This window comes from Lygodium microphyllum, chromosome 8 (assembly GCF_053477565.2).
Source record: "Lygodium microphyllum isolate KBCC chromosome 8, Lygodium_microphyllum_v1.1.10, whole genome shotgun sequence".
Classification (NCBI taxonomy): domain Eukaryota; kingdom Viridiplantae; phylum Streptophyta; class Polypodiopsida; order Schizaeales; family Lygodiaceae; genus Lygodium; species Lygodium microphyllum.
In genome coordinates this window covers 13658322-13730410 of record NC_141142.1, presented here as the reverse complement: position 1 = coordinate 13730410, position 72089 = coordinate 13658322, and the positions used below count along the sequence as shown (strand labels likewise).

At 40.8% G+C, this 72089-nt stretch overlaps 1 protein-coding gene across 1 annotated transcript; it reads right to left on the bottom strand.

Moving 5' to 3' along the window:
* Positions 1-22428: 22428 nt before the first annotated feature.
* LOC148031986 (uncharacterized) lies at positions 22429-68704 on the bottom strand. The gene is made up of 8 exons (XM_087682595.1): positions 68510-68704; positions 68308-68422; positions 24987-25096; positions 23686-23835; positions 23287-23549; positions 23035-23145; positions 22899-22958; positions 22429-22786 (listed from the first exon to the last, which is right to left on the bottom strand). Exons 2-8 carry the CDS (start codon positions 68399-68401, stop codon positions 22630-22632), a joined length of 945 nt encoding a protein of 314 aa, XP_087538721.1. The 5' UTR covers positions 68402-68422; positions 68510-68704; the 3' UTR covers positions 22429-22629.
* Between the last annotated feature and the right edge of the window lie 3385 nt (positions 68705-72089).

Sequence of the window (72089 nt, the reverse complement as noted above, 5' to 3'; positions counted from 1 at the left end):
TACCTTGGGGCTTTGTTAGCCCCCCTAGTGGGCCATCTTCCCACAAGAGGGCTTCTGGAAATTCCTTCCAATTCTTTCTGTAAGAAAAAATGACATCTTGTGAACAGCTGTTGGAAGAAGTATCCCAAGAAAATGAAATGTAACAAATGCAAGAAGACATGGCATATCACTAGTAAATGCCCCAACACTCCTGATGTACACAAAGAATTGGTGGCCAACTATGCCTCCAATCCATCTGAAGATCGATTGTTTTGACTCTTTAAATCATCTACCTAAAACAATCTTGTAAGCCTGATTTATAAAGGCATCCCAAGAAAGGGGGAGGGACATCTTACATGCCTTGTAATCCAATGCCACCCTGGCATTGAGGGGGGGGGGGGTGTTAGAAGATAGGCATAGGAACCCACTATAAGCAAGGGAGTATGAGGGCAGATGGGTGTGAATATCCCTAGGGGCAGGGGAAACCCTAACCCTAGCTTGGCAGAGACTATATAAACAGCCTATGGATCACTATCAAGGGTGAGAGAGTGTACCCAATTTGTACTCTAAGAAACTTAGTAAGCAAGATTTTGTTATTGTACTTTGAGCTCTCTTCTCCCTCTTGTGCACACATTCCATTGCTACAAACTCTGATTTTCCACAGTCCGGAGGAACATACTCCTGAAAGTGCTCAAATGTAGACCATAACAAATCCATCCTAGACTGCAATCTTTCCACTTTATCTTGAAACAATGGACACAATGTGGCCTGTCTCTGGAGAACTACCAAGTCTTGCTTAGAGATAGAAGGAGTAATAGGAACATTGGGGCTTGGAGGAACGGACCGTGACTGTGCCAGTTGGTCTTACAACTACTTAATTTGGGAAGCTTGTGCTTCCACTGTGTTATGAGCAGTCTGTAAGGCTAACAGTTTTGCATCTAAAAGAGTCTTGAGCTTCTTTGGACATCCTCTTGTTCTCCTCTGAGACTTTAGTGACCTCTCTAACTGAGCTTCTATTAACTAAATCTTCAAAGAATATATTTCTTCTCTCTAGGTCTCAATCATTTGGATCTGCTGCTCCATCTGCTTAAACTAATCTGCAAGTGTATCTTTAGCAGAGGCTAACTTTGGGGTTGCCTTATGCAACTAGTCTTTGGACTGCATCAGTTCTTTATAGAAAGAAGCATATAGTTGTTGAACACACGCTGTCACTGAAAGTTCAATTGAACTCTGGATGTCACTACAAAGGAATGGAATAGCATCTCCTGACACTAAACTGTTCAATGAAGGGACTGATATTTTCAAAGAATCCTCTCTATGTGCCCTGAACAAATTGTTACATGCGAGGTAGGCAGGGAGGTCACTGCCAGAAGTAGCAGGAATTGTGATTGAAGAAATGACTGAGGAAGTTTTATCTGCCACACACTTCAAGCGCTTCCGTTGAATGACCAATGGAGGAGGGGAATCAAGATCCTCTGTGTCAATAGGTTCTGACTCTTCTGAAGGTGGAGGGAGAGGTATTGGATCAGATGGAGGAGGTGGTAGCACACCCTTCTTAAGGCCTGAGTATGTCAAGAAAGCATATAAGTAGGAACCATAAGTGACATTTGTAATATTTTCTCTGGTCACTTTAACAAAATGTTGGTCCATCTTTGTAAGCAAGTAAGTACTCCAATCAATGGCCACCCCTTTAAATACCATCCTGGAAGCTGTGAAGAGTTCCTTGGACAAATAATGGGATGGTATTTTGGCAGGCATAAACCTCTCTTGGAGGAATTGGCAAACTAACTTCTAAAGAGGATCAGTGATCATGAAAAATGATACTCCTGAAGTGTTTATCACTTTCTTAACATCCAGAATCTCCTTGGTCTGCTTCTGTAATAACAGCTTGAAAATCTCATCATTGGAGAATAATTATCTAGCTGTAACAAAGGGCTCTCCTTTGTAGGCAAGAGACAAAGCCTTCCCTAACCCTCGAGGTGTCAATACCATGGAAGCACCATGAACCAAGCCTGACTTCTTACTGTATGATGCAAGAAATTCATCACACAGGGATGGATCATCTGAAATCAATGGGAATGAAGCAGCTACGAAAGTCTGAAGTCCTACTTTTGCTATAGGCTCAAAAGCTAGTAGGGAAGCCTACTGATCAGCGGGACATACTGGATAGGAGGAGGAGTGTGAGGCGCCATTCAGATGGAGAACACACACACCACAACACAGACAATAAAAAAGAATGCTTGTAAAACAACCAAAGAGCTATCAAAAAGAAATCCATCAAAAGAAGGACACACACAGACGTAACTAACCAATTTACCACCCCAAACAACCCACATTCTAGAAAAAATTCGGCATGACCTCCACATATATGCGACCAAAAACTTCATACGATGCATTTATGGAAACAATATTTTGGCCATTTATGAAAATATTTTCAATTGAGAAATTAGTGGCAAAAGGGGCAAGGAGGTTTGTGGAGTTTTCTAAAATTTTTATGGGAATATTTCTGAATTGTTACCGATTTTTAATGAATTTTACTCATTTTGCATGTATTTTTGAATGAATTTTCAAATCTTGAATTTTTTGTTTTTTTTTTTGAAATTTTGCTTTAAAAAATATTCCAAATAATTTCAATAATATTGAATATTCTTAAAGAATTTTTCTATAATTCTTTTGAATTTTAATGATTTTTTAAAAAAATTTGGTGTTTTATATTTATTTTTATGTGTTTTTATGTATTTTGCGGGTTTGAAAATAAAAGGCGGTACCCTCACTACGTGTGAACAATGGAGGATGACTGCGTGTGAACGGCTGACTACAACACTCCACCGCACGGACGAATCGAAAGTGCGTCCTCACGCATGAACGCTTGCTAGCACACCTGTACACCGAGAGCGGCCACACGACGTGGGAACAACAGAGGGAGAAGGGGTAGAAATGGGGGCTATAAGGGACTAACCTAGGTGAATTAGGTGAACTGAGTATAGTAAGTTAAGTAGGTTAGCTTAGTCGGTTAAGTCAATTAAGTTAGTTTAGTTTGTTAAATCATTTAGGTGAGGTTAGTCTATTAAATGGAATAGGTTAGGTTAGTTTGTTAAGTTATGTTAGTTAGGCTAGTTTGTGTAAGTAAATTAAGGGATGTTAGTACTAACCAAGAAGGGAGAACGGCCAACGACGGCGAGGGGGGAGGAGGAGGAGAAGGAGGAGATGCATGCGAGGCGGGCGGCGGGGAAGAGAAAGGAGGGGAGGACACTAGCGGCAACGCTGAAGGAGGAGGGGAAGAGGAGGTGTAGGTGGTGGGCACGGTGGAGGAGAGAGGAGGAGAGGATGTGGGCGAGGCGGATGGCGGGGGAGGAGGAGGGGAGGGTGAAGTAGGAGCTGGCACCTAGCAAGGAGGGAGGGAGGGCGGACTAGAGGCGATGTCGGGGCGGACTGGAGGCACGACGGCCTGGAGACACTGTCGGCTAGAGGCGCGGGCTAAGCCAAGAGGGAGGAGGAGGAGGAGAGCCGACGGCCGCAAACAGGGGTGGCACGGGCGACGAGGAAGAGGAGAAAGGACTAGAGGAGGGCAGGAGGCGACGAGGATGAGGAGGGTGTGGAGGAGGGACGACGCTGACGACGACGACGAGAAGCAGGGGAGCGTGTGGAGGAGGGACGACGAGGGAGAGAAGGAGCATGTGGAGGAGGGACGATGCTGACGACGATGACGAGGAGCAAGGGAGCGTCGCGTAAGAAGACAGGTAACCGGTTTTTTTCTTTTATTTATTTATTTTTTTGGAAAAGTTTCTGTTTTTTTTCTTTTAATTTAATTTGTTTAATTTCAAAAAGATGGTGTGTTTTACAATTAGGTGTGTTTTGTTTGTTTTTTTTTGTTTTATTATTAGTTTTATTTTTTAAAGTTATTGGATTATTAATGGGGTATTTGTTTGTTTTTGTTTTTTTTTCTTGGCCCTTTTTTTTCTCTGTGTGTATGTGTGTTTATTTTTTGTTTGTATTTATTATTATTATTATTATTATTATTAAATTTATAAATGTGAATTATTTGGTTGTTATATGTGTTTGATTTTTGGTTTTTTATTTTATTTTATTTTTAATTTTTTTAAATAAAAATAAATTGGGTATGGGTGTGCAAAAGGAACGCACCCCCGTCCCGTGTGTATGCGCGGGGCAGGAGTAAAAAAATTTGCAATGATGGGAGCAAACGGGGCAGGGACGGCGATGCGCGAACCACAGACGCCACGGGGGCGTCCCGAGGCACGTAAAACCAAAAACAGGCGCGTTCATGCGCGACACGAGAAATACGGTCACACTGCAAAATGAAGAAAAATTAATAAAACACAAATTGTACATCGGATCAAAAATTCGTAAAAAGGAAAAATGTGCAGGGAGATGAGGGGAAAATAATGGAAAAATACAACACTGGGTCCGGGCAAAATCATGGTGTTCACATGAAAAAAACGCAAAAACAAGCCCAAAAACACTTACGCGTATTAATATCGAAAAACAACCTATCATGGCAAAACACAATTCTAATCGAGATAGGATGCGTTCACATGGAAAAAACCCAAAAAACGGACCCGAAAATGGACTCAGAAATGAATATGGACTGATCCAGGCACCGGAATAGAGGATAGTAAAAAAGAAAAATGTCTAGAAAAAGGAAATTCACAAGGCTGTCACGTCAAAACTCACTGCAAGCGGAGAGAGGAGGGCTTCATATGCAAAAAACACAAAAAAGACACTCGAAAACACATGGAAAATTTAATAACTAAAAATCCAGCAATCAGAAGAGGAGGGAGGAAAAATGAAAAAGTGGGGAAAAGGCTAGCAGGACACGGCTGTCAAATTAAATTGGAATGCCGATGCAAATAGGGCATGTTCACATGGAAAAATGTGAAAAATAAGCACGAAAAGGATCCAAAAACCCCCAAAAATTAATAACGGACCAACCGTGCATCGAAATGACATGGAGTAAAAAGGAAAAATATCAGGGGGAATGAGTAGAATAGGGCTGGCACATCATATCAGGGTTCTGAAGCAAGGAAGACACGTTCACATGGAAAATCGTCCAATTTACGAGAATTGCTTCAAAAATTAATAACTTTAGAACCGTCTGCCAGAACAGAAGTTGGTAGAAAGGAAAAATGGGCAGTTCAAAGGGACAAAGAGGGCTATAAGTTTGGATGTGATTCTCAGTGAATGTAGGGTGCATTCACATGGAAAAATCACAAAACAAAGGATAAAGAAAAACGGTCAAAGAATAGCTCCGAGGACAGAGTGAATTAGAACGAAAGAGTGGGAAAGGGACCCCATCAGGGTAAAATGAAGTCATGGCGTAGATACATGATCATAGCAGGGTATATGCATGGGGGTATGCAACATAGATGCATAGGGACGCGACCCCGCACTTAAAACCTTAGGAAGAAGGCTAAACCGAATATCAAGGACCTAAGATCACACATCAGACCAACCACGAATGTCCCCACACTTAAGACATAACCGTCACTGAAAAACAGAAGGTATAGGGTTAGAAAAACTTGGCCCATATTTCCGAGGAGGAATGTCAATGATCGAGATTGCATCTTGTATTGTTGTCGGCTGTAGGAGATACCAAGGTGTCGTCACAACACATGTCCTTCGTCCTTTATGGCAGGGACCACGCGGCAGCACCCAGAGAGATAGCTGGTTGAGAGAATCGTAGGAAATTCATCGATGACGAGGGATATTGCACTCAACTCACGATCACGCAAATGGAATGAAAGAACAGTCACTCGCCCCATTACTAACATCACTCGAGGAAATAATGATGGGACCCAAATCTCACACCCGATTTAGGAATCAACAAGGGGATGGTGCGGAGAGAGTATGCCAGCGTGCACAATTAATGGTGCATTAGTGTGTCCTGCCCGTATGGCATAGGTGCAAGCAGGAAGGCCAGGGAGCCTTGTAGTACAGTGTACAGAACAGAGTGACGTGTCCTGTGCTGATGGCAGAAACCCATCCCGTGGGTGCATAGGGAACAGAAACGTACTTGACTCCAATGGCCGCAACGTCCCTCAATCCTCACCTCTCAATAATTGATTGAAGAAACACTAGTCACACTCAACCCACCCTCTGTCTCATACTCTGTTGAAAGATACAGAGGGCAGCCCATTTCTGAAACCCATTGATATAATTCTCACCTCACTTGTGTAGAGGGCGTATGCCTTATGCACATTTAATGGTGCAACTGTACATCCCGCCCTGTGACGGTATACATTCCAAGAAGGAAGGCCATGGAGCCTTATGGTGCAGTGCACAGGAACAAATCGTGCATTGTGCATTGAGAGGCCCATCCCGTGCGTGTAACACTCCGTTCACACATCTCATCTCTCATTTGATTTGAAGGGAAAGACTGGTCACTCACCCCACCCTCTGTCTCACTCTCTAATAGATACAAAGGGCAGCCCATACGCACATCCCCATCTTGTTAGGATGAAAGCTCGCATCACTCAAGGGGTTGGTGATGAAAATCCTATCGGCTGTTGTTGTCATCAGGATCTTGAAGACGAAGCGTACCCAGAGAGGCAGCCAACAAGTCTAGTACTTCAATTATTTGTAAGAAAAGTCGTCTGTTAAGAAGGGCAGATGGACTAATATTGCAGAGACAGTGCACCAGGGGAGGTGACATCAAATTACTTTGCTGGAAAGGTTCTGTTGATGAATCAGCTATCCGGAACTGCGGGGTATTACCACCTTTTCCACAGTTAGCTTCCCGTCCAAGGGTGTTTCCACCTTGTCTTGGAACGAGGCCATGTTATGACAGGAAATTTCTTCCTTTTGTCCCATGACAGTTTCGTTTGTTTTGTTTTTTCTTTTTCTTTTTCTTTTTCTTTTCTTTTTTTTTTTTGTTTTCCTTTTTTCGTTTAAGAAAGAAAATGGTAGAAATACCGTGCGTCAGGACCAACCTCGCCACTGTTGTTGGATTAGACGAAAAGAGAACAAGGTCGGTTGAGAGGTATTTGTGAGGGGCTAGCAGAATGAGACCGCGTCATGAGGAGAATCATAAGGACTAACAGAAGCACGATGAGAAGGACAGTGCAACGCCCAAAAGGGAAAGGGTAGGTCGAATGTCATTGTCAAGATCCCCAGGGAGGGAAGTACTTTTTCAGACGATAGCCATTGATCAAGAAAGGATCATCAGAGGCATCAACGGTCTACACCTAAACAGAGCCGTTAGGATTGACAGCAAGTACCTTGTATGCGCCCATCCACCGTTGTTGAAGCTTGCCATGAAACTTGCCAAATCTCGAATCATAGGCTAGGACAAGATCACCTTCTTTGAACTCCTTGTGCTTGATAAAACTGTCATGATAGGCTTTTTGTCGCGCTTGAGTGGTTTCCATGCACTGTAGGGCCATCCACCGTATCTCATCCAAACATTCCAAGTGCAGGAGACGGCGTTACAGTGACTCATCATCTCCCAAGCGTTGTTTGATTGCCACTCGCAAAGAGGGCAATTCCAATTTAATAGGGAAGACGGCTTCTGCACCATAAACTAACTGGAAAGGGGTCTGTCCTATAGCTACCTTATGGGAGGTCCTATATGCCCAGAGGGCTTCTATAAGTCGATTGTCCCAGTCGCGACGATGTGTGGCAATCGTTCTTGTCAGCAAAGGATGAGATTGGTGACTTCAACTTGGTCGTTGGCTCTGGGGTAATAGGGAGTGGACTTATGATGGTGGATCTTATACAACTCTGTCAGCTCCTCCATAATTTTGTTAAGGAAATGAGTACCTCTGGCACTACGAGCTCGAGGGGAATACCAAAATGGGTGATAATATTCTTGTACATGAAGAGAGCTACGTTGTTACCATCGTCCCACTTCAAGCTTTAGCTTCAAACCACTTTGTGACATAATCCATACATACTAAGATGTATCTGTTCTGCATCCGCCTGGTAGGTGGATCAATGGGACCCACAAAATCAATCCCCCACTTCTTGAACGGCTTTAGGAGAAGAATGGGTTGCAATGGCATGGCACTTGTTTTGGTGGGTTTTTCCATTCGCTGACAAGCATCACATCTCTTGCAGTAGTCATATGCATCCTTGTGGAGGGTCGGCCACCAGTATCCTGCTAACAGAGCCTTCCTGGCTGTCGCTTCTCCTAGGAAGTGTCCACCACATGGTTCATCATGGCATGCTTTCAATACTATGCCGATTTCATCCCCTGCAACACATCTTTGGAATACTTCATCTTTGCCTCTTTTGTACAGTGCATCACCTAGCAAAGTGTAGGGGGCTGATTCTAACAGAAGCTTTTTCTTCTCATGGCTTGAGATGCCAGGAGAATACTGTTGAGTTGCTAGGAGGTTGGCTATGTCTGCATACCATGGAGTAACTGTTTCAACTAGAAACAAAGAAGCATTAGGAAGGTCAGGATCATCCTGTTCCTCTTCTACAGTTTGAGGGATCCGTGACAGATGGTCGGCGAGGACATGGGAACGGCTAGGCTTAGTAACTACTTCAAAATAAAACTCTTGGAATAGTAGCAACCATCTCATCAGTCGTCCTTTAACATATGCTTTGTTCATCAAGAAGGACAGGGCTTCATGATCCACATAGAACTTGAAATGCATTGACAATAAATAGTGTCGAAACTTCTCCATTGCAAACACCATTGCCAAGCATTCAAGCTCTATCACTGTGTAGTTCCGTTCCCTATCAATGACCTTTCAGCTTGCATAATATATTCGTTTATCTAATTTAGAGGGGCCCTTTTGACATAGGACATTACCTAGCCCTTCAACGGATGCATCTGTGTGCACATGGAACTCCTTCGTCCAGTCAGGAGGTTGTAAAATAGGTGCTTGGATAAGGCACTGTTTTAGGGTATTAAAGGCTTCTTCACAATCATCAGTCCAAAGGAAATCCGTATCTTTCCTTAGGAGCTTTTGCAGAGGGGCTGCCTTGGTTGCAAAATGTGCAATAAATCTTTTGTAGTAGCCCGCACATGGCCAAGAAATCCTCTCAATTGCTTGAAGTTTGTTGGTGCTGTTAAGGCGGCAATCTTTTCAATCTTCGCCGAGTCTGTTGCAATCCCTTGTGCCAAGACAATATGGCCCAGAAGAACTCCTAATGAGATGCCAAAGACACATTTGTAGGGGTTGAGAGAAATCCCATACTCTCAGTATCTGTCAAAACATTACTCTAGGTGTCCCCAGTGCTCACGGATCAAACTATAGACACAAAAGTCATCAAGATACACCTCAATGAAATCATGCAGATGATTCTGAAAGGCAGCCATCATTACTCGTTGGAAGGTGGAATGAGCATTACAGAGCCCAAATGGTATCACTCTATAGGCATAGGTCCCCCATTCTGTGGTGAAGGTTGTTTTGGATTGGTCCTCTTTTGCAATTTGGACTTGATTATATCCGTTGAATCCATCCAAGAGGGAATACAGCTCATGGCTTGCCACTGTGTCCAACAGTTGTTCTGTAAAAGGGATAGGGAAATGATCCTTCTTCGTCTTTGAATTGAGCTTCCGAAATTCCACACATATTCGAAGTTTCCCGTTCTTCTTAGGTACTACCACAATGGACGAAACCCATTCACTGTTAGCCACGGGATAAATGAACTTTGCTTCAAGAAGTTTCAATAATTCAGCCTTCACCAGTACAGAATAATTAGAATTCATTCGCATTTTTCTTTGCCTTACAGGTTTGGCATCAGGCTCTAGGTCAATGTGATGTTGACATACTGTGGGATCAATCCCCTTTAGGTCTTTATAAGACCAAGCAAACACATCCAAGTTCTCTTTGATAGGTCTCGCAGGACCACTAGTTCTTCTTCTGGAAGATTGAGACCCACTTTCAGGTGACGTTTAGTATCGTCAGTATCCAAGAATGTTACTTGCCTTTCACCTTCTCCTTCACGGATAAATGTCCCACGGATTGCTTCTGGATAGAGGTCTGACTCTTTCAAGAGAGTAGTATCCTCGTCTAATGTTCCACTAGAACCAGGGTGCTCCTTCTTCTGAACAGATGACTCATTTGTCTGTTGAGGTTGCTGGAAGGGTATCAGAGCTTTGTTTGCTTCTATGTGAGTGGTGATTTCTTTTGGACTTAGGAATTCATCTTCAGAGGATGCGTCTAGGAATGTCACATAGCACGGATCTTCTAGGAGCCGTGGCTTTGATAGCTCTAGCTTCTGTTGGCACGGGGCATCATCATTATCTTTTCTCTGGACTGAACGGTCAGGGTGACATGAGCCACTGATGAACTTAATTTTTATGCCTTTAATCCATTGCTTATACAGATTCTGCATACTTTGTAGTCCATTGGTCAACCCAAATGGAACCATGGTCATTCCATCCAGCACCCTGAGATCTTTGACCTCTGAGGTCTCTGTAAGGACATCAACAAGATCATTCTCTATTAGAGGAAATTCTTCATCTGCACTCTCATAACCTGCTTCATTTTCTTCCTCCTCATTCTCATCCTCTTCCTCTGGAGGCTCTGTCTCTGCTTCTGTAGAGGCTCTGTAAGAGAAGAACAGATCTTCTACCTTTGCATCTGCTTTTGCTTCTGTCACAACTTCTGACTTTGCTTTTGCCTCTGTCTCTAGCTCTGTGTTTGTTACTGTCTCTGTATCCGCTCTATCTCTATTCTGTCTCTGCTCTATCTCTGTATCTGTGATTGTCTCTGTATCTGTTACTGCTCTGTATCTATTTTGTCTCTGTTCTATCTCTACGACTATCATGTAACAGGAAGAACAGTACATCCATGCTTCTATTTCACTGTCAGAGGTGATTTCAGAAGTCAATTCAAGTTGAGGCAGGAGGTATTCTCCCATGGACAATGACTTTGCTTCCCTTGGCAGTTGGCTTACAGTGCCCACTGTTAGAGACTGTGCCTCTGTTTTCTTGGGAAAGAACTGTTTAACAGCCTATTCATCTCCTGATGTACCATCTGTTACCTCATTAGAGGAGTCAGTTATGACTTCGATGGATGTGGATCCATTACCTTTTTGCTATCCATACAACTTCAACACCACTTTGTTGGGTCCTCTGCCTAGGGTTAGGGTTCCTTTGAACCAGTCCGTCCTGGCTCTCGCTTCAAAAAGCCAAGGTCTTCCCAACAGCAGAGGGTATGAAGTCCCATAAGAATTTGGTTTGACCACCAAATATGTAGCCAATAGTCTCTTCCTACAAGGGTTGTTTTTACATATGGGAGGATGCCCAACGGTTTAATTCTGCTTTGATCTACCAATCTGATAAGCCACTATGTATGCTGAATTTCTTGCAATCCTAAGTCCATTGTCACATCTGTCATTATATTTACTGATGAGCCTCCATCAATCAATGCATGTGAAATAAAGCATCCTTCTATCCACACACTAATCTCTAGGGTTCCAGGATCTAGGAAGGCGTTAGCCACATCGACTTCCTTTTTACAGGCTCCAGGGCCTTATTGGTCTTGGTCACTGTTGAAGGAGCGATCCTTAGTCCACGTCTTCTTGTCAAGAATACGCTTTTGAATTTCTTTCGGCACCTGGGAGACAACATCAGTAACTGTCGGAATGTTAGGTTTGGTTTAAAAGTATCTAAGTCTTTGACCAAGTCATAATCTTTGATAGGATCCACAGGCTTCTCCAGCCGGCTGGAGAATGGGGCTACACCCATTTTCATCTTTCCTTTTTCTTCTAGTAATTGCAGCATCAGCACTTCCTCTGTTTCTGGAAGTGCGTCTGTATCATCTATCTCTTGGACCTCTGGTCCTATTTCTGAGACTGTCTCTGCAACTCTCTATGGCACTGCAGTGCTCTGTACTACACTGTTCTGTTCTGTATTGCTTTGTCCCTCTGTTGGTAGCTTGAACTTCACAGTCTTGGCATGAGAATGATTTTCATTCTGAACAACTGGTTCCTTCTTCTTGGTGCGCGTGACAGTGGCAACTTCCAACTCTACCAAATTGGAGGCAGGCTCTTGTACCTTCTGTTGGCTATTAGTGCCATTGGCCTTGACAGGGGCTGGACTCGGACAGTCCTTTGCAGTGTGGCCTTTACCTTTGCATCGATTTCATAAGGGCTTGTAATCCACAGATCGTCTAGGGTTTGGACAATTCGGGGAGATATGACCCTTTTCCCCACACCTATAATATTCCACCTCTGATCTCTGACCACCGCCAGACTGTCGTCCTCTGTAACTTTGAGAGGGAAACCTCCTTGGACCAAAATTAGGACCAAATTCCCTAGGCTTTGGTCCAATATCTTGTGTTGTCATTTTGGATTCTAGCAAATTGAATCTTGCATTTTCATCCTTCTGTCTTCATTCGTGCATCTCTTTCAGAGAGCAAATAACCTCTGTATGGTTCTTTCGCAAACAGTAGGAATAGAAGGCTCCAGAAATGGTTGGTTTTCGGGTGCATTCAGTGGCTAAATGTCCCGCTTGATGATACTTTCCGCACCATGTATTAGAGTGCATCACATCTCTTCCAGCTCCCGTAGGAGTGGATATATTGGCGGTATTCACCTTCAACGTCTGTAGCTACTCTGTAATCACATCTAGAAGCTCTTTCTTGATACTTGCAACAACTGAGTTGGATAAGTAGTCCTTCAGATTTTCACCTCCTGAAGTGCTTGTAGTAGGGTTTTGGGAAGCTTCTGTAATTACTACATACATTGGTTGGGCTGATCCAGAGGGTCCTCTATTCTGGTTCTAATTCAGAGCTCCTATTGAGACTTGGGGCTGTTGATTCCAGTTGGTAGGATTCCACTGTTGTTGAGTCGCCATTGGAGAAAATGTTTCAGGCCACTGCTGTTGTGATTGAACCATCATTTGAGGCACTATCGTTTGTGGTGACCACAGTGAATTAGGTGCATTATATTGCGGCATTGTTTGCATCTAGGGATAGGGGTAGGGAACTGTCCGTGGAACTGCATTTGGGGGTTATACCATTCCTGGCATGGGAGGAGGTAAGACTCCTCTTCCTGGAGTCATTGACAACCTTGCTTCAACTTCATCATACAATCTTGCACCTTCCACTACAGCTTGCAGATTGACTGGTCTTCTCAATTTCACGAACTTGCAAACTTCTGGTTGTAAACCTCTGAGAAACACTCCTTTTTGGATACCTTCGTCCAAATGATGGTTAGTCCATCTCTTCAGGATGGATTCCATTCGCGAGACATAAGCTTCTACTCTTTCTCCAGAGGACTGACTTAGGTTCATGAACTCCTCTCGCATCCGCTCTTCAAAACCTTCACGCTTGAATTTAGTGAGAAAGGCCAACTTCAGGTCGTCCCATGTGCCAAAAGTTCCTGCTGCTTGTCTCTCATACCATTGAAACGCCGCGCCCTTGAAAGTGGCGGGGAATATTGCTAACCAATGCTCAGGGGTTCTAGCATTGTTAGCCACACATGCTACCATAAACTCTACTACATGAAGATCAAGGTCTTCATTGTACTCTCCCTTAAAAACTGGCAATGAGACTACATTTGCTGGTCTATCATCAATATTTCCAGGACAAATCTGACTAGGAAGGGGACCTTGAGTCGCCATGGGGACTTCTGTAAAGAGTGCTTTTAAGGCATCAAAGAAAGCTTCTGCTGCGAGCTCATTCTCAGCTTTGATTTTTGCCTTCCCTCTTCTCACGTACCTCTGGACTCGTTCTAACGCTTGCCTCTTGATTGTGTCATTCATCAAGGGGTTGGCTCCAACCAGTTGGTCTGTACTCAATAGGATAGTATCAGAGAGGGCTTCAGTCTCTAGGGGATTCTTTGGCCAACATCTCCTCTACTTCCTTCTTTTCAGCATCTCTGAATTCGGCTTTCAAACCACTACAAAGGGGGAGATATTTCATTCTAAAAGTATCAAAACTCATTCTTCTTAGGATCGTTGTTGTGTCATTATAATAATGCCAGCTTCTGAGGGTTTCAACAATGTATGTTGTAAAAAACACTCTGTCTACCAACTTCCAGTGGGTTGCTAATTGGACAAACAAAAGATTGTTAGTGCACCAAGCATCCCACGTATCTTGATGTTGAGCATCCACGAACAAATTCCAACTCTTTTCCTTCTTGTTTTCGTGAACCTCCACTAACCACGACTGAAGCTTCTTTACAATCTCCCACTTGATGATGTCTGGAAACTTCTCAATGAATGTCAAATCTTCCATGGGTGGTCATTCTCTTTGTGTCTGCTCTTCAATTTGTTCCCAAACAGTTTGCCGCCAAGATGCAAGTTTCTGCTACTTCAACAGAAAGAGGAAACAGTCCATCACATAGAGCATGCATCATGATGGTGATATGTTTCCGCCATTGTGGGATGAACTTCTTGTGAAAAGTGGCTTTGATAATGAGAATCTCCAACTCTTCAGTGGAAGAAGGAACTTTGCAAACATCCATTTAATTCTCATCTTCTTGGCAATGCCATTTCCTTCATTTTTAGTCTCTTCTGATGCTTGTTGATGGCAAGTTTTCCTGGGCTGCGCACCAAAAACATGAAGCCCCGAGAGGAACACCAAGGAAAAGGGGATTCTACTACAAGAAAATCTATCTTGTAACATCAACAAGCTTTTATTTCATTCTTTTGATGACCAAAACAAAGAAAATAGCAATTCTTCACGGAGCATCATAGTAGATATCTCCCACGGATTTAATAGAATCAATCATAATCTTCAACTTCTTTATAGAATCCATCAATATAACAAGGAACATAAAAGAATACACCATTTTTGAATGGAAATCAATCACATAGTGTTCATCTTCAATGTCTTCATAGTTTTCTCTCTCAATCTCTCATATACAGTTACATTGTTTTGATAGAATTGACTATCTTTTACTCTCTCTGTCTCTCTCTCTATCAATAGTACATCATCTCCTTACTACAATACTCTCATGATAACTCTCAATAATCCTTCTTAGGTGGTGGATACACCTCCCAAGAGGTATGTATAATGTGAAGAGGCACCAAAGCCACTACAGTGTCTCATCACAGCTCACTACTGTCACTGTCACTCCAGTCTTCTCTTCAGTCTTCAACAGCTGCTTCTTCCATTTGTTTTAGCTCTTTTGAACTTAGATTCATCCTTTCCAAAAGTTAGGAAACTTTCCCAAAGTCACACATACATTCTATAAAACACTTACAGAAGGTCTACAAAATAGTACAGTACAGTACCAAAGCAGATATAGTTACAGAGCAGAGACAGAGGCTCTACAGAAGGTTTATAGAGGATTATAGAAGGTCATCAAAACCTCATAACTCATACTAAAACCATTTCAAACTATCAAAAACTATTCAATAAACTTTCAAAAGATCTCAATCTTCTTCAATCATCAATCCATGCTTCATACAGAAGAAAATCAGAACAAAACAGAAGCTATACAGAAGGTATACAGAACCAATCAGAACCTCAACAAAACCTATCAGAACATCACAGAGCTTCATATCTCCACTAAGAATTATCATGATCTTTCAAAACATAATCAATATCATCCAAAACACTTTCAAACACTTCCATTAACAACCATACATCCCTCTAAATCCATCAAAAATCAATCATTTAGTCCTAAAAAATAACAAAATTCAGTCAAAATTTTAGTCTTTTTTCACTCTCAACATCCTCTCACACAATCCTCGTCACCGCACCCAAGGGATTGTCTAGTTTAGTCTATCGACTCTCCTCTAGACTTGGGTTCTTTGATGCTCCTTGTATCCCTTGAGGGGAGACATGATGATACCTTGATTTTCTCCTTTTCCATCTACATCTAGTGCATGGCCAATAGTGGATGAGTTCACTTTCCCAAGAGGTATCACCCCTCACTTCATTCATATGTTTTTAACACTATTCAATTTCTCACCTCCCTTCCCACTTGATATCATTAAATTCTAGCAAAATATACTCTAGTGTGTATTTACGTTTCTACTACACATTCCTACTTCTTTTACCTCTTAAATCTTTAGCTTGCCCACCCTTTGGTATTGGGAGTCCTTCATCTAAAACTAAGCACCTAAAGCATCTTCATTGAGGTAGAGGTATGCATATCTTTGGTCTCAAGTGATGCTTATGTGCATTGTTTGTGTTTTAGTTAAAATCTAACAACTACAATGACATACTATCTTTGATTAGCAGAAAATTGAATAGTTCGACCCTCTTATGTAACTACCTCATCATTAATTCTTTTACACTTCATCATTCCATCATTGCCTTGCAACAAATTTTTTTAAAAGGAATGTAAAAATCTTAAATCTTAGAGTTTATTTGTAGCCATAAAGGCAAAGAAAAGAGAAAATGTAAGACCCATTAAATGAGGTTGCTTGAAAGAAGATATCCATCACCTCTATGAACATGGTAGAGGCTTGGGTAGCCCATGAGGCAGCCTTGATCCAAAACCTCAGTTTCTTTGGGATGAGACCTTTAAAGTATAAAAGAGGATGGAGACATGACTTATTCACCATCTTGGACACACACTTTTTGGGCTTAATAGAGGTTGTTGAGCTACTAATATTAGGATTTGCACTACAACTTACTATAACTATAGTGCATGTATCTTGATTAATTCTCCTCAAAATGACCTCAAAAAGAATTTAGAACTAAATGAAAGTCTATATTTTTGAATGATAGGATAGATGCACCAAAATCCTGTATGAATAGAGTATATTGTTTTATGCATCCTTCAACTTGCTTTGTTCCCACTTCTATATTCAACCATTAATATTTTGCCTTCACACTACCCTCCACACCCCATCAAGAGTTATTGCTAGTCCAACTCAATTTGCTACCCATCTAGAGAGCATCACCATCAATGGAGACCCTTTTCCAATTAGCAAATATTGGTGTTTTTTCTTCCATAGATCCTCCCAGCAACAAGCAATTTTGTTTTTATAGCTACTACACTTGGAGACCTTCCTAGTGACTTTTTCAACAAGTAGACATTTGCATTTTGCTGCTATAGGTTCTTCCATCAGTAGACGATTGTGTTTTTGTTGCAACTACCCCTGGAGACCTTCCCATAGATGTTTTCAGCTAGTAGCCATTTACCTTTTTGCTACTACATGTCCTTCCATCAATAAACAATTATGTTTGTTTACTGTCGCTGCCAATAGAGATGCCTATCATCATCCGCAACCACGAAGGATTGTGTTTTGATCCCTTTATTTCTCTTTATCTATATTTTCTTACATTCCCTTTGCCTGAATGACCAGTATTGCTCCCTATGCTACATTCATATCATCATCCAACCTAGTGGACTATTGCTGCATTTCGGGATCCATCACAAGTACCTTATACTTTTGATATCATTCTCAAGTTGAGATATGGAGCTTCAAGGCCTAGTAATTTTCTCATTCGTATTCTCATTCATTAATTCTCATTCAAGCCTCTATGATAAACTAGGCTTGGATAACTTAAAGGAGCACACTGATCATCTCATATTTGCCTTAGTTGAAAGGTTGAATTGTCATGATACAAGAAAAAAACACTCATATACTTTTTAACTAATTTATATAGTCAATTACTTTTTAAATTTTTTTGCAATTAATAGATACATAGAAAAGTGCATTAGAGTTGGGGCCACTTATGAGTGGTCATAGGTTATGGTAGACTCATACTATGGCTTAATGAATTATAGAATACACTTCCACCTATATGACTCAATTGGGTGCTGTGAGACCGAAACTTAGTAGACTTCCACACAAAAATAATTATTATCATGAAATGTGAGGTAGATTTGTCAAAATAGACAACTAAAATTAGTAAGATAGCATGATCATGAAAATTTTGTATAATGTTTATATGTATGCTAAAAGTTTAGATTGTACATATCTTTAAAAAGAGAACTCATATGAGGATTCCAAAAAATTTAACAAAATACTCAAAAGAGACCTTTCACATAATAAATCCTCAAGTGTCCCTAAATTTTAGAGATTTATAATGTATAAGGTCTCTAAATTTTAGGAGCTTTAGACTGGTCTAACTTTTGTTAATCCCAAAAATAAAGATAACCTTCTAATAATAATAAGCTTGCATTTTGACCATTCTTACTAAATTTGATTGTTTTTTTCTTGACAATTCTTAGCCCAAAAAGAGAAGCTATAAAAAAGAGAAATAGCAAAATACTTATCACACAAGTTTCCAAGTGTCCCACCACTTGTCTCACTTCTTAACATGTGATGGATACTTGTCTTGTGCTACTCTACTTTTCCTCTTTGTGCTAAGTCTCACTTTTATCTATAAAAGAAGCACATTTCTCATTCTAGATCAAATTTTCTATTGTAAACTCATGTGCAACAGTTGAAGACAGACCCAAAATTAGTCAAAACTATCCATGCCATCATTCTCATGTTCTTCATCATGAAACCTCTCAATTTTTTCCTCTCGATACTATTTTATAGGACAACTCACTTGTAAATTCATTACACACCATTTTTCAAGTTATTCTTCAAGTTCAAAATAAAAAAGAGAGTAATAACAATGTACTACTAATCAACCATGAAGTAAGTCTAGTTTTCATTCTCCTCCTACTCTGAATTGCAAAGAGATCAATTGTTTTACTTCACAACAGTAAGTATATACATGTGATGCATATGTATATCATTTGCTTAATCTCGCGAGTAAAAATACTTCTTCTCACTCTCAAGTTGATTGTAAATTGACTCATTGGTAGAGATAACATTTTCAACTCTCAATTTCTATTCATTTCTTCTATGTACCCATGCCTATAATTTTCTAAATAATTGTCATATTCAACTTCAAATATTTGTTAATTCCATTTATTAAAATATTAAGTCTAAAAATAAGCAAATATTATCATTATCAAGTATACTACATTGTACGAGCCATTTACATTGAAACTAGAGCTTTGACTTGATTCCCAAGACTTCTAGTACTAAAAATATAAGTTTGGCAATTTTAAATCCTTGAATTGATTTCTTGAGCATAATTTGAGTTTCAAGCCATAATTCAAACCCTTAAAGAGAAAAATTAACAAATTCGTGAGCAACTTCTCAAACTGAGATAAGCCAAGAGAATCCAAGGAAAAAATCCCATTGACTTCTAAGAAACAAAGCCATAGCATCGAAAAAAGCCAATCTAAAAGCCCTACTTCCAAGAGGTGAATTGAAACAACTGAAAGAATCCATTCCACATGAAGGCAAAGAAAGAGATCGTGTTGAAGCCCATCCCCTTCTATAATGTCATCCAGTGTCTTTTCTTAATGAACCCTCATCATAAGGAGTCACATGTTTCTCATGCAAAACCTCATTATCAATAAAGGGGATGCCATGCTCCACCCTTGCATACATCTTCATCCTGATCAACCACTTTATCATCTTCAACCTCAAGATCTAAGCATGGACAAAGGCATAAGAAAAAAAAGATCACCCCCCTATCTCAATGTAAAAATAAGATCGAATTTATTAGAAATGAAGGTTTATGAATATCATCCTTTAATTTCTAAGTTCATTTGTCAAATTATATTGCATGGTCTTAATAAGTATAAAGAAAAAGAAAAGATTAAGATTATATATTTACATAAAATTGACATAGTACATACTTATTGGACATGACTAAAATATATTTATGTTGCCTCGAAGTCGTGGAGATCCTTTCTTTGCATAATACAAGGTCAATTTCTTCATATTCATTTCCAAAGAGATGTAAAGATGAAATGAGATTAGCTCTGACAACTAAAGAATGAGTCATTTTATGACTGCATAAAGACTTTTAAAAACCACTTTAAATTTCACACTCATCTTTTCATACTCAAACTGACTGCCAAACACAAGTAAAAAATCTCTCTTTTTTGAATATGTCAAAAGCTTATATTAGTAAATATAAGTCATAATGAGAAATATATTCAAGTGTAAAAGTTTGCTTACGACAATACAATGCACTCATCCATGGGAAAAGCTCCAAATGAAAACATGATAAAGTGATTCATCCTCGAATCATTAGTACTTAATATAAGGATTTTAATATTGATGAGCTTACTTCAGATTTAAAATAACAATCAATCAAGTTCAAGCTACTATTAAAGTAGCCCAATGCAACAAAAGCAACAAGCCGATAAATAAAGAAGGCATTTGGCTTTTAAAAATAATCAATGTATTTTGTTAAAAAATCGTGAAAACAAGCTAAAATAAGATTTCAAAAAAAATTCAAAAATCTCTAACAAATATTTTGGATCCTTTAAATTAATTTTAAAAATAAATAAAGTTTCTCATAAACTTTACCTTCTTACTCATTTAAAAATGCACGATGCTTCCATGTAACTTTGCCTAAATCTTATATTGGACCAAAAAGAAAACATCCCATATTCAAGGTCTCCCAAAAATTAAAGATATAAAACAACTCTTTGAACCTAGAAAAATTTTGTTTCAAAAAGATTAAACCACAAAAAATAGCATTGTGACACAAACATTGTGTTAAAATTCAAAGATTTATCCACAACACGTGGGGAGTTGATAGATAAAAACTTTTTGAAATATTAACCTGACATCCTTCAATCATATGAATAATTTTTCTAGCAAAAAATGATTGAATATAAGTGAAAGGATTGTCTCAACACAAGGAAAAAAAAACTTATATGTACTAACTAATTTGCATGGTCAATTACATAGACTTTTTTTCTTTATAAATAATATACATCTAGAAGCTTGCATTTAAACTAACCACTAATGTGTGGTCATGGATTATAGTAGACCATATAATGGATTAAAAAAAGGATAGCGCACATTTCTACCTACATGACTTGAGTGGGGCATCTATGATCAAAACTCAAGCATATCACTATCGAACTCACCCATAGAATGAATTAACGCTTTTAGTGTGGGCTAGATATGTCAGAATAGATAATTGCAATCAATAAGATGGAATGACCATCACATCCATATATAAGCTAAAAGTTTAGAATACACATATGTTTACATAGAAAACCCATATGAGGATTCCAAAATTAACTTGGATTGAAGGGTCCCTAAATTTTAAGAAACTTTTAAATTTTAGGAGGTTCCTAACATCAAGAGCCTCAAATTCCTCTAAAAATGCTAATCTAAAAAAATAGAAATGAATTTCTAAAAACAATAATGTTGTGTTTTAATCATGAATACTACATTTGATTGTTTCTATTTCTTGATAATTCTCAATCCAAAAAGTAAAAGCTATTCATAAAAGTAAGTGTGATGATAGTTATCATAAAAGTTTCCAAGTGCCCCTTGTTCCACATCATGATATATGGTTGGACCTTTTTCTTGTGCTACTTTCCTTTCCCTCTATACTAAGTCTCCCTTTCTTATACGTATTTTCTCTCATTCTAGATCAAATTTCATTCTTGTAAACTCATATGCAATGGCAAAAGGTAGCCTCAAAGTTGTTCGTTCCCTTCAACTTTGAGAAACAATATTGAAATCCTAAAATACCGCCTCAATCACCTTTGGTCGGGAGGATCTTCTGCACTTGGAAAAAGTATAAAGCTTAGCCTCAAGGACTCTGACCTCCCTCGAAGAAGTACTTTGATATGGCTCTACGGATCAATGCAGGGACGACTCCACAGGGTTTTCTACAGAGTCCTTCGACCATCCTTTTGCCGTGGGTCTGCAGCTCATTCATGCGGTTGCCAGCAAAGGTCTCTCCCTCCAGATGCCAACTGAGGACGGACGCACTGGACGGACCTCGCTGCCAATGAATCCCACGGGCTGAGGGAAACCTTGGACCTGGTCCCCCACCTCTTTGGCACGCAGCACTGAACAAGCATATCACTAAATTTCTGCAGTTAATTAGAATCAGGGAAGAAGAGATTGTGGTTTTGTAGGAAAAGCGAAGAGTTTGGCCATTTTGAATCCCACCCCACCCAAAAGATTTTTCTTTGAAGGAGAGGTGCGAAAAGCGCTTGCCGCTAGCTAAGCTGGAGACGCGCAGTCGTCGGCGTCGTCAAAAATGCATGGGAAGGTCATACATACCCTTCCCCTTTGCTAGATTACACTTTGTATGTTGGCGCACAATAAGTAGAAGCCATCCTGTCTGTAGTGAGTTGGCGAAGGTACTACCTATCTTCCCCAAGCCCTTGGAGGAATCGTGAAGAAGAATCTGTTGACCACCCCTTTTGGGATTGTCTTGCATCAAGAGCTTTTTGGGCTTAAGGTCAGACATTCAGTCAAAAATGCTGGCTTCTTGGATCAAACCGACCTTTTGGCTTGCCCTTTTTGGAGAGGCAAGTGATATGGATGAACAGTCGTTGAGAGCATGGCACGTCATTCAAGCCTGTGTTGCCAATCACATCCCTAGGTGACTACGTTGAGGATTGTAAGTCCCTAGTCTTATGTGCTTTTAAAGGAGCTAGGAAACAGGCACAGGTCTATGAAGTTTTTGCTAGGAATTTGGAGAAGCACGGTTAACTTGAATGAGTCTTCTCACCTTTGAGTTGTAAACACTTTTTACTTTTAATACCATCTCGCACAACAAAAACATCTCAAGTTATGATGATCATAAAATTATGCCATGCCTTGTCATCTTTTGTGATGACTATAATCCCTGTATACAGAACCGAGAAAACATTTGACAATTTGCCATGTTTCAGGGAGCATGCACCCATGGTGCTAGGCTTGCAAGAAGTCATCACGTATCCTCCTGTCTGCTGATTTTTACAATAAATACCTGATATACATGGAGCCTACAATGCCACTGACTGGCATACTTGTAGTGTGACACGCAGTTCCAAACACTTCCAAAGCTGTGAGTGGTGCACTTTACTCTTTACTTCAGACAAGAAGCTCTGAGCCCATTCTTCATTCACTCCTTGAGAGCTCAATTCGCTTGGTAAAGTAAAGCTGAATAAGACCAACAAGTAGAGCATCAGTGAATGCAATAGACAACAGTGAGTGGGTCTAAAACCTCGTTACTCTAGCAATATACTAAGAAAGGTGCAGGTCATTGAAGAACCTTGAAAGCTCATGAAACACCGGCTCCTTGGTTTTGTTCAAAGTTGGTGATAGAAGTTCACTGCTTCAAACCACATTAAAACTGTTACAAGATTGTTGTCCTTAATTGGAAAAATGGCAATCAGGATAGAAGAAACCTCTGCACTAAGAGCTCATATCGATGTAATGAGCTGACAGAAAGAGTACGTACTGCCCTTGATATATTCTCTTTCTTAAACAAGTAGATGACTGGATATCCTAGAAGCCACCTACAGCAAATGTTGAGTAACCAACTGAGCTGATTAGAAGCTGACAACCACAATGTTCCTCTAGCTTGCTATTGCTTGAAATTTTACTCTCACAAATTTCACTGCATAAAAGGATAGAAAACAAAACTACAACATTCTTACCCATTCAATGTGGGTAGTACAATCTCAGAAGTACTTAGAAAATCTCCCAAGTCCATAGGGCTTAAATGTACTTTGGGTGCTTGCAAGTCATGGCTTTCATGTGAGCTTACAAGGTTGACACCAGAAAAATCAACAAAGCTCCCATTATCTGACACAGAATCATTGCTGGCAACTGTGTCCCTCCCCATTAAACTGCAAAGGAAATGGTCTTTAAAAAGCATAAACTGACTCAGAGCTTCATCTGCTTCTGTTGGCAGTGCATACTGCAATAAGAATATAGCTGATATGTAAAAAAAACAATGGCTAATCTCTTAAATTAATGGATACATGATCCCAAAAACAATGGATATATCTGTTGAAACTAAACACATTAGAGAATAGAAAAGACCAATAACCTACCCTGACAGAAGCATCATCTAAAACCACGAAACGGAGTCGGATTGTCCTCCTCATAGTTTTGTTCATGTAGGAGTGCAAGTTCTCATAATTAATCACATATCCCATGTCATCAATTGACATAATTCTCAACAGTAGTACTTCCTTAACACCCTGCCATAAACATCATTGCAATTAATCAAAAGTTTACCATGGTGCGGGGCCCTTGTTTTGTGAGTGGGTGGGTGGGTTGGGTTAAGGGTATGAGCTTTGTAGCTATACCATGGTGTTGGAGCTAGAAACACCTATATAGGGAGTAGTAGTGACTCCAAGCTCTGCTTGGTTTCTACTGTACATGTGATTCCTTATACTCAGTGGTGAACCACCATCCTTATACTTGTACAGTGGAAACCAAGCAGAGCTCGGAGTATACTCAATGGTGAGCCCTCACATGTATGGTGTCACAAGGGTGTAGTCCTGAGATATGCCTCAATGTTGTATCTTTCTATATCATGAATACAAAGGATTCCTTATTGATATATCATGTGCCTTTCCATTGTGCCTCATGGTAGGTTATGACTTGAAGTCCCGTGAAGGTCCGTAACAAAAGGGGGGGTTGGTGTGTGAGGGGGGAGGGGATCAAAGAAGTTGATAATGATCTCTCACTACTCTCTTACTCTCTTCTATCATCACTGCTAGAGCTGCAACAGGCATTCATGGGACTATGCACTTATATCAGCATTGTTAAGTTGAAAATCAGAGTCTTCAACCCTCCCTGACCTTGCACTTCAGAACTAAAGCTTTAGATTGCCCTGATCAATATGGACAAGCAGAGGAAATTTTAAGAGACTACAAAATCTAGATTTGCATGTTGCTCCTCCTACTTGATCTTTCTGCTCAATCAGAAAACTTAACAAGTGGTCGGCCTAGACCGTTTAACTCACTGAACTGAAACCACATCAGAGTGTAGACATCCTTTGTTCAAGTTGAAATCTTTTCATTTAGAAAATTAGGGCAATAACTGAAAAGAAGACCACATCAAATGATAATCCAGCTAGAAAAGCAGAATCGTACATCATTTCGACAACCCTCTTAGAGTTGAAAGGTAACCCTTTGGATCAGCAGCAAAGCTTTTGAAGTTTACCCAGGGATGGAGGATAGTTGGGCAAAGTAGCTACTCTTAGCTAGAATATCATGCCCACCGAAACAAGGGCATAGACCCAAAGCTCAAGCCTCTTTTGTAAAACTATAGCAGAAAGAAACAACTGCAAAACTGAACTTATAAATTCAATACCACAAGAACACAAGACAGCACAGAATCAAACCTCCCCAAGAAGATCCAAAAGAGTGCAAAGTCGTTCTGGTAACTGATGTGTTGTTCCCATATAATCCATCATCACTACAGCACGTAAGCCTGTGCATAAGGCAGCGAGATCTACAGTTGCAAATACAGAAAGTAAGTGGAGTAAGGATATAGTGCGTAAGGCAGCCAGATTTTCACAGGAAGTAAAACAAGAAATGGTTTAGTGCATTGCCAAACCAACCAAAAAAGCATTCTATGAACTAATAAACTTGGTAATTACATCCATTATATTGGAGTGCCTTTAACTTGGAGAAATTCTAGTCACAGATCAGGAGACATCAAACTCTTCTTGGAACGTTAAGTAGAAGCACAAGAAGATGGGTCAATCTAACAAATACACTGCTGCTAAAAGAGGGCAAGTCCATGAGTAGTGGGGAGATGCTTCCACGTAGGTGGTTACTAGGGAGGAGCAAAAAAAGTTGAGGGAAGAGAACAAGTGTTTCACGTGCAAGCAAATGGCACATATTGCTAAGAATTGCCCAAGAAGCTTGGCTCAGATGACAAGACTTCTGGGATGGGAGTCCAGACATGGAGGCAGCCTCAACCTCATCCATCATAGCTTCTACCCTAAAGCTAGCACCCTTGGGAGACATGGATAGGGCATCATGATCTCGTGCTCATGCAAGCAATGGTCACAGCCATCCTGCACTTTGCTTGGTGGATGGTGGAGCTATGAGAATCTTTTCCAAGATAGATTTGTCAAGAAGTATATTCTTCAAACACTACTCACCCATGTGTCACAACCAATGAAGCACGCTTTTCAACCTAAAGAAAGACCAAAGGTAAGAAATACCACTTAAAGGGAGCATGTGGATGGTGTAGCTATCCAGATAGAAGATTTCAAGGTCCGAGATACTCTTGAAGGTGGCTCCTCTCCTGAACATACTTGCCTATGTAAAGTTATGCTAGAATTTGAACTGAGGAAACATAGCATGCATAACCAAGACCGAAACATAAAGACTCAAACGATGACGAGGAAAACTCAAACCCTGAAACCAAAACACAAAACGCAAATGTAAAACTCAAAACTCAAACACAAAGACAAATATAGAGAGAAGAAACTCTGAAGTGAATGTTCAATGAATGTTGTAAATGAATGTAAGAGTGTACAGAATGCCAAAGGGGTAGAGCAATGGAGTGTGGGAGAGCGATGTCCACCAAAGACGGATCCCAAGTGCCATGACCACCAGTCAGAGTGTGGAAGACGAGAAAAACACAAAACATTGATCACCAAAGGGTCAAAAGACTGAGGCGATAGATGTGGATGATGCCTGATGCAATGAGCAGCAGTAGAAAGCTGCAAACACAGCAATGATGCAATTACCAAGACGATGGAGATGGTCGCCAGCTATTGCCAGGTGAAGGGAGGGGCCAACGCTAACAATAGAAGTCACCTAGAGTTGAGAAAGGGCTGCCACCAACTATCGCTTGGCTGATGGAGTGTCAAATGCAAGCAGGAGGAAGCCATTTGTAAGCTAGCGATGGCAAAATGGACCAAACACAACAAAGCAGTGAGAACCTACACAAGGGATGAGGCTGAATGGGGGGCAGCCTATCTGTTCATAGATATTGAAGGGTGGCCCAAAAAATTAGGGTTTGGGGGGACAATTGAAACTCTCTCGAACTATGCATCACTTTTGTGTTTTTCATTAATTAAGCATATTTTGGAGCTGTTTAAAAATGCTAATCAGCTATAAAGCACATTTTAGCTCAACACACCCTCTCAATCCCAAAACTGAGCTGAGAAGGGAAAGCCTGCAATGTTTACCCCAAGGTGTCCCACCCCAAAACAACCAAGGCATTAGACAAAGGATGCATGTTGGCTGCCCAATGGCCTATCAAGGCTACAAAAGTGATGGTTATCTTACCAAGGGAGTCCAAGTAGTCACCCTAGAGAGGATAGGGCATCAAACAAAGGGTGCTCATCAACTGCCCGGTGGCCTACAAAGCCCTACAAAGGCAAATGAAACCACTTGAATTATTGTTTTTGTTTTTGTTTTTTTCTTCTTTTTAAAAGTTTATTTTATGAGTTGCGACCGATTAAGTAACAAGGATCCGAAGGACGAGACTAGGAATGGTAGACCCAACACATCTCAAAACAGTACAAGCTTTACCCATCCACTTGAGGATGTCGATGATGCAGGAAAGGTGATGAAGTATCATGTGAAGAAGGATGGTGGTGTAATCTACCGGCGGAAATAGCTTAGGATCTATCCAGGGGTGCTTTGCACAATGGAATGCATAGTATGCTACCATGCTAAAGAATGCTCATGTAGCAATTGCCACTTGAACGTTGTCTCTCATGGGGAAATTGTTTACTTACCCAAGCGCCCTAGTACCAAGATTGTGAAATCATGCAATGCAAGAGTATTGAATACAAGCAAGAGGAAGCAATCTATGAGCTGGCTATGGCAAATAGACCAAACACAACAAAGGAGTGAGAACTTGCACAAAAGGGATGAGGTTGAATGGGGGGCAGCCTATCTATTTATAGATGTTGAAGGGTTTCCCAAAAAATTAGGGTTTTTGGGGACCACTGAAACTCTCTCAAACCATGCTCCACTTTTGTATTTTTCATTTATGTTTTGGGGCTTTTTAAAGATGTTAATCAGCTATAAAGCATGTTTTAGCTCCATAGCCTGAAGTTTCAAAAATGTGTTTCAAAGTTACGAAACGGAGTTTCAGCCAAGGCCAAAATGGCAAAAGGGAAAATAGATCCTACGTCTGCTTCTAGGAATATTTTAATATTAGACATATATAAAGGGGTAATACCATTTATATGTTGAATCCGTGAGCATGCATGATAGAAGAAGAAACACATACACACACACGCATACACATGCACACACAAGAAGCAGAAGATGAAGGAAGAAATACTGCACTAACTAAAGAATGCTGAATACAATGATGAGGACTCATCAATCCCTGCACGCAGACCGGAGCGTCAATGAGGGCACCACATCAAGCTGAGATGATGAAGGTAACACCAATGTTGGAGAGTGTCAGAGAGGAGTGTGCTGAAGACAACCTGCAGAAGTGAAAGTCATCAATGAGATGGCTATAAATAGCCAACATCCTCCGAATCTGGCCAACTGCAGCAAGAGGCCCTAAATCTGGCCGTGACTGCAGTAAATGCACAAAAAATGGCTGCAATAAATGCAGTCCGACTGCTGAAAAAAAAATGGGGAAAATTATGACAAAAATATCCAACAATCATGGAGCAGTCTAGCATTAACCACAGGTGAACCTCCTGACTAACAAGGGAAATGCACAAGAAATGTGCCTAAAATGGGAGAAATGCACACTAAACTGCAAGAGCTCCCATGTCTTCGTCAAACTTTGACAAGAGCTCACAACCAAGAGATGACAAATTGACATGACTAAATCAGGCAGGCTAAGACCCCCTCTCAAATCTTGGGAGTGTCTAAAGACCCAACAACCTCATGTGATGAAGCATAGAAGCCTAAGGTGAAGGCTTCGTGAAGAGATCTGCGGCATTGTCCTCTGGGGGACTGTTATGGTCTGTCAAGACCATAAAAGAAAATACAGGAAACATCAAATCACCTAAAACAACTATGTTACTGCAGGAAACTCCCTAACATGATTTACAGCCATTTCATACATTTATTCTTCAAGAACACTATGCAAACACGAACTACATATTACATTCATCAACACACAACTACTGTCCTGAAAACTATCATACAATTCTATGTCATCATGACCACTCCTGATCAGATAACTTGAAATAGATATCATAAATATTCAGGACACAAATACACAGTAATAGAACCAGATATGAGTGACCAAAATCTGGCACTGTCTTGAAGAAGAGAGCATTAGTCATCACACAGGATCTCAAAAGATACAATCTCCTGAACGTCAAGAAGGCGCCTCAATGTCAGGTAAAAACTTCATATGACATTTTTAAATCACTTTACATGTGTTGGTTCTACATGTATACTAGTACTAAGGTATAAAAGTACTAATAGCAAGTGCAATTCGAGCCTCAACACCTGCCACAGCTCGGTGGATGACTGGGACAATCAAGACTCGAACCCACAAGCATGCAGCTATCTAACTGAAAGCATAGAAACTAAGTATTTCCCCCAGACTTATAGTCTTATTGTCGCATGTGATTATGTGCTTATGTTACACACTTATGGGCACTTAGTGTGTGTCGGGTGTGAACACCCCCTACAACCCTAAGGTTTAAGGGTTGTACTTTGTACTTTCAGGTTACACTCTTTCAGTCTATTCTCTTGGGTGTCGTGCTTCAACTCTGTCTCTCACTCTCACACTGTCTACTGAATCTCAGCTGCACCTCGATCCTTCCATCTCACATTTGGTATCAGAGCAGTCTTCAGTCTGTTGTCTTCAGCCCCCGCCAGCTCTGCGCAGTCGAGCCGCAGCCCGTCTGCCCGCCAGCAACGCCTGATCCTGTTCGTAAGCTCCCGTCAGTCTCGCCCTGTACCTGCGTGCTGCCACTGCACCTGCAGGCACTGCCATCTCAGCCAAGAGCCACTCTCTGCCCTGCGTCTGCACAGCGTGCAGCTTCTCACGCCAGCGCGCAGCTCCAGATTACAGCGCGCATCTTTCCAGCTGCAGGCGCAGACGTCTGCCAGCGCGCAGGTTCAGACGTCGCCTCCAGTCGCCAGCACGGTCAGTCGAAAGCTTCCCGCTAGTCAACCGCCAGCCTCCTCGCCGTTAGATGCCAGGGCTCCACGTCGTCAGACGCCAGGGCTCCACGTCGTCAAAAGCCAGGGCCCCGTTTCCTGCGTCACCTGCACGTCAGCCTGCTCCACGTCAGGTACATTTTAAACAAAAATTTTGAATTTTAGCCCAGAACAAAGCTCTGGAAGAGGAGGTTCATACGCGGCACGCACAGCACAGGTGTGGAATAAATTTGATGCAAATTTCTGGACTGGATCATCAGAAATTTTGGGGCTTTTGTGTATTTTGAGGACAGTTGCATATGAACTGCTCCTACAGTCACAAAAACACTGTTTTGATAGACATTTTGGCAAAAATTTTGGGGATTTTGATATAACAGTATTGTTGTGCATTGTTTGCACCTTGGGAAGCGTGCATTAAAAGACAGTTTTTTTGACAGAGTACGCCCTTGCACATTAATTGCACAAGCGTGTTTGCTGCAATTTCTGGAAATTTGCAGATTTCCAGTCCATACTGCTTTGACATTGCTCATTTTTTCTTTGGAAATTTGTCATCATGGCAAATCAGGGAGGTGGTGTCTTTATGTATGTATCCAAGGAAGACAGATTGGACAGAAACAACTATTCGCTTTGGTCATTCATGATTAAGAATGTATTAGTGGCCAAGAATTTATGGGATTATGTCAGTGGAGAGGAAACTCGACCGGGAGTTGTAGCTCCCGTTACTCCTCCTCCCCATGGCGCACATGGACAACGGGGACCTCAGCCCGCTCCACCTCAGCCACTTCCTCCAAGAGCTGCAGCTCAAAAAGCTTGGGATACACGTGATGCACAGGCCTTGTCGTTGATTGCTCTGGCAGTTCAACGGTCCATCATCCCTCACATTCGTTCGGCATCTTCTTCACGAGATACATGGTTGACTTTGGAGCATATGTTTGCAGGAAAGAATGAGACTAGAATCTCTTTCTTGAAGAAAGAGTTGGAAACTTTGAAGATGCATGAGGGTGATTCTATGCAGGATCACTTAAACAAGATTCAGGACTTGAGGGAGCAGCTCATGAATGTAGATGAGTATTTTTCGGATGCACACTTGATATCCACCACCTTGAATTCCTTACCTCCTTCGTACTTGCCTTTTCATACTGCATTGAACCTCACCATGAGGATTGCTGAGCACCCACTCACTTTTATTCAGCTGGTTAGTTTGCTTCTAGAGGAGGAGCAAACACGGAAAAATAGTGGTGTGGATGCTATAGTCTCTGAGCAGGCTTTCATGGCAAGACAGAAAGGCAAAAACAGTAAGGTGAAAAATGCTCCACAGAGTTCTGGCACTTCTGGCACATCGCAGAATCAGACACAAGGGGGGATGCAAGCTAAAAAAGGCAAATGTCACTATTATAAGAAGCCCGGCCACTATATCACTGAGTGCAGGAAGCACATTGCCAAAGAGAAGAAGAAGGAGTCAGGAATGTCTGTTTCTACTACTCCTTCCACTGCTAGTGAGTCCACGTTCTTTGTTGTGGACAGGGACTATTGTTTTTACACTTGCAGTTATGACATCTCTTGGGCCGATAGAGCACTTAGCTCTACAGAGGATGCTGACACTTGGTTCTTTGACAGTAGTGCTTCTAGACATATTACATCTCGCAGAGATTTGTTTGCTTCAGTTAGTGCACCTCCCGTTGGGAAATCGGTACAGTGTGCCAATAATGCATCATACCCTATTCGTGGTATTGGGGAGATTCAACTCACAGCCATTGATGGCTCTATTCTCCGCCTCCAAGATGCTTTGTTTGTGCCTGGAATCAAGAAGAATTTGCTTTCTATTTCTTCTTTGGCACATTGTGGTTTGCAGGTCACATTTGATGATGACCATTGCATGGTTAGAGATAAAGAACGCATGACTTTGGTCTTGACAGGATCTTTGTGTCATGGTTTATATGAGTTGGATGCTCTTTCAGTAGATCAGTCGGTATACTTGGCATCCACTCTTACTCCTGCTATGATACAGGCGGAGTTATGGCATGCTCGTTTGGGGCATGTAAACTTTGGCAGCTTGATGCTTTTGCAACGTACTCAGATGCTGGATGGCTTACCTCTCTTGGAGAGACCTCCTAAGCACTTATGCGAGGGATGCATTTTGGAAAAAATGCATCGTTTCTCATTTCCTCGTGATGTTGCTTTCAGAGCAACAACCAGATTGCAGTTGGTGCATTCAGATGTTTGTGGGCCTATGCAAACCATGCCATTGGGCGGTTGTTATTATTTTGTGACATTCATTGATGAGTTTACACGTTTTTGCTGGGTCTACTGTTTGAAAAAGAAGTCAGAAGTGTATGATGCATTTTTTGCTTTCAGTGCACTTGTTGAAAATCAATCTGGATGCAAGATTAAGACTCTCCGTTCGGACTGAGGGGGGGAATACATGTCCTCTATGCTAAATTCTTTTTTGCAGCAGAAGGGCATAGTCCATCAGTATACTACTGCCTATACTCCACAGCAAAATGGGGTAGAGAACACATATTAATGCAATTGGGGCAGATTGCTCAGTGAAATTTCGGAGGCTTTTGCTGAAATTTGTGACTTTTGGCAAAATGGATGCGCGAAATGCACATTGGGGACATTGCTGAAGCAATCTTGGTGCTATAAGCAATAAAATTCGAGTTTATTATCTCCCACTTGTGAGATTTTGAAGAAATTGCAGAGAATTCTGGTGTTTCAATGTATCAGAAGTGCTTTTGGACATATATGTATGCAGTATACATGTTTGGCAGCTCCCATTGAGTTGATGTATTGCTGAATATTCATGGTGCAGCAGTCTTAGTGATCACTTGCAGATCTGGGATTGTTGCAAATGTATTTTTGGTGAAATTGCTGAAAGTGGGAGTCACTTTGTAGTTGTGTATGCATGGACTATATGCTGAAATCTCAGTTACATTGTTGAAAGTCATTCCTTCCATTGTTGTACATGAACTTGGATCAAATCTTGCTCTTATCTCCTGAAATTTTGGACCGAAATTAACTGAATATTCAGCCTAATATTTACTGTCATAAAATACGGCATTGGTACTTGGCACTTTGCTGAACAATGGTCACTAATGCTTCTAGCAACAGTGACACTAAATCCCTTCTTGAAATCAAGAGGTTTGATGGCATTGGCTTTGATTTGTGGAAGGACAGGATGCAACGCATTTTGTTTCTCAAGGACTTTGATGATGCCCTCTTAGAAATCAAACCTACAGCTATGACAGATGAGGATTGGGCTAGACTCAACTGTCATGAGGACATGTATTTTTGAAACCTCACATAACATGTGGATTAATTTTTAATCACATGATTAAGTAAATGTTGCACATGTGAGGTGCAACTGGGGTTAAAGTAAGTTTACGAGCCCGAGACCCGAAGAAATCAAAGGATGTCAAAGGCAAAGGTTGTTATAAGTTATGCCGCACAGGTACTTGGTAGTATCCGGTGCCAGTTGTTGGCCTAGGTCATTCATTTGGCCATAAGTGTCAGTGGTAACACTAGAGAAGTGGCGTTTAATGGTACCTAACACCAATCTGATGGTCAAAGATGGCGCAGAGACACTCGAGAATGAAAGTTGTCTAGCCAATTTAATTATTGGCCAGTCAAATTTTTTTTCAGGGCATCGAAATAATTATTAGATTAATTTTCGATATTTAAAGGCTGAATTTTAATATTTTTATTATGAAAAATGCTAGAAAAACCATTTGGGAAAGCTGCCACTTGTCAAAAATGCCCATGCAAAACTGAAAAACGTCTTTAGAGAGACTGGAGAGAAGCATTTCTATAAATTCAACCTGTAAGAGAGAGGGAGAGGAGGCTGTTGGTCTGATTTGCCTCGATTGGAGGACCTTCTAAGGCAGCCAGGGGCTGAAGAAGACCAATCAACAGCAGGAGATAGTATCTACAGTCTGTTGAGACAAGGCAACAGCAGTAGATGAATGTTTTTCTTCAGTTCTTTGCATCTCATGCTGTTGTGGCAGAGCAGCAGCTGCACTTGACTGATTTTCCGTCATTCTTCGCGACAAAACTCTGAAATTTCCTCTCTCTACAGCTTTCCCTCTCATCTCCCAGCTATTTCACAGACTTGCCCCGAAGATCTCAACATTTGGACCCTTGGAGATTGAGAAATTTCAGATTTCTCTGCTGTAAACCCTAATCCACAACAGAAATTAGGGTTTAGCAAAAGCCTCGGAAAGCGTGCCAAAAATTGGAAGCTCCAAGACTTGGATTCAACAGGACTGAAGCTATTTTTAGCCTATTAAAGTGGAGGGATCAGCAAATAATTGAATTTGGGGCATTTTCCATCTCCATCAAAGCAGGTGAAGGCCAATTGATTGTCTGAATCAAGAGGCAAATCAGATTAAAGACTTGTTGGTGATTCATCACAGCAAGGGGAGTTGGAATACCAAAAGGGATTGGAAGAATCCCATTGTAAATCAACTTCTTCTTCAATAAAGCTAAAGAAATACCGAAAGGGGCGCCAATTTTGGGGCCAATCGGATGTGCATTGTCCAAGATCAGTTGGTAAATTTGTATTTTTCAAGATTTTCATTAATTGTTTGCTATTGTAATTAAGTTGTAATCAGTAATTAACCACCCATCCACGGAAGGAGGACTGGTTTCACTTAACAAGAAGGCCATTGCATATTTCAAAATGCTTGTATCTAATGATGCACTTACAAATGTTAAGCGTCTTGATATGGCTTATGCCATATGGAAAAAGTTTATGAACATGGAGTTGGATGAGTCTAAGCCAACATCGGAGCATTTGAGCGCTTTCACAGGGATTTCGAGTCAGTTTGCAGGACTCTGGGTTGCAACCCTTCAATGATAAATTGAAGGCTATTTTCTTATTGATGACTTTGCATAATAGCTCGGAGTCTTTGGTTGTTTAACTAAGCAACAACCTTGCTTTAACCTTTGATGGTGCTAGGGGCTCTATTCTCAATGAGGAGATCAAAAGAAAGTCTAGTAGAGAAAGCAGTGGTTCAGCCTATCATCTTAGAGGCAGGTCAAAAAACAGAGGTAATGCAAGAAATAAAGACAAAAATAGTAGTAAAAGCAAGGGTAAATTGGAGGATGTAACTTGCTATCAGTGTGGGCACAAAGGGCATAAAAAGCCTGATTGTTGGTACTATAAGAAAGAGCAAGACAGAAAGAAACAGCAAGGAAAGAAAAAGAAGGATGACAATAAAGATTATGATAGCTCTCCCTCAAAAGAAGTTGCAAAGGCAAATGTTGCATCTAGAGTGGTCATTGAAGAGCTCCTCGACATTGGAGAGAGACTTGTTGCAACCTCATGCAATAATATAGATGTTATGGCAGTAGCAAGTGATATGCACATCACCAAAAAGGAGGTGATTGATTAGGAGCGCGACACCACCCAACTTGATCAACCTCATCGACAACTTGGTGGAGCAAGAGACCACAGATGTAACAATTCCCAACGGATAAAAACCTTTTTTTAATAAATAAAAGCAAATTTTTAATCCCCTCCTTCTCCCCCAGCCGACGTCGCGCTAGAGGAAAGGGAGGGAAGCCACGTTCAAGCAGCACGCTCGGGCTCATGTAGAGCCTCAGCCATGCGTACTGCCATGTAAGGGAGGGAGGAACCTCTCCCTCCCCCTATTTAAATCAGTGGGGGCCTGAGGTTGAGAGGGCGAACAGAAACGGAGTGTTGTAGCCGTGACGCCGCCAGGAGGGAACGAGAGAGAGCGTGAGAGCTGCCGAATGCTGTGCTGGGGCGATCTGTGGAAGGAGGGAGAGAGAGCCATTTCGTTGCCGCCTGCAGATTTTCACCCCCCCCCCCTCCCCCCGGTCGTCGCCGTCAGAATTCTCCCCCCCACGTGGCTACAGAAGCTTCTTGAAGCTTCTAAGGGGGGGCTCCTTAAGCCCCCTTCCTATACCTTAGAATCCTTTCACCACCCCCCCCCCCCCCCCGGCCGGGTTTCTAAACCATTAAGCCCCCTTCCTATATCTTCGAATCCTTTCACCCCCCCCCCCCCCCCGGTCTTAAACCCTTAACCCTTCCCGTGGGGCCATTAAAACCCCACTCCCGTTGGCCTCATAAACCACAAATTTCCCCCCCCGTGCTTAAATTTATAAGTCCCTTCTTGTGTTCTCCTTGAAACCCCGTGTTGCATCCCCTCATATTCCTTTTTATCACACCCCCCCTAAGCCCCTTTTTAACCCCCGTGTCCCCTTTTTCCTTACACACCTTTTTCCCCGTGCTATAAATCCTTGTGTTACCTTTCAAATTTCCCCCTTGGGTTTGAAAACCCCTAAGTCCTTTCACTCCCGTGCCCAAAGATCTCCCAAGGTTCATATGGTTGCGAAGCCACACTCACACACAACCTTTTTGCCGTGTATATACCCTATAGGGCCTTCTTAGGCTTTATAAACCTTTCCCTCTCCGAAGAAGCTAAGACCTTAAAGGTCTTAGGCCATTTTTCGTGGTTAAATCCCTTAACGATTCCTTGCCTCGAAAGAGAGACGGTGGAATTCCGAAAAAGGAGAGTAAAAAGCTGCCTTCACATTTGAAGGATTACAACTGCGATGCCGCCTAAGAAAGTCCAAGGAGTAGCTGCGGGAGGGTCATCGCCCGCGTCCATGTGGATATCTCGCCCCAAGACCAGGTTTTTTCCTTCTTGGTTTTATATCGGTTTTAATTTAATCATGCAAGATGAATTGTTAGGGATGAGATATATTTTGTTCTAGTTATTTACGATGAAGGAATTTAGTTTAGTTGAACATGCAAAATGGATAAAGTATAAAACATAGTTTTCCTTCAAATAGCCTTATGCACTGAAACGAATTATGAGCAAGATTATTTACCCACTAAAGTAGTTAAATTTTGAAGGAATAAAAATTGCATCTTGCACCATTAACCCCTATTATTTTTTGCAACAAATCATCATAGAAGATGAAATTCATGAAAGGTTTCTTACGTTGCTTGAACTCTAGGAAGTTATCATTGCTAATTGTATATCTTAGCAAGGAAAAGATTGTTATTTGGCATGAGTTTCGTTCGCAAGGAAAAAGGAAGATTAATTGAATTTACCTAACCTCAAAGCAATAAAGTTTAGGACTGAAAAATCAATTGTCACAAAGATAACAAATCGTGCCGAGATGATCTCAATATTACCTTCTAAAAGTTAACCGAATTAATGTAAACTTAGAAATACCTATGCTGCGAAATATGCATTGGGAATGATTTAAAATCCAAGAAACGTTTATACCTTAAATACTTGCCTACCTTCCCTAATTGTAGGGTCAATAAATCGTAAATGTAAAAGAACTAGGGTTTGTCCCTGAGGTTCTTAAAAAGAGACCTTAGGTCTGACAAACGTCAGCTTAAAGAAACTAAAACGGATTGTTTCATCATATATTACGATGCAGGACTTGCGCAGCAAGTACGAAGTCATATGGTCTTGTGATTGATTCACAAGAAGAAAGGTTAAATACCCTTAACAAGGATGGCGAATCCTTACGCCAGTTATCTTGCAAAAGGATGTATTCTTTGATATCCTTCTAAATAAGGAAGGTTAAAAACCGGAAACTAAAGTATCCAATGAACTTTAGGGTTGACCAAGTTGGGTTAATAGGGCACGCCCTAACCCAGAATATAAGGGATCTTGCCAAGTTGCAAGACACCCTGGAACGAGCGTTGATGTATTCAAAAGGAAAGGATCATTCCTTGGCAGTTTGCCAACAACAAGATCGGTTAATGGAAATGTTTGTGCTTGCTAGAGATTTTAGAGCACTGTTTGATTTATGAATTACAAATTAAATGAATATCTATACTTCAAGTTGAAGGCCTAAAGGGAGAGGCAGCTTCAGTTACCCTCGACTGCCTGCCTGACCCTAACCAAGGGGATTGTTGACCGCGCCGGGAACGTAGATCGAACCCGCCGCGAGAGGTCTCTCCGTTGAGCTCTACTTGGAGCAGGAGGACGCTTGGGTGCAAGGGGGGGCTCTGGCCGTAAATCTCTCGCCTTCCGAGTCCTGCACAAGAGGCTAACGTAACTCGGGATTGGATCTCGAAGCCCGCATACTAGTCTACGGGTGGAAACTTGGAATAGTGATCCCTGTGGATTACTAGATAGCCTTCGGACGGATTATAGACAAGCCTACAGGCGGAACTCCTTGTATTTCAAAGATAAATATGATGATATGTTAATAAAGAACTTGTTTGATATTGTTTTTCTATGTCACGTGATAAGATTATGTGAAGGAACCAGTGCTTAACGGATTAATTAAATAAGCTAATTGTTACATGTCCAATTAAATGTGTTAGATAATTACCTAACTAAAACAAACCGAGGAAAGTGTGGAGGATGGGCCATGGGTCCGTCCTACGATTGGGTGGTCCCGGTTGGCCGGGAACTTTTCTCAAATCTCGAAGAATAGCGGGATGATCATCAAAGGACAGAACAACAAAAGCGATGACCTAGAGTTATGTCTTACCCGATTTACGCTGTTTTAGGGGAACGGAATGGGACTATGCCTTATGGCAGAGAGGTTGAGCTTTGCATCCCTCTCGTTTCCCATTCTCCTTGAACCAAGTGCAGCGTGAATCCGCTTTGGACCTGGCGTTTCTACGTAAAGTAGTTCGCTTGGGTCCGACGCTAGTTGCTGTTAGGTAATGACCAATCAGGAAAACCCTAATTCCAGTCGATCCTAAGTGGGAACGGCCAGAATACTTCCGCTACATAGCAGACGTGGGAAGCCCTAGATCGCAAAACCCGTAACATTCCATGGGAGTGCCGGGCGGAACTTTCTAGACATCATTCCCGATGGACTGCTAAGACGTGTCCTGGATAATGCTAGTAGACACATTACAGTTGGTATCAGAGCCAACCAACAACGGAATTGTTTTTATGAAATCTCAAAAAAATGAAGTAAAGAAATTGTTGCCGTCCAAACATTTTCTTACCTTCAATACTGTCTTGCAATACTGTCTTGCAGAATTACGAAGCATGGAACAAGTTTTTGGTATTTCGGGTCATGTTTATGACTGTAATGCATTCTCCGCTTTATAGACAAAGAATTGGGATGATGAACATTCTGGAGCAGATTTATAATCCATCACCTTTGTACATAGAACGAAGATGGACGGGTGCTTCAGGAATCTACTATATAGCCGCCCACCGGTTTGCTTATCTACAGACCAACCTAAAGAGGATCAAGTGGTGGGAAGACCTGAAAGTCGTGAAGCTATTCGTTTTTGTGGAAGCTCACGTAAATTCGACTTTACATATTCGAGGTCGGAGGGTTTAGATGAACTCATATGTATGTGAGGAAGTAACTCGTGTAATCCCCGCCGATAGGGTTAAGTGTTGGGCCGCCATGAGAAGTATGGATTTCAACGGAAAAAATATCCTGAACTTCCAATGACTTACCAATTCCTGAAGATCCATGACCCAAAACCTTACTATTACACAGTTCCTGTAGATAAACGCAATACAACGTTGTTCTCCCCAAACTAAATGTAACAATTGGTTTATCATAACATGAAACGTTGTATTCGAAAGGGCTATGCCCATGTAAATACAAATAAAGACTTCTTTTTTATCAATGTCTGGCTGTGCATAAGAGTTGATAAAATGTTAAGTAGCTACATTGTTTACGAGATAGCTGAATTAAAGATAAGCTAACGTCGATTATCGTATAATAGCGTTAAGAAAACCTTTATTCAGGCACAACCCCAGGTACAGGTTCCTAATTCGCCTCCTACATCAAGTACTGCTGTGATCCAGGAGAAGAAGTTCCTTCTCAAACAGATTAAGCCACCCGAGTTTGATGAGAGAGACAGATTCGTCCAGGCTGATGCTGAAATTTGGATTGAATCCATAGAGGATTACTTCGAAGCAATGGTGCAGGGATTAAGGGATCACAGAGGGATCCGTTACCTGGGAGAAGCTGAAGAAAGCCGTGCAAGGTAGATACTTACCACCTACATATCGCACGCAGAAAATGAACGAGTTCTACGAGCTAAAACAGCTAGGACTCACTCTTGACGCATACTACTCTAAATTCATCTCACTTTTAAAGTATGCGCCACAGATGGATATGACACAGCAGGTGTCCAAATTTTGTGCGGGCTTAAATCTACCAGTAAATACCCGTCTCGAATCTATGCGTCCATCAGATCTTCAGGATGCACTCATTCGAGCGGCGCCTATAATTCAGGAGGTACAAGCTAGACCAAGGGGTAACAAAACTTGGTCTTATAATGACCCGAACAAAGGAGCATTCAGACCTCAAATGAAGAGAGTTCAATGTCATAATCAGGGACAAAGAAAGAAAGCAAGGACGAATAACGTCAACAACTTTGTTCCTACTCAAAGTAATGGCCGAAACCTCCGTTGTTTCCACTGCAACGAACCCGGTCACTTCAAGAGGCAATGTCCCAAGCTCGGCGGAGGACATCGCCAAGCGTCTTTCCAAGGAACAGACTGTGGTCAAGGAGCCGCTACCCGTGGAAGAGAAAGAACCGTCTGCATTGCCAATAGGCAAATGTGCGAAGGAGGGGAAGAAGAAGATCCGACCATGGAAGCAGAGTTCGAAAGAGCGACAGTCCACGCCGCTTTACACAAGAAAGGGCCGAATCGCCAGTTCTCGATGATTCAGACACCATCCGACTATCAAGGTAAAGGTTTCAAAATCTTGATTAATTGTGGCAGTACACATTCCTTTATCTCACCAGCATGTGCAAAAAGATTAGGAATAGCCACAGTAGAAGTACCTACCCTGCTTGTGGAATTGGCAAATGGTCGTGAGGTAACTTGTACCAAGCAAACTGCTAAGGTGGAATTCTTTTTGGGAGGAAAAAAGACTTCGGTTAAATTCAGAGTCATGAATTTAGGTATCCATAAGTGTCTACTCGGAATGGATTGGCTTAAGCCCAATGACGCCCACATTCACTGTGGAAAGGGTCAAGTTTCCTTTCAAAACTCTGAAAGGGAATTAGTCACAACTCAAGGTGAGGCAGGAGTACCAAGAATCCAATTGGCCAAAGTATCTCGGATCATAAAAGGAGTCAGAAAAGGATTACCCGTTTACTTGATCAAACTCAACAAATTAGATCAAAAGCTAGAGTCTCATGAAGGGCCTTCTTGGCTAAAGGAATACGCGGACGTATTCCCTGAAGAGTTGACTGAGCTTCCACCTCAAAGAGAAGTAGATCATGAGATTAGGTTAGTGTCTCGAGCTGCACCAATTGCCAAGAGACCTTATAGAATGTCTATACCAGAAGCAATTGAGTTGAAGGAACAACTCAAGCAACTCCTAGATCAGGGCTACATCCGGCCTAGCAATTCACCGTGGGGAGCTCCAGTACTATTCCAGAAAAAGAAAGATGGGATACTTCGACTATGTATTGATTACCGAGGGTTGATGTCACAACTCTATAGAAACAGAATTTGTATCCTTTTTCATTAATTTGTCTACATAATGATTTATTAAATTTATTTCCTTTGCACTAATTAGATATAAAGAAAAGTACATTGGAGCTGGCCACTGATGAGTGGTCACAGGTTATGGTGGACCCACGCAGTGGGTTAGAGAAAAGATAGTTAACACTTCCACCTATATGGCCCGATTGGGCGCCTATGATCAGAACTCACACATATCAGAGTTAGACTCGCACACAGAAAGGATTGATGCCTTGAAGTGTGGGCTAGATCCACCAAAACAGACAGTTACAATCAACAAGATGGCATGATCATGAAATGCTTGTATAATGTGTATGTGTGGACTGAAAGCTTGAAATGCACATTTCTTTGCATAGGAAAGTCACATGAAGATTCTGATACCGTTTTTGCGATGTACACGAAAAAAGCTTTCATATGACACCCGTATTGGGGGGGTCCCTAAATTTTAGGAGATCCCTAAATTTTAGGAGGTCCGTAAATTTTAGGAGCCTCGAATTAGCCTAAAAATACTAGTCCTAAAAAATAGGGATGTCATTCTAAAAATAGTAAGTTCTGTACTCTGACTGTGCTTACTAAATTTGGTTGTTTCTATTCTTGACAGTATTCAACCCAAAAAGGAAGGCCATAGAGAAGAGACAAGTGTCAAGACACTTGTCACACAAGTTTCCAAGTGTCCCACCACTTGTCACATCTCATGACATGTGGCTGGACACTTGTCTTGTGCTACTCCACTTTCCCCTTTTGTACTAGCTCTTCCCTCTCCTATAAATAAGAGCTCGTTTTTCTTCATTCAACATCATTTTTCTTTGCTGTAAACTCATGTACAGCACCCACAGATAGCCAGAAACTGGCCCCATCCATCCCTATCATCATCCCCCACTTCTCCATTATCAAATTCCTCCATATTCCCTCTTCTATCACTGCTGTTTTACAGGACAGCAAGCCTGTAAATTCATTACAGCACCTCCTTCTCGAGCTCTTTCTTCCATTTTAGCAACAAGAAGCAAGCCCTATCCATGTACTGCTGATCAACGATGGAGAAAGGCTGATTTCCCCTCTTTCTTCTCTCATATTGTAAAGAAATCAGTTCTTATCATTGCATAATAGATAATGCATGTGTGTTTGTACATCTTTGCATGATCTTGTGAGAGTGAGAATTACTTCTCCTCACTCTCAGGTTGATTGTAACTGAGCTCTTCCCTAAGGGACTTGGGTTGAGCAGAAATACATTCCTTCGGGGCGGGTTGCCCATCTTCAACCCTCAATCTTATCTCCATTACTTTTACATTTTCATAGCTGTAATTTTGTGAGTAATTTTCATTTTCAGCTTAAGTGTTCATTCTCTTTTATATTAAATCTCGAAAATAAGTGAATATCATAATTGTTAAGCATACTACGTTGTTCGGGGCGTTTACAGTGGTATCAGAGCTTTGGCTCGGTCCTCACCCCAACACTGGTAGTGCTTATAATTATAAGTTTGTTTGTTTTCAACCCTTGCATTGAGTGCTTAAGCATTTTTTTTTTTCTTAAGAGTCTCAATGGATCAATCGAGTGCTATCCTTCAAGCCATTCAAAGTCTTAGAGAGGAGAATCGGCAAATTCGTGAGCAACTTCTCAAACTAGAAAAAGTTGAGAATCCCAAAGAATTCAAGGAAAGAAGCCCATCTACTTCAAGGAGACAAAGCCATACCAATGAAAGGAGCCGATCAAGAAGTCCAACTACTTCTAAGAGGCAGTCCCATTCTACTTCAAGACAAAGAAAGAGATCGCGTTGAAGCTCATCCTCTTCTTCAAAGTCATCTGGCGCCTATTCTGATGGATCCTCTTCTAGTAACGAAGAGTCACACCCTTCTCGTGGAAGACCTCATCATCGTCAAAGGCGTCGACATTCTTCACCCTCGTCTCCATCTTCATCCCCATCAAGCACTTCATCATCTTCAACCTCAAGATCCGAGCATGGACGAAGGCATAAGAAGAAGAAGAAGACTAAGTCACTATCTCAACTTGAAAAGAAGATCAAGTTCAGTATGTATGATGGTTCCCGAAATCCTGATCTTCTTCTGAAGTTTATTCGTCAATTTCAAATTTTGTATGGTCGTGACAAGTATAAAGAAAAAGAAAAGATTAAGTTTGCAGCTTTACATTTAACCGACTTAACCCATACTTGGTGGACGGGGTTGGAATATGATCATGCTGCCCCAAAATCATGGCGGTCCTTTGTTCGCACGATACAAAGCCAATTTCTTCCTGTTCATTTCAAAAGAGATGTAAAAATGGAATGGGATCGGCTTTGGCAAAGGAAAAATGAGTCACTTGGTGACTATACCAAGAGATTTTGGGAGCTACTTTTGAAGATCCAACATTTCAAGAAGATCAGCAGTTCGGAAAAGCTTAGAAAGTTTCAAGGAGGTTTGCATTTTAAACTTCGTACTGCTCTTAATCATTATCATTGTTCTAGTCTCAGGGAACTCATTGACCATGCTGAGACATGGGAAATGGAGCACAATGGCAACAAATCATTCCAAAAGAATGATAACAAGAGAGTAGCTGACGATGAGGAGTATTCAGCCCCAAATTAAGGACAAAAACAGCGACAAAAGCAGCCATCAAATCAAAAGAAGATGAAGCCCTATGCACCTCCTAATGCTCCTCAATTTCGCTCCAATCTATACCCACAAGCAAAGCAACTTTCCGAAGAAGAAAAGCAACGTTTCATGAAAGAAGGGAAGTGCTTGAAATGTGGACAAACAGGCCACATAGCGAAGCAATGTCCAAACAAGGAACAAAGCAAGGTTTCTGACAACAAGCCTAAGTCGCCAGTGAAAATCAATGCTATCAGTGATGTAGTTGCAAACACAACTCACACTCCAGAGACGCGCAAATTATTAAAAGCTTGGGGACAGTTGCAAGGTAAGCAAGCACTATTCTTGATAGATCTTGGGGCGAATGAAAATATCATTTCCTTGCAATTAGCTAAAGAGCTTGAATTAAAGAAGAAGAGATGGACACTCCGGCAGAAGTTCGCCAAGCTTTAAATGCTGATGAAGGTGACACAGTGAAGACTGTGATACCCTACATTGGCAAGCTCAAGTTTCAAATTCAAGGCTACAGTGACGAAGATACCTTCTGTATCGGAGACCTTGATGGTTGCGATGTGATTCTTGGCATGCCCTGGAATCATAGAGTAGATTCAACCATCTTCTCTCAGAAAAAGAAGGTAAAACTCACCAACAAAGGCAAGAAGTACGAGATCCAAGCTAGAGTTTCTGGAGACACCATACCTATGGTAAGCCATATGCAAGTCTCTAGAGCAATTAAGGATTCTGTTCAATGTTGTCTGCTTTATGTCACTGATGTAAAAGATAATATGAATGCTGAAAACCAAGAGCAACTTCAACTCTTGGAAAAGTATAAAGATTGTTTTTCGGAAGATCTTCCTTATCAGCTTCCCCCAGAAAGGCCAGAAGACCATCATATTGATATTATCCCGGGCAGTTCTCCTCCTAATATAGCACCATACCGTGTGAGCCGTCCTCAACAAGAAGAAATCAGAAAGCAAGTCGAAGACCTACTCAACCGTGGGCTAATTAGGCCAAGTAGCTCACCATTTTGTTCACCGGTTCTTCTTGTTCAAAAGAAAGATGGCACATTCAAGATGTGCATTGATTATCGAGCCCTCAACAAAATCACTGTGAAGAATCGGTTTCCTATTCCCAGAATTGACGACATTTTGGATCGTCTAGGAGGCTCAAAGGTTTTCGGCCGCATTGATCTAAAGAGTGGTTATCATCAAATTAGGGTAATACCACAAGATGTACACAAAACTGCTTTCCGCACTTCATACGGTCTTTATGAATTCTTGGTGGTTCCTTTCGGATTAACCAATGCACCAGCCACCTTTAATCGAATGATGGAGCGCATCTTTAGAGAGCATCGACAATATGTCGGTACTTTCTTTGATGATATTCTTGTCTTTAGCAAGAATGAAGAGGAGCATCATCAACACTTGGAAATTGTTCTACAATTACTTCAACAAAATCAACTCTTGGTAAATGGTAAAAAAAGTGAATTTTTCATGCATAAAATAAATTACCTTGGGCATGTCATCTCTTTTGAAGGAATTCAGATGGATCCTGAAAAGATCAGGATAATCCAAGATGGCCTCATCTTCATGATGTACATGAGGTGCGATCGTTTCTTGGCTTATGTTCTTATTACCGCCGCTTCATCAAGCATTTTGCACATATGGCTTCTCCACTTCATGACCAACATATGGATTGTTGCAACCTCTTCCAGTGCCCAAAGATCCATGGGAATCTATCACAATGGATTTCATCTCAGGTATTCCAAGAACACCTCAAGGTCATGATATGATTTGGGTCATAATTGATAGATTTAGCAAACAATCACATTTTATTCCATGTCATAAAACATTGAAATCCGCACAAGCTGCAAGACTTTTCATTCAACATATCTTCAGATTATATGGTATGCCTTCTGAGATCATTTCAGATAGAGACTCCAAATTCACAAGTAACTTTTGGCGTACTTTATTTGAGAATTTGGGAACCACTTTAAAGTTCTCCTCAGCTTTTTATCCTCAAACTGACGCCCAAACAGAGGTGATGAATCTCACTCTTTTGGATATGTTGAAAGCTTATGTTAGTGAACATAAGTCACAATGAGAGAAATATCTTCAATTATTGGAGTTTGCTTACAACAATACAGTGCGCTCATCCACAGGGAAAGCTCCAAATGAAATAGTCCAGGGTAAAGTGATTCCTCCTCCAATTATTCGCACTAAAGATAAGCTTTTTGCTCCTGATGAGTTTGCTTCAGATTTAAAAACAACAATGAATCAAGTTCGAGCCACTATCAAAGTTGCCCAAGAGCGACAAAAGAAGCAAGCAGATAAACGAAGAAGACCTTTGGCTTTTGAAAAAGGTCAATATGTCTTGCTAAAGTTTGATAAAAGCAGGCTCAAACAAGGTTCTGGTCAAAATTCATCTTTTCCAAAGCTCTCCAGTAGATACTTTGGACCCTTCAAAGTGATTGAGAAAATAAATGAAGTTTCTTATCGACTTGAGCTTCCTACTCATTGGAAAATACACAATGCTTTTCATGTAAGTTTGCTAAAACCTTACATAGGACCAGAACCAAAGGAACCCATTACTGAAGATCCCCCAGAAGTTGAAGAAACAGAGCAACTCTTGGAACCTGAAAATATTTTGTTTCTCAAGGATCGAACCACGAGAAGTGGCCTTGTGACACGAACATTCTTACTAAAATTCAAGAATCTACCCACAACAGATGCACAGTGGGTAGATGAAAAATTCATGAAGGATTACCCAAACATTCTTCAACCATATCAAGAAGCTTTTCAGCTGAGGACAGCTGAATAAAAGCCAGAGGGCTGTCACAACTCTATAGAAACAGAATTTGTATCCTTTTTCATTAATTTGTCTATATAATGATTTATTAAATTTATTTCCTTTGCACTAATTAGATATAAAGAAAAGTGCATTGGAGCTGGCCACTGATGAGTGGTCACAGGTTATGGTGGACCCACGCGGTGGGTTAGAGAAAAGATAGTTCACACTTCCACCTATATGGCCCAATTGGGCGCCTGTGACCAAAACTCACGCATATCAGGGTTAGACTCGCACACGCAAAGGATTGATGCCTTGAAGTATGGGCTAGATCCACCAAAACAGACAGTTACAATCAACAAGATGGCATGATCATGAAATGCTTGTATAATGTGCATGTGTGGGCTGAAAGCTTGAAATGCACATTTCTTTGCATAGAAAAGTCACATGAAGATTCTGATACCGTTTTTGCGATGTACACGGAAAAAGCTTTCATATGACACCCATATTGGGGGGGTCCCTAAATTTTAGGAGATTCCTAAATTTTAGAAGGTCCCTAAATTTTAGGAGCCTCGAATTAGCCTAAAAATGCTAGTCCTAAAAAATAGGGATGTCATTCTAAAAATAGTAAGTTCTGTACTCTGACTGTGCTTACTAAATTTGGTTGTTTCTATTCTTGACAGTATTCAACCCAAAAAGGAAGGCCATAGAGAAGAGACAAGTGTCAAGACACTTGTCACACAAGTTTCCAAGTGTCCCACCACTTGTCACATCTCATGACATGTGGCTGGACACTTGTCTTGTGCTACTCCACTTTCCCCTTTTGTACTAGCTCTTCCCTCTCCTATAAATAAGAGCTCGTTTTCCTTCATTCAACATCATTTTTCTTTGCTGTAAACTCATGTACAGCACCCACAGATAGCCAGAAACTGGCCCCATCCATCCCCATCATCATCCCCCACTTCTCCATTATCAAATTCCTCCATATTCCCTCTTCTATCACTGCTGTTTTACAGGACAGCAAGCCTGTAAATTCATTACAGCACCTCCTTCTCGAGCTCTTTCTTCCATTTTAGCAACAAGAAGCAAGCCCTATCCATGTACTGCTGATCAACGATGGAGAAAGGCTGATTTCCCCTCTTTCTTCTCTCATATTGTAAAGAAATCAGTTCTTATCATTGCATAATAGATAATACATGTGTATTTGTACATCTTTGCATGATCTTGTGAGAGTGAGAATTACTTCTCCTCACTCTCAGGTTGATTGTAACTGAGCTCTTCCCTAAGGGACTTGGGTTGAGCAGAAATACATTCCTTCGGGGCGGGTTGCCCATCTTCAACCCTCAATCTTGTCTCCATTACTTTTACATTTTCATAGCTGTAATTTTGTGAGTAATTTTCATTTTCAGCTTTAAGTGTTCATTCTCTTTTATATTAAATCTCGAAAACAAGCGAATATCATAATTGTTAAGCATATTACGTTGTTCGGGGCGTTTACAGTTGAATCAATCAACAGTCAAGAACAAGTATCCTATTCCTAGAATAGATGAGCTTCTTCATCGTCTTCAGGGTGCAAAGATCTTCTCCAAGATTGATCTCAGGTCAGGTTACTATCAGATAAGGATCAAGGAAGAAGATATCCCAAAGACAGCCTTCAATACAAGATATGGGCACTTTGAGTTCGTGGTTATGTCATTCGGGCTCACGAATGCACCTGCCACCTTCAATAGGTTAATGCAAGATATCTTTAGGCCATATCTTGATGATTTCGTGCTTGTCTTCTTCGATGACACTTTAGTCTATTCTAAACAAGAAGAAGATCATGAACCTCAACTTCGGATTGTCCTTGAGACAATGAGGTCACATAAGTTGTATGCTAAAATGAAGAAGTGTGCATTCTTCAAGCGTCAGATTGAATATCTGGGATTCATAGTATCATCAGAAGGAATATCAGTGGACCCAGCCAAGGTCAGAGATGTGCTTGAGTGGCCAATACCAGTATCCGTCAAAGAGATACGTAGCTTTCTTGGATTGACAGGATGGTATAGGGTCTTCATCAAAAACTATGCTTTGATTGCAGCACCTCTGACGGATTTACTGAAGAAGCAGACTTCTATTGCATGGTCAACTCCCAAACAAAATAGCTTCGACAGATTGAAGCAAAGTTTGGTATTAGCACCTATTCTAAAACTTCCACACCTCAATAAGGAATTCGAGGTAGTAACTGATGCTAGCATTCTTGCCTTGGGGTGTGTACTTATTCAAGAAGGTCATCCAGTAGCATACTCTTCAAGAAAACTGAAGAACCATGAAAAGAATTATGCTACGCATGATCTGGAATTACTAGTTGTCATCCATGCTCTAAAGCTTTGGAGACACTACCTGTTGGGTAACAAGTTTACTCTAGTAACCGACCATAAGAGTCTCAAATGGATCTCTACCCAGAACGAGCTCAACATGAGGCAACGTCGGTGGATTGAAGTGTTGGAGGAATATGATTTTGAAATTAAGTACCGACCAGGGAAAGAGAATGTAGTTGCCGATGCACTTAGTCGCAAGGCATTCTTAAATTTCCTAATCTTGCAGAATCCATCAACGGCCAGATCTCTAGCTACAAAAGTATCTATGCCAAACAACCCTATACTTGAGTTAGCTAGAGAGGAAGCATGCCATGATTTGGCCTACCAAACAATGCTAAAGGAGATCTCTATCAAGGAGCAGAATCAAAAGTTGCAAGCTAAGTATCAGGAATTTTCCGCTAATAATTTCGCAGGACATCCTGGCTATGCTAAGACTCTTAATGCAGTTAGGAAGAGCTACCATTGGGAGAGGCTCAAAGGTGACGTTCTCAAATATGTCGCTGAGTGTTTGTCTTGCCAACGTATCAAAGCCTAACATGTCATGATGCCAGGGAAACTGCAACCGCTTGACATTCCCCAAATGAAATGGGAATTCATCAGTATGGATTTTGTTGTAGGCCTACCCCAAATCCAGGGAGGATACAATTCCATCATGATTGTGATTGACATGCTTACCAAGGTTGCACACCTTATTCCGGTAAAAACAAACTATAAAGCCTCCGACATTGCAAGATTGTTTATCAAGGAGATATTCAAGCTACATGGTTTACCCAAAAGAATCATTAGTGACCGTGATTCTTTCTTCACATCACACTTCTGGAGAGCTATCTTTGAAGCTATTGGGACTCAACTCTGTTTTAGCACCGCCTACCATTCCCAAACGGATGGCCAAACAGAGCGAGTAAATCAAGTTATTGAGGATATGCTTAGGACATACTGCTCTCGAGAACCGAAGAGGTGGATTCAATACTTGCCTTTGGTAGAATTTGCATACAATGCTTCTTACCAGCAGAGCATTCAGATGACCCCTTTTCAAGCATTATATGGTCATGATTGCAGAAGTCCCCTAAACTTCTCAGATCCAACCTTAAGGGTTGAAGCTTCAAGACAGATGTTGCAAGACATGGATGATCAAATAAAGTCAATAAGACAAGACATACAAGCGGCCAAGGATAGACAAAAGGCATACACGGATTTGAAGCGTCAAGAAAGAGTCTTCGAAGAAGGAGATATGGTCTTCATTCGCATACGCCCTAAAAAGAGTTTCCTATCCTTAGGAGATTGCAAGAAGCTAAGTCCAAGGTATTGTGGGCCGTACAAAATCCTCAAATGCCTAGGACCCAATGCTTATAGATTGCAACTCCTTGAGAACTTAAAGATTCACAATGTATTCCATATCAACCTATTGAAAAAATATGTACCCAACCCTAACCATGTACTTGATGACCAACAAATTGTAATGCCTAATCAAGGAGTCCTTGAGCTAAGGCCTGATAGGATCTTAAATGTTAGGGAGAGACAATTAAGATCCAAAACCTTGAGAGAATGCCTCGTCCAGTGGAAAGATTATCCCGACGAGGATGCCACTTGGATACAAGAAGACGCTCTCAACCATCAATATCCCCAGTTTATCTCGAGATGAGGACATCTTGATTCCTCTAAGGGGGAGAGAATGTAACAATTCCCAACGGATAAAAACCTTTTTTTAATAAATAAAAGCAAATTTTTAATCCGCTCCTCCCCCAGCCGACGTTGCGCTGGAGGGGAGGGAGGGAAGCCACGTTCAAGCAGCACGCTCGAGCTCATGTAGAGCCTTAGCCATGCGTGCTGTTGTGTAAGGGAGGGAGGAACCTCTCCCTCCCCCTATTTAAATCAGTGGGGGCCTGAGGTTGAGAGGGCAAACAGAAACGGAGTGCTGTAGCCGTGACGCCGCCAAGAGGGAACGAGAGAGAGCGTGAGAGCTGCCGAATGCTGTGTTGGGGCCCTGCGATCTGTGGAAGGAGGGAGGGATAGCCATTTCGTCACCACCTGCAGATTTTCACATCCCCCCCCCCCCACGTGTGGCTACAGAAGCTTCAAGAAGCTTCTTGAAGCTTCTAAGGGGGGGCTCCTTAAGCCCCCTTCCTATATCTTAGAATCCTTTCACCCCCCCCCCCCCCCGCGGGTTTTTAAACCATTAAGCCCCCTTCCTATATCTTGGAATCCTTTCACTCCCCCCCCTCCTCCCGGTTTTATCCCCTTAGAATCCTTTCTCTCTCTCTCTCTCTCTCTCTCTCTCTCTCTCTCTCTCCCCCCCCCCCCCGGTCTTAAACCCTTAACCCTTCCCGTGGGGCCATTAAAACCCCACTCCCGTTGGCCTCATAAACCACAAATTTCCCCCCCATGCTTAAATTTATAAGTCCCTTCTTGTGTTCTCCTTGAAACCCCGTGTTGCATCCCCTCATATTCCTTTTTATCACACCCCCCCTAAGCCCCTTTTTAACCCCCGTGCCCCCTTTTTCCTTACACACCTTTTTCCCCGTGCTATAAACCCTTGTGTTACCTTTCAAATTTCCCCCCTGGATTTGAAAACCCGTAAGTCCTTTCACTTCCGTGCCCAAAGATCTCCCAAGGTTCATATGGTTGCGAAGCCACACTCACACACAACCTTTTTGCCGTGTATATACCCTATAGGGCCTACTTAGGCTTTATAAACCTTTCCCTCTCCGAAGAAGCTAAGACCTTAAAGATCTTGTTACCCCTTTTCGTGGTTAAATCTCTTAACTCGAAAGAGAGACGGTGGAATTCCGAAAAGGACAGTAAAAAGCTGCCTCCACGTTCGAAGGATTACAACTGCGATGCCGCCTAAGAAAGTCCAAGGAGTAGCTGCGGGAGGGTCATCGCCCGGTATCCATGTGGATATCTTGCCCCAAAACCAGGTTTTTTCCTTCTTGGTTTTATATCGGTTTTAATTTAATCATGCAAGATGAATTGTTAGGGATAAGATATATTTTGTCCTAGTTATTTACGATGAAGGAATTTAGTTTAGTTGAACATGCAAAATGGATAAAGTATAAAACATAGTTTTCCTTCAAATAGCCTTATGCACTGAAATGAATTATGAGCAAGATTATTTACCCACTAAAGTAGTTAAATTTTGAAGGAATAAAAACTGCATCTTACACCATTAACCCCTATTCTTTTTTGCAACGAATCATCATAGAAGATGAAATTCATGAAAGGTTTCTTACATTGCTTGAACTCTAGGAAGTTATCATTGCTAACTGCATATCTTAGCAAGGAAAAGATTGTTATTTGGCATGAGTTTCGTTCGCAAGGAAAAAGGAAGATTAATTGAATTTACCTAACCTCAAAGCAATAAAGTTTAGGACTGAAAAATCAATTGTCACAAAGATAACAAATCGTGCCGAGGTGATCTCAATATTACCTTCTAAAAGTTAACCGAATTAATGTAAACTTAGAAATACCTATGCTGCGAAATATGCATTGGGAATGATTTAAAATCCAAGAAACATTTATACCTTAAATACTTGCCTACCTTCCCTGATTGTAGGGTCAATAAATCGTAAATGTAAAAGAACTAGGGTTTGTCCCTGAGGTTCTTAAAAAGAGACCCTAGGTCTGACAAACGTCAGCTTAAAGAAACTAAAACGGATTGTTTCATCGTATGTTACGATGCAGGACTTGCGCAGCAAGTACGAAGTCATATGGTCTTGTGATTGATTCACAAGAAGAAAGGTTAAATACCCTTAACAAGGATGGCGGATCCTTACGCAAGTTATCTTGCAAAAGGATGTATTCTTTGATATCCTTCTAAATAAGGAATGTTAAAAACCGGAAACTAAAGTATCCAATGAACTTTAGGATTGACCAAGTTGGGTTAATAGGGCATGCCCTAACCCAGAATATAAGGGATCTTGCCAAGTTGCAAGACACCCTGGAACGAGCATTGATGCATTCAAAAGGAAAGGATCATTCCTTAGCAGTTTGCCAACAACAAGATCGGTTAATGGAAATGTTTGTGCTTGCTAGAGATTTTAGAGCACTGTTTGATTTATGAATTACAAATTAAATGAATATCTATACTTCAGGTTGAAGGCCTGAAGGGAAAGGCAGCTCAGTTACCCCCGACTGCCTACTTGACCCTAACCAAGGGGGTTGTTGGCCGCGCCGGGAACGTGGACCGAACCTGCTGCGAGAGGTCTCTCCGTGAAGCTCTACTTGGAGCAGGAGGACGCTTGGGTGCCAGGGGGGCTCTGGCCGTAAATCCCTCGCCTTCCGGGTCCTGCACAAGAGGCTAACGTGACTCGGGATTGGATCTCGAAGCCCGCATACTAGTCTACGGGTGGAAACTTGGAATAGTGATCCCTGTGGATTACTGGATAGCCTTCGGGCGGATTATGGACAAGCCTACAGGCCGAACTCCTTGTATTTCAAAGATAAATATGATGATATGTTAATAAAGAACTTGTTTGATATTGTTTTTCTATGTCACGTGATAAGATTACGTGAAGAAACCAGTGCTTAACGGATTAATTAAAGAAGCTGATTGTTACATGTCCAATTAAATGTGTTAGATAATTACCTAACTAAAACAAACCGAGGAAAGCGCGGAGGATGGGCCATGGGTCCGTCCTACGGTTGGGTGGTCCCGGTTGGCCGGGAACTTTTCTCAAATCTCGAAGAACAGCGGGATGATCGTCAAAGGACACGAACAACAAAAGCGATGACCTAGAGTTATGTCTTACCTGATTTACGCTGTTTTAGGGGAACGGAATGGGACTATGCCTTACGGCAGAGAGGTTGAGCTTTGCATCCCTCTCGTTTCCCATTCTCCTTGAACCAAGTGCAGCGTGAATCCGCTTCGGACCTGGCGTTTCTACGTAAAGTAGTTTGCTTGGGTCCGACGCTAGTTGCTGTTAGGTAATGACCAATCAGGAAAACCCTAATTCCGGTCGATCCTAAGTGGAAACGGCCAGAATACTTCCGCTACGTAGCAAACGCGGGAAGCCCTAGATCGCAAAACCTGTAACATTCCATGGGAGTGCCGGGCGGAACTTTCTAGACATCCTTCCCAATGGACTACTAAGACGTGTCTTGGATAATGCTAGTGGACACGTTACAACAGATATGGTAGAAATCAGTATAAACCACAGAAACGAAGAGCTTGACCTGGGGAATTTTCCTAGTCGAAATCTAGTAGATGGTAAATAAATATAACACACAAACCAAGTTGGACCACCATGGCAGATCGTCAAAAGACATCATAGCGGACCTCGAAGAGGGAAGAAAGCTAGCATGGAAAGCTTTGCAAAGCATAGAGACATACAACTAGCAACAACAGACTAGGAGATTGTAGCAGGACATAGAAATGTGAGAAGTCCAGCGTGTGCTAGCCCTAGCAAATAGAAATGCGAGAAGTCCAGCGCATGCTAGCCCTAGCAAATAGAAATTGAACAAGACCAAACATAGAGAGGGAAAGAGCGCTAGAGACAGATTTAATGCTGAGTGATTGTAAAGCATTACCTTGCAAGTTTTTGGTTGTGGCTGAAGTTCATTCAACACAGATGGAACTTTGGCGTAAAAGACTTGGTCATATGAGCCACAAAGGCTTTCAAGTTCTCTCCTCTTTAGAGAGATTTGATGTAAAAGGCTCTAGTTGACTTTTATAATGATTGTATATATGGAAAACATGTGAAGTCTCCTTATTACTCTAGTGTCGTTAAGAAGTCCAATGCTCTTGATTTAGTACACTCTGATGTGTGCACTGTAAAGAAATACCCTAACACAGAAACATAAACAAAAACCGTACAACAAAGCACAGACTAATAAAAGAACACAATTAGGATTAGGATAACTCAAAGACAATGAACACAGTGAATGAATGAAGTGATATGACTACTAAATATACGATACTCATGCAGCAAACACACTATGCAATGAATGAATACTGTACCTCGAACTCTTGTATCTCAAGGATCACGACAGGGGTAATGAGCTGGAGAGTGTCGTACTTTGAACGGATCCCGAATCGCAGCAAGATAGCCTCCAGATGTCGAACACCAGCAAACGGAGCAGTGAAAAGCTGGATCTAATGCAAACAGCAGTGAAAAGAGAGAAAGACTAAAAACACAAGGAAAACAGTCTGCAAGAGAGATAAAGACTAAAAACGTAGGCAGGACAACTTGCAGGAGAGAGAAAGACTAAAAACGTAGACTACAGGACTGTGATGACATGGCAGGCTATACAGTAGCAGGTTTGCACAAGAACAACAGTCACCTAGTTGGAATCAGCTCCAAACTGCGTGAAGAGGGTTGGAGATCAGGCTTTAACTGATGGTGACAACAATGGAAAGCTTCAGCTGAGATGTCCTCCGCGAAGGGGGTGTGGGCAGCAAGCTGAAACACCTGAAATCTGCAAAAATGAGATTGAGAGGTGAATGGAGGGCAACATACGTATTTATAGAAAGTTTGGGCTCTCCCAAGTGGATTTGTGCTTATGGGATACAGAAACTCTCTAGGAACGCATTTCTTTTAAATAAACAAGGTTTCTTCATTAATTAAGCATGTTTTGGGAATGTTTAAGTAAAGCTAATGCATTTTTTGCTCAACGCCCTCTCTCAGGCCCAACAACGGTGCCACAAGAATAGAGACCAGTCAAGCCCTTTCTTGGTTTATCTTTTACCCCAAGGCATCCCACCCCAAAGCAACCAGAGCATCGGACAATGGGTGCACGTCGGTTACCCAGTGGCCTACTAAGACTACAGAGACGATGATTATCTTACCAAGGGAGCCCAAGTGATCACCCCAAAGAGAATAGGGTAGGGTTTCAAATCAGTTTTGTCCTATTGAGTATCCATGCCCCAAATGGGAGAGTGATAAGGGATGGTCAAGACTCAAGACCTTCACAAGTCAAGCATACTATCCCTACCATTACTGGGTGTCGATGATAAAGAAAATGGCAAAGGTGTATGTATAGCAAATATATCAAGCAAGCAAGCAAGCTGAAAAAGACTATCTTGGAGATTGCCATGAATATGGTGGATCCTAGACTCAACCACTCTAAATGACCAAAAAGGAAAAAATGCGCACAGATGCATGTTTACATGAATAGAATGCCAATGCGTGGGGTAATGCAAAGGGAGATGCAAGATGTCATGCTCATGCAATATGTTATACAACGGTGCCACTAGGACAGTGTCCTCGTAGGGGAATTGTTCACTTGTCCAAGTGCCCTTTTACAATCATGTCATCCTGACAATGCGGATGAAGTTACAAATATCCATAATACAATACAAAAGAATGTATGAATGTAATGTCTAAGAAATATATATTTTGACAGTGGAGGGGCGTCCAAGCATATCACTTCTAAGAAGTGTCTTTTCATATATTTGCATTCAACCCCTATTGGGAAGTATGTTACATGTGCGAACAGCAGTAGTTATGATGTATGTGTCATTGGTCCATTCATGATTACTGTCGCACATAGTATTTTGACAGTGGAGCGTCTAGGCATATCACTTCTAAGAAGTGTCTTTTCACATCTTTGCATTCAGCCCCTACTGGGAAGCATATATGATGTATGTGGCATTGGTTCATTCATGATTGGTGTCTATATCTACTTTTAATAAGCATAGCTTTCAGGTCATCTTTGAAGATGACAAATGTATTATCAAAGACAAAGAGATGGATTATGCACTCAGGCTATCCAACACCCTGTATAAGGGTCTCCTTTTGTTAGATACATATGATAGACAGTCTCATGATGCTCTGGCAGTTCGTACTCTTTCACCCACAATGGAAAATGCAGAGCTATGGCATGCCCGCTATGGACATATGAGTTTTGGTAGTCTGATGACTCTTCTACATTGCTAGATGGTAGATACATTGCCTCTAGTGGAGACTCCATCTCCTCGTGCATGTGAGGGATGTATTTTGGGCAAAATGTACAAATTTACTTTCAAGAAGGATAATGTAGTGCATGTTGTCCAAAAAATGCAGCTTATTCACTCCGATGTTTGTGGTCCCATGAGGAGACGTGCACTTGGGGGTTATCTTTGTTTTGTCACCTTTATTAATGACCATGGGTGTATGGGCTGAAATCAAAATCTAATGTGTTTATAAATTTTAAACATCTTATTGCAAAGATTGAGGTTGAAACTAGCTTGAAAGTGCAGACACTTCGCTGGATACATGTCTTTTGAGATATATTTACTTGAAAATGGCATTATGCATCAAGCCACTATAAACACCTCAACGAAATGGTATTGGTAAAAGGAAAAATCGGACACTTATATAGAGATGACTCATTGTATGTTGAAAAGCAAGGGGCTACCACATAAGTTTTGGCTAGAAGGCCTTCAATGTGTAAATCACGTATTAAGCACTAAAGACAATCATATTGTTCAAAGCTTGGCATGGCAAAAAACCCAAAGCTGAATACTTTCAATGTTTGGATGCATAGCCTATGCACATGTTCTAAAAGAGTTTTGTGGAAAGCTCAATGACAAGGTTGTAAAATGCATATTTATTGGCTACAATTCAACAAGGGCACCAGATCAAGCTGATGATGATGGCAACACCAAAGATGGAGAAAGATGACAGAGTCGGAGTGTGCACTTGCCAAGGAAGGAGGGAAGATGATAATCTGATCGACTGCCAATTGAGAAATGGCTATAAATAGCCAAAAATCCCAAAAACTAGCCGACTTGAAATTTGGGGCCAAAAATATGTTCGATCAACATTTAATGTTAATAAAAATGCCAAAAATACTTAGAAAAATCTCGAAAAGGGTAAACAATGTCCAACAAGTGAGGCAAGCTGAAGAATGTAGAAACCGCCTCAAGAAATGCACATGAAATCCCGATTGGAGGAGAAAATGCACTGAAATGCAATAAACTGAGTGCTCTAGAATGAGTTACCTCCTCCATCAAAACAAGTGACAAGTCCAAGCTCCTAAAGTTCTCGTTTGACTCAGACTGAGATTCACAGGTAGGAGGTGACAAGGCAATGACAAACATGACTGCTAACACCCCCTCTTAGATCCTGGATGTGGTGGAAGGTCAAGGAAGAAACGGATCTTGGGGTGGCATCAAGCTAATCTCTCCTGCATAGCATTTCTCTTTGATATAATGGTAAAGCACCTCGATGTGTTTCGTGCAAGCATGAAACATAGGATTTCGTACTACTACAATAGCACTTTGACTGTCAGAAAGAAAGGGCGTAGGACCTCCAACGGTAAATATAGATCAGCCAACAATTTGTATAGCCATACACATTCCATTGTTGCCATGAAGGCTACCAATAATTTATGTAGCCATACACATTCCATTGTTGCCATGAAGGCTACCATGTACTCAGCCTCACAAGATGAGGTAGTCATTATAGGTTGTTTCTTACTTAGCCATGAAATGCATGAGCGGCCTAGAAAGAAACAATGTCCACTAGTAGACTGCCTAGTATCTACATCACCAGCCCAATTTAAATCACTGTAAGCTTGTAGATGCAAGTCTCCCCCTCGCGAAATAATAATGCATGTGATTGAGTACCTTGCAAATATCTGAAGATCCTCTTAACAGCTTGCCAATGTGTGGTCGGGGTTGTGTATGTACCTGCTTACCTGAGATATTGCATATTGAAAGTCAAGGAATGTGTTGCAAGGATAAATAAGACAGCCAATAGCCTGGCTGTAAATTGCAACACAAGACATCTCTTCACCATCATGCATAGACAACTTTAAGCTTGGCTCCATGATGGGAGTGCACATAGATTTGCAATCTAGCATGTTAAACCTATGTAAAAGCTTGTCCACATACTGTGACTGTGACATAAAAATTGAATCTCCAAATAGTAGTGTAGGCGCCCCATAACTGATGTAGCAAATGCATATTTCAGTTCAACCTTAAAATCTACAATTTGATATTCTTTAGGTCCAGTGAGTAACATGTCATTCACATAAAGAATGATAATCAGTAAGTCCTCCCTTCATTCTTAGCACAAGGAACTTGTTTAAGACCATAAAGAGTATTATGTAACTTGCAAACCATGTGCTCTTTTCCCTTGATCACAAACCTTGGAGGTTGTGACATGTAAACATCCTCATGTAGATCCCCATTCAAAAATGCAATCCAACTTATGTACTTTCCAACCATAATTTGCAGCCATAGTAATCACACATCTCACTATACTCATGGGATGCAAAAGCAAAGGTTTCCTCATAGTCTATACCCTTATTTATGCATAGCCTTTTGCAACCAACAGTGCTTTGTACCTGTCAATAATGCCATCAGCCTTGCATTTGAGTTTAAAAACCCATTTCGTGCCAATAGCCTTCTTATAAGGTGGTAAATCCACAAGATCCCATGTAGAGTTAGTGGCAATAGACTCTAGCTCTTCCTGCATGGCTTGCATCCAATGTACATCTTGTTGAGCTTCGTCCAAGGAAGTAGGCTCTATCAGTATCTTGCAGTGAGCTCATAAACACATGCTTATCACAATCATTTACTTCCATAAAATCAGCCAAATGGGCTCCCCCTGCATCATGTGCTACATGCCTAGTAGCCCTTCTAGTGCATTGAGATAAGGAAGCATCCATTCTACTCTCTTAGAGAGTGTGTAACAACCATCTAGGAACTATTTCTCTTGCATTTACAGCAGCCCTTTCACATTGTACTGCACAAGGCAAATTATTATCATAAGTATGTTGTTTGGGAACATGTGGTGCAGGGACAGCTTGCTATATTACGTTTATCCAGCCAATTATAGTGGGCATGAACTCCAAAGAAAGTGGCAAAAGACCCTCAAAGACATCATGGGTGGCTGGCATCTCAAACTGATCATGTGAAAATGCAACATTTTCAGCAAATATGATATCACGGTTGACAAAAACTTTCTACATGTGCGGATCATACAAGCAAAAGCCCTTGTTCTTGCTGTGGGCTGCATGCAGGGACTAATAAGTCCTTCTGTATTCAGCATTTAGAGATGTTTGATGTTTCTTGGGGCTTCTTTGGCAACCGCGGAATCATCGGATAAATTGCCGGATAGGGAAATGATCTGGACGTTGCCTTTGTTTCGCTGCGAGATGGAATTAGCTTACTTTATGCATAAGATAACTTACCTCGTTAAGACACTATAGCATATCGTAAAAAAAACCAGCTTATCAGGTAAGGTTTGCCTTTGACAGGCGGCTTTTAATTATGTTTTCGAGACAAAGGTGAGGTGGACAAACTATAGATGAGTAGACAAAGGTTTATGGCCAGCCTTGGCATCTTTTGGTCATGTATAATGGAATGGCCCGTAATAAAATGGGCACGACACATATTGAGATATTCATTTGTCGTCATTTGTGACATTGTCCGACTTTTTAGTCACTCTAACATAATGAATATTGGGTTATTAACCATTTCAGCATGGCAATTTTTTGGAAAGCAAGAAGACTGTAAAGGTCTAGAAATGTAATGTACAATAATTAATAATATTAATGTCGATGCTCAAGTAAAAAGAAGTGCATCCACTATAGTTTCCCTTTTATAAGACATGAGCAACGTTGAAATTTATAAGTGCAACATTAAATTGTATATTCTTTATGCTCACTCCCTAACATTGTTTGCAAGCCCCTCAATCACGAAAAATGTTTCTATATTCAAAACATCTAACCCAATAAACAAATAGCTCATTTAACTATAAAGTTAATAAATTTAATAACAATCCAATACAACTTTAATGGCAACCTAATGAGTCATCAAATGTAATAAAAAAGAAAGGCTCCTGATGAATCATAGAAATTTTTATCGGAAAAAGATTGCGTGTTTGAACTTATTTGGGCCATACATTGAGTTTTACATGTATCATTTTAGTGATTTAGGAGTCAATGTACAAGGATTTGGCATCTTTTGAGTTCAAATCTTCCTTCTAGTGGTGAAAACATCAAAACTTATGATCACCGATGAGTTAAGGTTTAAAATTTTCAAAATAGACTACAGCTAGATCACCGAATTTACAAACATGTAAACTCAAACTATGACCTAGACAAGTGCAAACATAAAGTCTTTTTCTACTAAAAATATTGGATGATTTATTAGATTCTAGAAGGATCATTTCAATATATGTAGCTCATCCATACTTAAAGATACCACTTTCATTGCATCATCACAAGTCGCATAAACAAGGCCAAATTTGATGGTACGACATTTGTATATAATGTGACACAGCTTGACCATGTTTTTAGAGTTTAATTGATAACTTTGTCTACGACTTTTTTATGCCAAAATATGATTCTTAAGGTTCCCAACCTGACAACCAGACAGTCTTGGCCCACTTTTTGCATGCAGTGAATATCAAAAGAAACTTGCTTGCTTAAAGGTCATGACCAAGATACACTATTACAAAATTGTGCCAGCGAAAGTCGCACTAAGCGAGATATCCAGTCTTTAACCGATATTTGATCAAAAGTCCCTTTGGTAACGGGCACTATTTGATAAAAATAAATTAACATTCTAATCACAGAAACGAGACATTAACTTTTATGGTCTTGTAGATCGAAAAAGCAATGGTAACCGCACCACTAGAGATGTATAATATGATATTTTTTCAAGCTAATCATGTCTTCTTTATGGAGCAGGATTGTTTGATAGCTTCGGAACATATACTTAGATCAAAGTTTTCAAGCAAGCAAAAATAAGTCAAAACGTCTCATTTAGCTAACAAACAGTTATAAACATCAAAAACACACCTTGTGCCGGCAAAGCCAACGCAAGTTTTTAGAATGCTCAAGTCCTTTTTTGAAATCTATTTCTGCTGACAAGACGGAACTTTATCTTTTTGCCATTCTGGTCGAAATTCTCGGAATCATCATACCACTTCTACCAAGAGTAGCTTTTTCAGTGTTGGTCGAACGTAAGGTCATGGCTTCCATGCAACGTCGAAAGGGGCCTAATGTGGTGGGACTATTTGGATTGTTATAACCTCTAGTGGATGGTCTGAAATTGCTCTTAAAAGAGCCTATTTCACCATCAAGCGCTAATCTTTTTCTTTTTTTAATGGCTCCCGTAATTACATTTATAGTGCGCCGTGCAAAGCTCATTTCTTTTCATCATAAAGGAATACACAAAAGCTAGAAAAAAGCTAATAAGAGGACTAACCATACTAGAAAAAGCTAATAAAAAGGGACTAACCGTACGGCAAAAAAGCTAATAAAAAAGGGACTAACCGGGTAGGATAAAATGCCTTTGCATATGACATTATTACTTACGCCTCTAAAAGCGCCTAAGCTATCAATCCTTCGGGCTGCAAAGTACATATAGGTAATAAATGGACTAAAAGGCCGAGGGATAAACAAAAGGTTCAACGCTAAAACAAAAGATGGAGCTGAATCAAAAGCAGTTTCCAGTCTGCCTAGTACGAAACCTAAACTATCTAAAACGGCGAAAGCTATCAACAAATAAAGAAGAAGAGCCTAACCCGGTGGACCTGAATCAAAAGCAGGGCCGTTAGGATGCTTAAAAGCAACCTCTCTTTAATGAACGAACGGTTATAAACATCAGAAACAGACCACAGAGCCTAAGTAAGTCTTTGCTATGCCGTTGTATTTTTGCTTTTTGGATGAAGAGAGAGTTTAATCTATGGATCTCGTCAAATATTTAACACTTTCTATGATTTTTTTCCCTTTAGGTATCCAGGGAATTTTTTTAAATGGAAGAAACATCATCATTATGTTAATGTCAATCGAGTTAATGTTACTGGTTGTCGATCTAAAATTCCTAGTATTTTCCATTTATTTAGATGATATGATGGGTTAATTATTTGTTTTATTAGTGTCAACGGTGGCAGTTGTGGAATCTGCGATTGGGCCTGTCATTTTAGTGATAACTTTTTGAATCCGCAAAACTATTGCTGTGGAATTTATTAATTGCATGAAAGGTCAAGCGCTATTATTTTTATTGGATCTCGTTTTTTACTTTTTCACACAAAGCTTGCTTCGGCATCAAAAAAGGTATGGTCTAAATTTATCTCTTAGAATCTAGCAAATTGGATAAAATCAAAAGCTTCTGTCACTCGACCACTTTCCACTCTGACCCTCTGAGCCAAAATTAGGCTATGAAACGGCGACAACAAATTACGATAAATGGTATGCTTTGGCTCTATAAATGAAACATCATAATGTTGACAAATCCTAGTCTTCACAGAATCTTTAAGAAGACATTGACTGGCTAAGCCATGAATTTCTTACGTATTTTTAATCATTGCAATAGCGCATCATTTTACAAAATTATGATATTGGCGGTTTTCGAGATTCTCAAAAGTGTTTGCCGTCAACGCTAATACAATGACTTAGCTTTTACAATAAAATCGAAACTAAAATGACCATGCCGGACAACAAAAAAGTTTAATATGCCAACAGATAGCACTTCACAGGCAATTGATGAAGGATCTGTGGCAATCCTTTGAGGTGAATTGACAATTTTTCGTGGCGGAACCAACTTCTTTTATACTGTCAAACTCTGCACCGTCAATTGAGCTATTCAAGCCAATGGCTTTTCTTGTTATGTTTACCTTGTTTCTGGCTAACGTACTGGTGGAGAATTTTGTTTTTAAGAAATAAATGATATGATTCATCTAATGTATTTTTACAAGATCTTAGGCGTTTCAGTGCTGCAGAAAGCCTAATCTAGGATGTCTCTAATGATTCCATATCTTGGCCGAAGATTTACATTTGTCAAATGGCCTAGGTGTGCGCATTTTGAAAAGGTTTGACATCTACATGTATGTAAAGGTGATTCTTTTTAGTTAGTTTGCCTCATTGCTTAAAGTTGCTTTCTTTTTACCGGTTTATTTATCTAAGGCAATTTTGATCAATCTACTGGTCCTTTGCTAAGTAATCATCAATTTCATAAACTCCTTACTACATTTGATGGCAACCGGAAATTAAGAAATAATCATGCGGCCCACGTACTGACAAAAAAATACACGACCAAACATTGGCTGGGGCTGACCAACCTCTCGAAAAAAGTAATGTATATGGACTAGAAGGGTAAGGGCGTGGCTTTACTAAGTAGTCAATCTTAAAAGTTTAATCACAACCTTGCTATTTGTTCCCATGTGGCAGCTGCCATCATTTTAATAACTACTTTGATATCACTAACATCTACTAAGTTGTCTTAAAATGAATAAAATGCACACCGAAATCAGCACGCCTAGGAAATAAATATTAAGTCACTTTAAGGTGCTAAGGCCACAACGTATAACTTGCATATAGAATGGATTGGCGGCAGATCCAGAAGGCCACAGACTGTGGGATCGATACTCTTTATTTCAGATAGAATCTCTCCCATTTTGGTCCTTGGGGAGCATGCCTAAGCCCTATGAAAGTTTAATCAAGTTATATTACACGCTATTGATCTACCTCCTTAGCTAGGCTGGATCATTGACAGTAGGGCAAGGTCCGATCAAAAAGGTTTCGACTTACTAAAAAATGTCAAACAAATTCTCATAACAAACATCCTTCCGCAGCTCAAACATATAGCTAAGGCGAAAGTGCTTAGCATTAGGGTGGCTTAATTTATCAAAAATCCGCACAAGACGCTCCTTTTGTTCCAAATATGCAACCAAGAGTTTCTGTTTATCTGTCATTATCTAACTAGGTGTAGGTAAGTGTTCAATTCAATCGTATAGTCTCAACGAATGACAGTTTGTTTCAGATCACCGTCTTTATTTCTCTATCTGCTTCTCTAAGTGCAGTGTCTTGAGTACCTATAGTGATGACTACATTGGTTGGTATGTAATGTCTAGATGTAAAGTAAAATCCTTGCGAATAAGCAAAGCCAAGTGCTCTTATTTTACGATAATGAGGACGATTAGTTTCGTTGCTAACCGAAGACACACCGAATTTTCCTTTAAGCGCTTCAGTCCGCAGATCCCTTTAGTCCAATATAAACCAAAGAAGGGAAGATTAGTTTAGATCCTTCAAATGCTTACTATTATTGATATTGAAAACCGCAAAGCGCGTAAAAAACTGCCCTACTTCATGGATAATCAGAGGTGGTGGACAATAATGAGTCACTTCGGTTTATTTTGCACGAAGAACTGATCTTTTCTCTTTACCCTTTGCTTATGTTCGTCTTCAAGGCTATATCGAAATAACAAAGCTACCTTATTGCAAATAATGCCATCGTATGCTAGCAAACTTGTTTTTTCAGCTTTGTCTTGCCCCAGGTTTATAATCATTGAATTTTACAAATACCAGGGATAGTTGGACATTACATCTACCATACTTGTAGTTGCTTTTTCTACTACATTTACTGCTTTTCCTAGCATATCCATTGTTTTTTATGGTTGTGATAGTGCCCGCTTTTCTATTATGGTTATTAACAATAACACCTTTTCAAATGAGTTTACCGGATTTTCCTTGCCTCCAAACCTAACACAAAAATCTTAATACACATAAATTGTAACTAAAAAGCTAATAAAAGGACTAACCGTTTCTTATTCTCATTAGGATGAGCATTGGAGCTAATGAAAGGAATGTAACCAAACATAGGAGGCTAGCTGACGGGATTCAAGGCCTGAAACTCTTAATCTTAATGTTGCACTAATTCAACTTTTGGCTTTGCAAGTCCAACTTTTAGTGTTGCAACCCATACTACAAACATAAAAACTAGGAAATTGCTTGAAATAACAACTGCAAGTCATACAATACAAGATTGTTTGAAATAATGACTGCAAGCCATACGGAAAATACAAAAACTAGAAAATTGCCATTACCCAGATTGCCTGAAACTCTTAATCTTAACGTTGCACTAATTCAACTTTTGGCTTTGCAAATCCAACTTTTAGTGTTGCTAATCCAACTTTTGGCATTGCAAACCATACGTAAAAATAAAGCATAAACACTAGGGAACAGCTTGAAATAACAACTTAAGGCAAAAACACTAAATCTAACATCAAAAAACCATGACCCTAAACTTGCATTGGAAAATGGAAAGCTACTAGAGACTTGTCAAACTGCTAAGCTCAACAATTTTGCAATCGCCAGCCCCAAATCAAGCAGCAAGAAGCTGTGTTTGCTAATTTACTGTAGATGCCTGCATCATCTTCTTCATCTTCAGCCTGCTGCCCATTGTTCCTGATCTGTCTACCTGGCATTTTTGCTCTTGTGCAGGCTGCCAGGCTTCCCTACTGCCATTGCCACTGATCAGCCTAATCCAAACAGATTATTCATCTTAATCTGTATTTGCAGCTGCTGATCACAGCCAAAAAACTACCTGCTGTGATTCGAGATCCGTTCAAAGTACAACACACTCTCCAATTCATCTCTACCCTAGTCCAATCTGAGACCCAGAGGTTTGAGGGTTTGTATTCACTCTTGCACAGTGTGTTCACTGCATTTAGCATTTATTTTTCTCTTATCTCCAAGTTACTCTTCACCTACTATTTATCACTTTGTGTTTTGTCGTACATTTGTGTTTGTCTGCTGTGCTTGAATATTTCCTTACATGAGCTACTCAAAGCTATCCACCAACATTGTGATACTCATTGGCCCTTGGGTCTCCCACATGACATCCTTGGTCCTTTTAGGGTGGGACTTTTTGGGTAACAGAGGGTATAGTTAAACTCTCTCCCATTGGGCACCTTTATGAGCCTCAAAGGGGTGTTGAGCAAGTAAATTAAGGTTTACATTGATCTTAATTTTCTACTCTAATCTAGCTCTATAAACAGCCCCAAAAATAATATCTAAAAATGAAAGACGTATTTAAAACTTTGGTAGGAAAATGGCTCTTATCTCCTTCAATCCCACATCTAGAGTTTTCATAGCCATTATCTCCTTCCACCTCTCATCTTTATCATTCTCCCTACCTATGTTTTCACTTCAGCCAACATTGGCAAGCTTCTACCCCCATTGCCATCATCTCCATCATTGTCAAAGAGAGTTTGCTACTATCCATGCTATTGATGATCAACAAACCTCTGTTGGGATTGTGTTGTTGCTGGTCAGACTTGTCATTTTGGGCTCCCACAAATTGAATCTTGCTTCCTCTTCTTTCTTTCTCTATTCATATATCTCTTTTAGAGAGCAAATATCCTCTATATGGTTCTTTCTCAAACAGTAAGAACATAAAGCTCCTAGAATTGTTGGTTTTCAAATACATTCAATGGCTAAAGAACATAAAGCTCCTAAAATTGTTGGTTTTCAAATACATTCAATGGCTAAATGTCCCGCTTGGTGGCATTTTCCACACCAAATGTTTGATCTAATGACATCTCTTCCAACTCCTGTAGTGTTGGAGATGCTAGCAATATTTACATTTAGCATCTATAATTGCTTTATTATTACATCCATCAGCTTCTTCTTAATACTAGCACACAACAAAGTAATCCTTCAAGCTTTCTCATGTTGGCATCCATCATTTACACTATTGAGTAACAAGAACTTTTATGGCATTCTTCAGCTCATAAAAACAGCCCCAAAAAGACAGCCATTTTGTATAACACTCTAGACAGTTGTTCAACACACGGGGCTTCTTTTGGCTCCAACAATTTTCATAAATGGGACTCGGTGTGCACACCACTTTTCATCCCTTACTTCCCTCCAGCTCATGCTAGCCTAATCATGGCTCCTACTACTGTGTTTTTGCTGCCAACAATTCTTTGACTGTTGTTGTTGCCTTTTTGTGGTCCATCCAGCCTTGCTACAGCTGCAGTACATATTCATCAACATCATCTTCACTACAGACAGCTGAGTTATATCATTTGCTAACTTGTTATGCTGCATTTGCTGACATCATCATCAGCAGATCCATGTTTTTGCTGACTCTACACCCTCATCTTCAGATTTTTAATCATATTCTCAACATTGGAGGGATGCCACTCCTTGAAGAATAGCATGCCCAATGTCCACACTCATCATGCCTGCTCCTCCAATACCCACTAGTCTATGACCTTGTAAGGGAAGAGGAAAACGTTTGAGGTTCCAAATGAGAGGTTGCCTCAAACCTCCTCCTCAAATGGGGCCAGTTTTGGAGCCAGGTGATGTCAAACCAACACCAGAAGCAAGTGATGGGCCTCTAGCTCTCATAACTGTAAAAATCCATTCGGCGCTAGGCTAACAAGGTCCTCCTAGTCTAGGAGTGCAAAAATTGTAGCCTGTGTAGCAATAACTCCTGGTGATATTATTGTAACTATGTCTATAGTTTACACAAGAATAAACACAATGACACCGAAACACAGATAGAACACGAAAATCAATTCCAAATTGGAGAACAACAAAAGAAAAGTTGGGTTAGCTGTAGAATTGCACACCCAACCTGTACCATATTTGACCGCCAACTCAAATGTCCGGACCCAACAAGAACAAAACAAAGATAGACACTCAAAGCGCCCATGTGTGGGCCCCTATACTCGGGTTCAAAAGTGGAAGTGTCACCTAAGGCTAAGCGGCGGTGAACTTGCAGCTTGAGTCGCCATCCCATTTGCTTGAGACAGGAGAGCACGAGGGTATGCAGATTTTGGAGCTCCATCAACGTGAATCTTGTAGAAAACTGCAAAATATATTAACGAATAAAATAACAGGAAAGAAGAAAAACTGCAAAATATAGTAAATAAGAAAAATTCAATATGTATGTTACTTGGCGGAGGTGCCTCGAGGCCCCTCCCCTCGCATACGGGTGAGGTAATTTGTCCTTCCCCGGGATATCTAACTTAGCCAGCGGCCGGCTTCCGGCGCCAGCAGCATAATTCACAAAGCCACATGATCAAGGAAACTTGAATCGTAGATTTGCGTTTCTTTTAGGCCTCTAGGTAGAAATGAACGGGCGACATTTTGCTCCACAAAGTACGACCTTCTTACGGGTCCGTTTTTCCTGTGAATATTTACATTTTCTTAATACTTGTGCTTTTTTATTTTGACACTATCATAAAGGAGAATGTTTTTTTAAATACGAGGGGTATGACTTAGAGCCGTGCGCCATGCCTAGGTCAAGTGACTTAGGCCCAGTCGACATAGTTCAAATTATGAATTCAAGGAACTTCAAGCAATCCATGTACATAGAGACACTTGTGTTTGCTTGGGCAACGTGGTGGTCAAGTGCTCTAAAAGTATCACTATGGACTTACTTTTCAAAAACAGGGAGTGAGAGACAAAGAGATTCATGACAAGTTGTAATCGTTCACATTCCAACTTGGCTCCCTAGTTATTCACTTTAACATGGCATGTTTACCTATCATGTGTATGCCACTCCAGGTCAAGTCATCAATCTAGATGTGGTGCCTCTCTTAAGATTGACCCAAAAGTGTCACGTTAATCTACATGACAATTTAGAACCAAACATCTCTTGGATTTATCTCACTTAGACACAAGCACAAAAAACCATTAACTTTTAAAGGCTATTCCCTTCCAGGAGGCCTTGTCAACTTTTTCGCCAAACATGGTCTTGCATCTCATCTCCTAGATGGTTTGAAGTGTAAACAACTTGATGGCTTAGGATTACGACTCCTTGACCACATCCATTTTCTTACTCGGCCTTAGAATGTCTAGCCGCAATGTGGCAAATTGCATTCTACCATATCAATTTAGCATGACACCCATGCAAAATAAGTGCCTTAAGGTCTCGTCCTTGGAACAGCTACATTAATAGAAGTGAGGCCTCTCTTGCATAATTTTTCCCCCCTAAAGATGGAGCCAATCATGGCACGCTAAAGGAATACTCTATCCCTGAGAGAGGTAAGGGCAATGATTGATTTGCCATAATAGTATTGCCCTATTTGATTTGCATTTGTGGATATTCCCCATAATCTTATGAGCTAATCACTAACTACTTCATCAATTCTAATTGAGACCCTCGCGCAATTGGTTTGAAGGGCCAACAAGGCACATTTACCTCTGAATCTCTGAAATGGAAATTGTTGAGAGAGAAGCAGAGAGAAAGATTGGAGATAATAGAGAGGGTTTGTATGTTCACATCTCATTTTCTTCATTATTCCATATCACATATAATTGAAGTGAATACAACACTCTAAAGTCTACAGACCATTCACACACAGCCTAAAGTCACCGACTTATTTAATGTCCCACACTTGATGATACAGTTGGACACATCTAAGACACTGTCGATCACACACAAGAGCTTGAAGTCTCAACACTCCCCCTCAAGCTCAAGATAAAACATGTACACCAAGTAGCTGTTGGAATCCACTGAACTTATCTTTACCCAGAAACTTGATAAAGATATTTGCAACATGTTCATCAATCTTCACATGCATAAGATTTACTCTCGTTGCAAGAACCATCTCTCTGCTAAAATGGTAGTGTACCTCAATGTGTTTAATCCTGGCATGATAAACTGAATTTGTTGCTAGTAGTACACTACTGAGATTGTCGTATAATAAGGTCACTGGAGCATCCACCTGTATGTCCAAATCAACCATAAGATTGAGCAGCCATGCAATCTCACATGCTGCTAATGCAACACCCCTATACTCTGCCTCAGTGCTAGACAATGCAATCATAGGTTGCTTCTTGTTGCTCCAACTGATCATCCCACTTCCAAGTCCAAAAGCATAACCACTTGTAGATCTACAGTCATATAAGCATCCTGCCCAATCTGCATCCGTATATCCAACTAGTGTTAAGGGCTTATCTTTCACATAAAACAACCCATAATCTACAATGGACTTTACATATCTCATAATCTGCCTAACAGCATCCAAATGTGGCTTTCTAGGCTTCTGCATAAGCTGACTTATGAGCCCAATAGTATAACTCAAGTCAGGTCTGGTGATGGTCAAGTAGATCAGACTTCCACCTGTACATAGTCACATCATCAAATTTAGCTCCAGTGCTAATGTCCAACTTGACTTTTTGATCAAGAGGTGTATCTAGTGGTTTACATTCAGCCATGCGATATTTCTTTGGCATTTCCATGGCATAGTGTTTTTGCATCAACCATAAACCATTTTCAACCTTGATCACCTCAATACCCAAGAAATACTTCAATTCACTCAAGTCTTTCATATCAAATTCAAGTTTCAGTATCTGCATAACATGTTATATCCCTAAGTCATCATCACCTGTGATTATCAAATCATCAACATAGATAACCAGTACTACCAAACCTTTGTTTGTCTTTTTCGTAAATAGACTATGATTAGCCTTGCCAACAGTGAATCCCAAACTCTGCAAGTAATTACTGATCCTTACATACCAGGCTCAGCCCATACAATGTTTTTTTCAGCTTACATGCATAATGTTGAAAATCAGGGTGTACATACCCTTCACGCTGATCCATATAAACATCCTCTGCTAAATCACCATTGAGAAATGCATTCTTAACATCTATCTGCTGCAATTTCCAGCCTTTAGCAGGAGCCAATGCAATCACTATTCGTATGGTTGCCATCTTGGCAACATGGCTGAATATTTCCTCATAGTCTAACCCATACTGCTGAGCATATCCTTTAGCAACTAGCCTGGTTTTGTACCTCTCTTCACCGCCATCCGACTTAATAATCTTGTAGACCCATTTGCAGCCAATGGTCTTCTTTCCTTCTGGCAGTGGTACGAGATCCCATGTTCTATTTTCAACCAAGGTAGATATTTCCTCATCCATAGTTGTGTACCAATTTTTATCCATCACTGCTTCAGCATATGTAGCAGGTTCTTTGACCTCTGTCACCTTTGTCATATAAGCATAATGCTTTGTAGAATAACCATGGTAAGTCAGCCTATCCACAAGGTACTTGACTCTTTACGAGCGTCTAAGCTATGGTGCACTACTTGTTTCCCCTCTCTCGTGAGGCGGAATATGCCTATTCTGCCTAGTGCTAGGCGTATACACAATTGGAATACCAAGCTCAATGTTTAGATTGTCAGCTGAGTCATAGCCTAAAGTCATCCTACCAAGTGTCATCACACCATATTTATCATCAAAAGCTTGCTCTTTCCCTTTGCTGTCCACCACATCATATCTCCCCCTCACTGACATAGTGGTGTCAGTGGGATGGTGAGCCAAAGCTCCACAATCTTCATTTCCATGGAGGTACTATCGTACCACTAGGGCCTATCAATGCAGTACTCTATTGCGAATCAACTGTAGAAACATGTGTAGAAGGCATATCCGATGGCACTGCAGCCAGTGATGCATACCAAGAGGCCATCTCATCAAAGATAACATCTCTGTTGATGACTAGTGTCTCCTGAGTAGAGGGATC

What these genes read in the sequence shown, in the direction of transcription:
- LOC148031986 (XM_087682595.1), bottom strand. Translation starts at nt 68,401, where the DNA reads ATGGAGCTCCAAAATCTGCATACCCTCGTGCTCTCCTGTCTCAAGCAA. An exon ending in TTTTGGATCTTCTTGGGGAG is followed by an intron (nt 23,836 to 24,986) that starts GTTTGATTCTGT and finishes TGTTTATGGCAG; the next exon opens with GGTGTTAAGGAAGTACTACT. An exon ending in TAGATGATGCTTCTGTCAGG is followed by an intron (nt 23,550 to 23,685) that starts GTAGGTTATTGG and finishes TTCTTATTGCAG; the next exon opens with TATGCACTGCCAACAGAAGC.